This window comes from Ziziphus jujuba, chromosome 3 (genome assembly GCF_031755915.1).
Source record: "Ziziphus jujuba cultivar Dongzao chromosome 3, ASM3175591v1".
NCBI lineage: Eukaryota > Viridiplantae > Streptophyta > Magnoliopsida > Rosales > Rhamnaceae > Ziziphus > Ziziphus jujuba.
This window is the reverse complement of record NC_083381.1, coordinates 998109-1070197: the sequence shown is the minus strand read 5'-3', so window position 1 is coordinate 1070197 and position 72089 is coordinate 998109. Positions and strand designations below refer to the sequence as shown.

Below are 72089 nucleotides of genomic sequence, written 5' to 3'. Positions count from 1 at the left end.
ACATATTAGAATTTAATTTTCTTTTATCACTTTAAAACCCAGAAAACAAAAGCCTAGTAATTGCATCAAATTCATTTTTCTTTTAACAACAGTAGCATGATAACACCTTGGATTTCCCATGATTACCTTTTCTTGTTAGGAAATACATTCCTGAATAGCCTTTATCACTTCATAAGCGGACACCATGTGAAACATTGATCCCATGTTTGCTCATTAATTCAGCCTCTTGATTCAAACAAAACGGAAGGTATTAATTAATCGTCAGTAACCATCAATGTCCCAAAAACATACACAATTCAACTGGCACAAATATCTATACAAATCTCATACATAATAGACATATTTCGGCCATCTTTCCATTCACAGGCAAAATTTACATACTATTTGTTTACATAAAGAAGAAAAGGTAGACAAAGAATACAAAATAAGCACATAAAATCTTGGAGGCTTTGAGATTCCTCTGTATTTGGAATCTAAATACTTTAACAACAGAGAATGCATATAACATACAGAAAATTAAATTGGAAGAAAAATATTTAAAATTGGAATTCATGGAGAATAAACAAATATTAAATTGGAAGGGGGAAAAAAAAAGTTTATGCATATCACTCCCTAAAAAAAGTGGCAAGAAATAAATGGAAAAGAATTACTAAAAAATATTAATTTCATAAATCATTTGAGAAAGCAACCCAACCAATTTGAAATTAGGGCCCAGTTTTGGAAACAAGGAAGAAGATGTAAAGAAATTGACCTCTTGTAGCGTGAGCTTAGAGAGATTGTCCCGAATTATACTTGACGAACTAAACTCCTCTTCCATTGCAGAGATCTTGAACGCCAAATTGAGGTAGGTTGGATTCAAAAGAGTACAAGCGACCTAAGTCGGATGTCGAGAAAAGCATTGTGGCACTGGCGATCAGTGAAGACATGGCAATGACAGTGACAAGCCGCTTAGAGTGTGAATAGATGACAGAGATGGAGCTACCGGAAAGGAAGGCTCGAGACCGGAGGGACAAGGCAGGAGACAAAGTTAGGTATTTGGACCAGGACAAAATCTTAGGATTTTCATGCTTTGGAGATAGATAAACGATGCCGGTTTTGGACTTAACGAAATAGTTGCAATTTTTGTTAGTTACTATTGGTGACTAAAAATTTGGAAGGCATCAGTGACAACGACAATGTGAAAACGAAAAACTATAACTGAATATATGATATTGTGACTAAAAAGTTTTTTTAATCACTGGTACTGTATGATACTATGACAGCAAATAAATTGTCACTCATTGTCACAGTTACTACATTTGTTAAGTAACATTCCGAAAATTGTAAATGTTGCTTCTTCTTTTTTCTATTCACTCATGACTAATTCCTGAAATATATATATACAAAATAATTAGTAAATAATAATAATAATAATAATAATAATAATAAAATATAGAATAAATTAACTGGGTCTTAAAATAGAATATGTCATCTAGTTTAATAGGCCAACTGAAGTATTATAAAGTATATACTTAAGGGTTCTATTATAAATGTTAATAAATAAACCAATTTCATTACTAATACATACAAACTTTATAAATGCATCACATGATTATAATTAGTTCATATAAAATATCTAATAGAGGAATCTATGATTTATACCTATTTTATTTATAGCAAAGACCTTGTTCTTGAATTAGTTCCGAGACTGATGGATTACGCTAAAGAATTTAAAAAATAAAAATAAAAAAAGCAATAACTTGAAATGAAAGAAGGAAGATAAATATTTCTATACCAGGTAACAAGGCATCTAAAAGAGAATCTAATTGCCAGCAAAAAAATGGGGGAAAAAAAAGAAAAAAAAGGAAAAAAGAAAAAGAAGCTAATACTGGTATCATCTTTGCAGCTCACATTGCACAAAGAAGGTTTAAAGATATCCTCTATAAGAAAAATACAAAGAGCTAATGTTTTTAATTCATAGAGAAATAAAAAGAAACTCTTGGACTGCCCAATGACATCCTCTCTTTCTTGTTTCTTTGCTATGTGTTTACATTCTGCTCAAGATCATCAAGTCATCCTGCAATTATTCATTCATCAAAAGGCCTAAATATTACTTTGTCCAAAAATTATTACTATTTTCTCCATCAAGGAGGGTAGAAAGTGGGAACTTAAAGTAAAAATGTTGAGTGGGTTTTTAAATAAAGAAACAAGTAACAGCAACTTATTCTTAATATGACACCTCTAAACCTCTGCTACAGTCCATTAATTGGTCCTCAATTTAACTTCGCCTAGAAGCAACACCAACTCAACTTTTGTTTTTATTACTTGCTCATGCAATTTAATTAACAAGATTCTGAATTCAAAAGCATAAACAACCAAGGCAACTACGTATATTTTGATCAAATGGCAGAGGAGGAATGCATATCTATCTATTTGTGGCAAAACTGTTCTTCTTCCGTTAATAAAATAATCTTTCAAAATATGTAATTCATTACAGAATTACTGAATATTGTTTTTGTTTTGATTGTTTTATTTTATTTTATTTTAATTTTTGGTGAATTGAATAGCTGAACATTGTTACTCTGACAACCTTCAAACATCTTGAAAATTTTTCGATGGAGAGGGACAGAAATATCAGAAAGCTAACAAATTAAGCACAAACTTATTACCAAAAAAAGAAAAGAAAAGAAAAGAAAAGCACAATCCTTATCTCATCATAGAAAATTCCAACTTAGTAATAAAAAAACATAGTAATAATAATTCAGGAAAGCATGTGACATGCAATCAAAGATGGTGGAGACAGAGGAGGAAGGTTGGTATGTGATACGAACCTAGGACGACCTGCTCCTAAACCCGTATTATATTAGCCCGGATCTTTAATTAAGTTCAAGTTCTAATGGAATGGACCTCAACCCCTAACCAACCTGTGGTTAGAAACCTTGGTATAATGTAGACGCCACAATAGGGGATGGAAAACCTATTGATAAGTCAAGCTAAAACAACCAATTCTCTAATGGTGTTTTAGGTGTTCTCAAAGAAACAAAGAGATAATTAATCTCACAAGTATTTTCTTAATCAAATCAAAGTTTAAAGTCATCTTATTAATGAAAAATAAGCCTTTAAATAGGCTTTGAAAGAAACAACATAAACCCTAAAAACCCTAGGAAAAACCGGCCACACAATGGAGAATCCTACCTTGGCCGAAACTTTCCTAATCCTAAACTAATTTGGATTAATTAATTCCTTTATGTTGAATTTAGGAATTAATTAATTTACAATGAAAATAATAAAATAAAAACTTTCCTAAACTTATTTATCCAGAAAATAAATAAATAAAACTTAAAAAGTAAAGGTAGTTTCCTAAAACAAAAAGTAGAATAAAATTAGGAAACTAAAATACTAGCTTTTTGACTAATTTGACTTTGACTATTCTTTGACCAAATTGATCTCCAAATCAGCTTCAATATGCTTTGTAGGATGCCAAATAAGCTTATTGTGAAGTTCCCCACGTTGCCCTTGCTTGGAAGTATGAAAAAAGGTCAATACAGTAAAATACAGTAAAACCCGCGGAGAATACAGCAAATCCGGCCCTTTCCTTCTCCTTGTGCGCAAACCACCTTGTTGGTCGGCTTTGAAGCTGCTTTGGCTGGTTTCTATAACTCATCCTCCATATGAATTGATCCCATAAAGATGGGGTTCCAATTCATACAACCCGGCCTCCTTATTAGCACCAAAAACGTCACCCGGCCCTGTTTTGGCTTCTATTGCTTGTATGAGTAAAACAGGCCTTGGTTCTTTAGATGTGGCCAACCCCTCTTGGATATGACTTATTCCTTGTATGAAGACAGCAAGATTGTCCTTGAACCTCTTGGCTTGGGCCCTAGTGATCGGTCCCACCTTCATTTGTATTGGGTCAGCACCCCAGCGGGTTGTTGGTCGAGCAGTCTCGGGTGGATTCGCATCATTCCCCTCCTCTTGAAAAGGATTTGTCCTCAAATCGAAGTCATCACCTGCAGAAAAAGGAGATAAATCAGCAACATTAAAGGAGGCACTAACATTATACTCACCCGGTAGATCAAGTTTGTAGGCATTGTCGTTTATCCTCTCCAAAACTTGAAAAGGTCCATCACCCCTCGGCATGAGTTTTGATTTCCTTTGTTCGGGAAATCTTTCTTTCCTTAAGTGCAGCCATACCCAATCTCCAGGTTCAAACACCATTGATTTTCGGCCTTGATTAGCCACCCTTGCATATTGCTCGGTCCTTCTCTCAATGTTTGCTCGAGTCTTCTCATGAATCTGCTTTACAAAATCAGCTTTTTGTTTTCCATCTAGATTAGCACGCTCACTTAAAGGCAAAGGTGTTAAATCTAATGGAGTCAAAGGATTAAAACCATAAACAATTTCAAATGGAGTAAATTTAGTTGCTGAATGTAAAGACCTATTATATGCAAATTCAACATGTGGCAAACATTCTTCCCAAGTCCTTAAATTTCTACTAATTAATGCTCTTAACAATGCAGACAAGGTTCTATTTACTACTTCGGTTTGTCCATCAGTTTGTGGATGACAAGTAGTTGAAAATAAAAGCTTAGTACCTAATTTAGCCCACAATGTTTTCCAAAAATAGCTTAAGAACTTAGCATCCCTATCCGACACAATAGTTTTTGGCATACCATGTAATCTCACAATTTCCTTGAAAAATAAATTAGCAATGTTGGATGCATCATCAGTTTTATTACATGCAATAAAATGTGCCATCTTAGAAAACCTATCTACTACAACAAATATTGAATCCTTACCTGTCCTTGACCTAGGCAATCCAAGAATAAAATCCATAGACAAATCTATCCAAGGATAGGTAGGAATCGGCAAAGGCTTATACAATCCATGCGGTTTCAATGTTGATTTTGTTTTTCGGCACTTCACACATCTTTCACAAATTCTCTCAACATCTCTCCTCATGTTAGGCCAATAAAAATGTTCTTGCAGCAAGGATAAAGTCTTTAAAATACCAAAATGACCCATTAAACCACCCCCATGTCCTTCCCGAACCAATAATTCCCTAATACTACAATTAGGCACACAAAGTTTGTTTTCCTTAAACAAATATCCCTCAAAAATGTAAAATTTATTAAATCCATGTTTCAAACAGGTTCTAAAAATTTCTCCAAAGTCACTATCATGCTCATAAAGTTCTTTTAATTGTTCAAATCCAAGCAATCTAGCATCTAAGGTAGAAAAGAGCACATACCTTCGGGATAATGCATCGGCAACCACATTTTCCTTACCTTTTTTGTAGCGGATCACATATGGAAATGTTTCAATAAATTCAATCCACTTAGCATGCCTTCGGTTGAGCTTTCCTTGACCCTTGATATGCTTCAAAGACTCATGATCCGTATGAATCACAAACTCCTTTGGCATGAGATAATGCTGCCACGTCTCCAAAGCCCTCACCAAAGCATACATCTCCTTGTCATAAGTCGGGTAGTTTAGGGCAGCTCCATTCAATTTTTCACTAAAGTAGGCTATGGGCCTTCCTTCTTGCATTAAAACAGCTCCAATACCTACACCCGAAGCATCACACTCAATTTCAAAAGTCTTAGAAAAATTTGGCAAAACTAACAAAGGTGCATTACACAATTTTTCTTTCAACAAATTAAAAGATTTTTCTTGTACTTCCCCCCATTTGAAGCCAACATTCTTCTTGACAACTTCATTCAATGGTGCTGCTATGGTACTAAAATCCTTGACAAATCTTCGGTAAAAGCTTGCCAAGCCATGAAAGCTCCTCACTTGGGTAATGGATGTAGGAACCGGCCACTCTTGGATTGCCTTCACTTTAGCTTGGTCAACTTTGATTCCTGCAGCACTTACTACAAAACCTAGAAATACAAGTTCTTCTTTGCAAAAGTCACATTTTTTAATGTTAGCAAATAATCTTTCCTTTCTAAGAACTTGCAAAACTTGCCTAAGTTGATCCACATGGTCATCCAAATTTCGGCTATATATTAAAATGTCATCAAAATAAACAACCACAAATTTACCAATAAATGGACGCATTACATGATTCATAAGCCTCATGAAAGTACTAGGTGCATTAGATAATCCAAAAGGCATAACTAACCATTCATACAGCCCATATTTAGTTTTGAATGCGGTTTTCCATTCATCACCTTCTTTCATCCTAATTTGGTGATAACCACTCCTAAGATCAATTTTTGTAAACATGCAAGCACCATGCAATTCATCAAGCATATCATCTAATCTAGGAATGGGATGTCTATATTTGATGGTAATATTATTTATAGCCCTACAATCAACACACATTCTCCAAGAACCATCCTTTTTAGGTACCAACAAAACAGGAACAGCACATGGACTTAAACTCTCACGAATATATCCTTTATCAAGCAAATCACTTACCTGTTTTTGCAGCTCCTTTGTTTCTTCGGGATTGCTCCTATAAGCTGGTCTATTTGGTATGGCAGCCCCCGAAACAAAGTCAATTTGATGTTCTATCCCTCGAATAGGTGGTAAACCACTTGGAATCTCATTTGGGAAGACATCTCCAAATTCCTTCAAAAGAGAAATCATTGAACTTGGCAATTCAAGTTCTTCAAAGTTAGTTTGATCATTTAAATAATTTTCTTTGTAAAGCATGACCAGCAAAGGTTTCTTACACTCAATAACCTTGTTAATATCCCCTAAACTCAAATAAAAATTCTGGTTTTTCCTCTCTTTTCTTTCTTTTCTTTTTCTTCCCTCGGTTTGGCTCTCATTGGCGGAAATTTCCGGATTTTGTATGCTCTCGGGTTTGTTCTCTTTCCTCACCTCTCTCTCGGCTTTTCCTTGGTCTTTCCACTCAATATGAACCTTAGAAACCTTACCTTGGTCAGCAACCTCAACCTTACCTTCTTGAATGGATGGTGAGGCCATTGGTGCCATACTTGCTTTTTCTTTGAGCTTCTCGGCTTCTCTCCTTTGTTGCATTTGTAATTGATCTTTGTAAACCTCTTTAGGAGATAATGGTTCCAGCTTGATCTTCTTCCCTTTAAACCTGAAAACAATACTATTTTCTCGACCAAAATGAGTAGCATCTTTATCAAATTGCCATGGTCTACCTAATAGTATATGTCCGGCAATCATAGGCACAATATCACATAAAACTACATCCTCATATCTACCTATATTAAATTTTACTTTGGCTTGTTTGTTTACTTTCATCTCACCACTATCATTAAGCCATTGTAATCTATAAGGTTCTGGATGTTTAATTGTTTTCAAGCTTAATTTATCAACTACAAGATTACTTATCACATTAGTACAACTCCCACTATCTATAATCATGCTACAAATTTTACCTTGTATTTCGCAGCGAGTGTGGAAGATGTTTTCTCTTTGTATCTGCTCTTCATCCTTGTAGACAGCAAGTACTCTCCTTGAAACCAAGCTCAACTCGACATTAGATGTATCCACAGGTTCGGATTCATCTTCATTGCGATCCTCCTCTTGCTCGGTTTCAGCTCCACTTTCTTCACTTGCGGATTCCAGCTCACCATTACCCTTTAATACCATGATTCTTCTATTTGGGCATTGGCTGGATATGTGTCCTCTTCCTTGGCACTTAAAACAAATTATTTCTCTAGATTTTTGAGGTTTAGGATCAGATTTTATCTCACCTCTAAGTGCTTGGACAGATTCGGTCTTGACCTCCCTTCTTGGCCAATGATGTGATTCCGCCCGAGCCCGCTCCACCGATAACCCGCTGGGGTGCTGACTCGACACGGATGAAGACTAGGCCAATCACAAGAGCTCAAATTAAGAGATTTAAGGGCAACCTGGGAGTATTTATACAGAGGGTATTTAATCTCAACAGAGCTTGTCCATACTTAAAGATACAAAGCCTATTCGAAGCATCCAAGTGGTGGAAGCCGATACGGACCCAGGTGACGGTTTTGATACATTTTTGGAGTCCGGGAAGCATGAAATGGTTCCAATGCTTTATGGGTTCAATACATATGCCTAAGAGGTCATGGAATCAAGTTAAAGCAGCCTCAAATGCAATCAAAAAGGGCTTGTACGGACAGCCTTAACAATTTGGCCGAATTTGCTGTATTCTCCGCGGGTTTTACTGTATTTTACTGTATTGACCTTTTTTCATACTTCCAAGCAAGGGCAACGTGGGGAACTTCACAATAAGCTTATTTGGCATCCTACAAAGCATATTGAAGCTGATTTGGAGATCAATTTGGTCAAAGAATAGTCAAAGTCAAATTAGTCAAAAAAGCTAGTATTTTAGTTTCCTAATTTTATTCTACTTTTTGTTTTAGGAAACTACCTTTACTTTTTAAGTTTTATTTATTTATTTTCTGGATAAATAATTTTAGGAAAGTTTTTATTTTATTATTTTCATTGTAAATTAATTAATTCCTAAATTCAAAATAAAGGAATTAATTAATCCAAATTACTTTAGGATTAGGAAAGTTTCGGCCAAGGTAGGATTCTCCATTGTGAGGCCGGTTTTTCCTAGGGTTTTTAGGGTTTATGTTGTTTCTTTCAAAGCCTATTTAAAGGCTTATTTTTCATTAATAATGGAACTTTAAAACTTTAAACTTTGATTTGATTAAGAAAATACTTGTGAGATTAATTATCTCTTTGTTCTTTGAGAACACCTAAAACACCATTAGAGAATTGGTTGTTTTAGCTTGACTTATCAATAGGTTTTCCATCCCCTATTGTGGCGTCTTCATTATACCAAGGTTTCTAACCACAGGTTGGTTAGGGGTTGAGGTCCATTCCATTAGAACTTGAACTTAATTAAAGATCCGGGCTAATATAATACGGGTTTAGGAGCAGGTCGTCCTAGGTTCGTATCATTTGGTATCAGAGCTAAATTTTGTTCAGGTTTGATCTATCTTTATTTGCTTTATTTGTTTTTGTGTTATTCTGCAATTTTAGCATTAGGTTAAGGTTGCACCCATCCTATACACGTTCAGCATCTTAAAAAAAAAAAAAAAAAAAAAAAAAATTCATTCCTAGTTGATTTAGGATTTCCTAGTTTTATCGTATTTTTGTTTCCTAGTTTGTTGGTTGTCTTTTATCATTGTTCTTGTTAATTTGGTTTTTGTGGATTTTGCTTTGCTGTTTTAGTCTTAAATATTTGCATTCATATATTCAAAAAAAAAAAAAAAAGAAAACAAGAAAAAAAAAAAAGAAGTTTGCGGCAACATTTAAAAAAAAAAAAAAAAACTGCACATTTTGTTTATTTGGAGGTCACGGGTTTGGTGTTTGTTTTGGAGTTGGAATTGCAATTTTGGTCATTATTCTTGCTACTGCAGTTGTTTATGTTCTGTGAGTGAAAAAAAAAAAAAAAAAAAAAAGAGAAAGAAGAGGTAAAGTCGGATAAAAAAAAAAAAATTTCAGTTTGTTGGAGTTTGATTTGTTTGCTGGAAATTTGTTGGAGCTGCTGGTTTTTGATTATTTATCAATATTTGAGTTGCTGGAAAATTATTCTTGCTGCTGGATATTTGGATTTTGGGTGATTAAATTTTTTTGGATTAAAATTAGTTAAAGGAATTGACACAAAACTTGAATTACAAAGAACAACAACCAACAACTTTTCTATAATTTTGTTCTCTTTGATTCTTGTTCGTATTTGAATTTCTTTTTCTGGAATTTTATTCTTGAACTCATAATCTACTACCATCTGGTGCAGTTTTCAAAAATTCCAACGTTTTCCCATTATTTTGTGTTTTCTTGTCTAGAAAGCCGAAAAATTAGGATTTGTTGGATTCTTTCGGTATTGCCTACTTTTTGCTGCTGTTTTGTTGATAAGTTTAATTAAAACATACTAGTGATCTAATTGCTGTTTTGTGGGTGTTTTAATTAGAACTTTGAGATAATTCATTGAGTGGAAAAAGGCAAGAGTGTGTGAGCTTAAAAGAGGGTAAAAGCCGAAACTAGTGTGCAAACACGAGTGTCGAGGCCTTGTTTGAGTGAAACACGTGAGGGAGTGAATATTGTGAGGATTTATTTTATTTTTTGCAGTATTTTACTAACATGGCAGATTCTAGAATAAGGAGAGGGGATCCACCCTTGAGAATCAATGAGGAAGAGTCCGTAGCATTCCATGGCGATGACCGAGCTGCCGGAAGTGGAGACCAAGTGGACTTGAGAACTATTTTGGAATCAATACAGCGGATGAGTGCTCAATTTGAGCATGTAAACCAAAGAGTGGGAAGATTAGAAGCCTCACAAGGAAGGCCGAATACAAGAAATAGGCAAGAATTCCATGGAGGACGAGGCCGAGGACGAGGAGGTCGCGAGAGGCCGAGAGAGGAATTTGATGAGGAGCCATTGGACGGTGACTTTGAGGAAGGTATGGATGAAACCTTTGCTGTCCAAGATAGAGCTGGCCGTGGGAGATATAGGAGGGAGGATACAGATGAAGATTTGGGAAATATCAAGGTTAATATCCCACCTTTTATGGGTAAAAGTGATCCTGAAGCTTATTTGGAGTGGGAAGAGAAAATGGAGATGATTTTTGACTGCCACAACTATTCGGAAGGTAAGAAGGTGAAGATGGCAGCAATGGAGTTTGGCCATTATGCACTCCAATGGTGGATAAATGAGCAAAGCACCCGAAGGAGGGTTGGTGAAGACTTAATTACAACATGGCGACAAATGAAAGGAGTCATGAGGAAGCGGTTTGTGCCATCCCATTACCAAAGGTTGCTGCATCAAAGGCTTCAATCTTTGTCTCAAGGGAGTAGGTCCGTGGAGGATTATTATAAAGAGATGGAGATGCTAATGATGAGGTTAAACATGAGGGAGGATAGAGAGGCAACAATGGCAAGATTTCTTGGAGGGTTAAACCGTGACATTGCCAACCAACTTGAATTACAACAATACTTGGAATTGGAGGAGATGTTGCATGTAGCCATTAAACTTGAGAACCAATTCAAGAGGAGGAGTGTTAGTACACGGTTTGGAGGAGTTTCTAGCAGTGGAAGGACAAGTTCAAGTGGCTGGAAAAACAATTCCACTTATGAAAACAAGTTGAGGCCGAAATTAGGAGAAGAATCAACCAACCGGCCAAGAAGGGAGGTCAAGACCGAATCTGTCCAAGCACTTAGAGGTGAGATAAAATCTGATCCTAAACCTCAAAAATCCAGAGAAATAATTTGTTTTAAGTGCCAAGGAAGAGGACACATATCCAGCCAATGCCCAAATAGAAGAATCATGGTATTAAAGGGTGATGGTGAGCTGGAATCCGCAAGTGAAGAAAGTGGGGCTGAAACCGAGCAAGAGGAGGATCGCAATGAAGATGAATCCGAACCTGTGGATACATCTAATGTCGAGTTGAGCTTGGTTTCAAGGAGAGTACTTGCTGTCTACAAGGATGAAGAGCAGATACAAAGGGAAAACATCTTCCACACTCGCTGCGAAATACAAGGTAAAATTTGTAGCATGATTATAGATAGTGGGAGTTGTACTAATGTGATAAGTAATCTTGTAGTTGATAAATTAGGCTTGAAAACAATTAAACATCCAGAACCTTATGGATTACAATGGCTTAATGATAGTGGTGAGATGAAAGTAAACAAACAAGCCAAAGTAAAATTTAATATAGGTAGATATGAGGATGTAGTTTTATGTGATATTGTGCCTATGATTGCCGGACATATACTATTAGGTAGACCGTGGCAATTTGATAAAGATGCTACTCATTTTGGTCGAGAAAATGGTATTGTTTTCAGGTTTAAAGGGAAGAAGATCAAGCTGGAACCATTATCTCCTAAAGAGGTTTACAAAGACCAATTACAAATGCAACAAAGGAGAGAAGCCGAGAAGCTCAAGGAAAAAGCAAGTATGGCACCAATGGCCTCACCATCCTTTCAAGAAGGTAAGATTGAGGTTGCTGACCAAGGTAAGGGTTCTAAGGTTCATGTTGAGTGGAAAGACCAAGAAAAAGCTGAGAGAGAGGTGAGAAAAGAGAGCAAACCCGAAAGCATAAAAAAACTGGAAATTTCCGCCAATGAGAGCCAAACCGAGGAAAGAAAAAGAAAAGAAAGAAAGGAGAGGAAAAACCAGAATTTTTATTTGAGTTTAGGGGATATTAATAAGGTTATTAAGTGTAAGAAACCTTTGCTGGTCATGATTTATAAAGAAAATTATTTTAATGATCAAACTAACATTGAAGAACTTGAATTGCCAAGTTCAATGATTTCTCTTTTGAAGGAATTTGGAGATGTCTTATCAAATGAAATTCCAAGTGGACTACCATCCATTCAAGAGGAAAAATGTGAGCTTGCTGTCCAAGGTAAGTCTTCTAAAACCCAGCTTGAGTGGACAAATTATATTAAACCCAAAAGAGAGAAATTTGGTGCAAAAGCCGAGAGTGATGTAAAACCCATTGAATCCGTGAGTGTGAAAGAAAAAGAAAGGAAAAATATAAATTTTTATCTTAGCTTTGGTGATGTTAATAAAGTAATTATGAATAAGAAATCATTGCTGACCATGAATTTTAAAGATAATTATTTAAAGATGTCTTTATTGCATAGAACTTTATCTGCATTGTTGAGAGCTTTACTTAGTGGCAATTTGAAAATTTGGGAAATATTGTTTGCTAACTTTAAAAAGTGTAATTTTTACCATAATGAGCATGTATTTCTAGATTTTGTTGTAATAGTGTTTGACCCAGGAGAATTGGTTTGGTTGCACTTACGAAAGGAAAGGTTTCCTAATCAAAGAAAGTTAAAGCTCATGCCGCCTATGGATGGACCTTTTCAAGTTTTGGAGCCCAATAACAAGAATGCCTACAAGCTTGATTTACTACGTGAGTATAACATGAGTGCTGCATTTAATGTTGCTGATTTAACTCCTTTTGCTGCAGGTGATGATCTTGATTTGAGGACAAATCCTTTTCAAGAGGAGGGGAATGATGTGATTCCGCCCGAGCCCGCTCCACCGATAACCCGCTGGGGTGCTGACTCAACACGGATGAAGACTAGGCCAATCACAAGAGCTCAAATTAAGAGATTTAAGGGCAACCTGGGAGTATTTATACAGAGGGTATTTAATCTCAACAGTGGAATTGAATATGCGGCTGAATAGAGGAGTTTCTAGCAGTGGAAGGACAAGTTCAAGTGGCTGGAAAAACAATTCCACTTATGAAAACAAGTTGAGGCCGAAATTAGGAGAAGAATCAACCAACCGGCCAAGAAGGGAGGTCAAGACCGAATCTGTCCAAGCACTTAGAGGTGAGATAAAATCTGATCCTAAACCTCAAAAATCTAGAGAAATAATTTGTTTTAAGTGCCAAGGAAGAGGACACATATCCAGCCAATGCCCAAATAGAACCTAGGACGACCTGCTCCTAAACCCGTATTATATTAGCCCGGATCTTTAATTAAGTTCAAGTTCTAATGGAATGGACCTCAACCCCTAACCAACCTGTGGTTAGAAACCTTGGTATAATGTAGACGCCACAATAGGGGATGGAAAACCTATTGATAAGTCAAGCTAAAACAACCAATTCTCTAATGGTGTTTTAGGTGTTCTCAAAGAAACAAAGAGATAATTAATCTCACAAGTATTTTCTTAATCAAATCAAAGTTTAAAGTCATCTTATTAATGAAAAATAAGCCTTTAAATAGGCTTTGAAAGAAACAACATAAACCCTAAAAACCCTAGGAAAAACCGGCCACACAATGGAGAATCCTACCTTGGCCGAAACTTTCCTAATCCTAAACTAATTTGGATTAATTAATTCCTTTATGTTGAATTTAGGAATTAATTAATTTACAATGAAAATAATAAAATAAAAACTTTCCTAAACTTATTTATCCAGAAAATAAATAAATAAAACTTAAAAAGTAAAGGTAGTTTCCTAAAACAAAAAGTAGAATAAAATTAGGAAACTAAAATACTAGCTTTTTGACTAATTTGACTTTGACTATTCTTTGACCAAATTGATCTCCAAATCAGCTTCAATATGCTTTGTAGGATGCCAAATAAGCTTATTGTGAAGTTCCCCACGTTGCCCTTGCTTGGAAGTATGAAAAAAGGTCAATACAGTAAAATACAGTAAAACCCGCGGAGAATACAGCAAATCCGGCCCTTTCCTTCTCCTTGTGCGCAAACCACCTTGTTGGTCGGCTTTGAAGCTGCTTTGGCTGGTTTCTATAACTCATCCTCCATATGAATTGATCCCATAAAGATGGGGTTCCAATTCATACAACCCGGCCTCCTTATTAGCACCAAAAACGTCACCCGGCCCTGTTTTGGCTTCTATTGCTTGTATGAGTAAAACAGGCCTTGGTTCTTTAGATGTGGCCAACCCCTCTTGGATATGACTTATTCCTTGTATGAAGACAGCAAGATTGTCCTTGAACCTCTTGGCTTGGGCCCTAGTGATCGGTCCCACCTTCATTTGTATTGGGTCAGCACCCCAGCGGGTTGTTGGTCGAGCAGTCTCGGGTGGATTCGCATCAGTATGTGTCATGAGGAAGTCACACAAACATTGTAAGGCGTCCATGAAGGAAAAGCCTTTTAACAGTCACTATACCAGCATGAAATCTACCAAGTCCTTGGCTTCAGCATATGACCATTACACAATCCAAATAAGAAACTTGGCTAGTCTATCAAAGAATCTCCAGTGAAGATGTTACCTAATCAATATGACTAAAGAATGTGCACAAGCTACCTAAATATTGTCAGAGCAAGTTATCTGACATTCACTATGTGAAAATTGATATCTAGCTACACTCACTTAGCGATGCTACGAAACGAACACGTCTGAAAAAATAAAATTGTGACTCTAATGTTAACGCGTCAGTAAAAATTCAATAAATATACGACGCATCCCCAAATAGTCGATGTCAGTCGCTGAAAACAACAACAAGGGATACATCCGTTAAGAGTCATTGAATATGCGGCTGAATAGAGTCGCCTTTAATACTGTGCATATATTTTATCTGAATTGTATTGTTTAAATGCTAGACTTATGAAAAATGATTAACCATCCACTTATCTATGTTTACATAATAACAAAATTTAATTATACGAGGTTGTTGTTCAATTATATAATTTTTCATACACAGTTTATTCTTGCAAATCTCTTAAATAGTTTTTTTTTTTTTTTAAGATATTGGTAATAGGTGAGGCACAAAAATCATTCCGAATCGCTTGTTCCCCTTTTATTTATTTATTTTTTAAATCAACTTGATTTTCTTTAAAACTTCAAATAACCAGTGAAAATATTTAAGCAACATAACTAAGTTGATTTTTTTTTTATAAAAAAAATATATAGGTAACAGGCAACACACAGTCTTCTTTATGTGTCGCCTGTTCTTTTCTTTTTTTAAATTCTATTAATCAATCTAATGTTATTTCAACTTCAAATAACCACTGAAAATATTAGAGCATCATAACTTAGTTGATTTTTTTTTTTTTTAAAGATATTGGTAACAGGCGACGCACAAGCTTCATTATGCCAATCCAAGAAATTTTAGCTTAGCAAGTTGGCTAATGTTATCAGGTAAGCTAATAAACTTGTTTCTGCTTACATCTAATACCTTTAATGAAGTTAGGTAGCCAATAGCACTAGGAATTGCTCCTTCTGGTATGTCACAGTTTCTTAAACATAATTTTGTTATGTTCGGAATGTTGGAAAGTAGGCACTCAAGATTATTCCAGTTTCTAATATTAAATGAATGGTTACCAAGACTTCGGGATACTAATCCATCCATACAAAATTGTGATAAGTTTCTCATATTCCCAATCACATTTGGAATTTTTTCAAGACTTGCACAGCCTGAAAGAAGACAATTTCAAGAGATTCCATTGAAATGAAATATGGGAGACTCGTAAAACTTGAACAATCTATCAAATTCAATAAATGAAGTTTTTCAAGAAATCCAATGGAAGGGTGAACCTTAACTAAGTTTTTACACCCTTCAAGAACTAATGTCTCCAGATTGGGAACCCCTATGAAGTTTGGAGTCTTTATCAAGTTTTAGGAGTAACTGAGTTTCATGAACTTCAAATTATCGAAAACCTAATTAAAAAGATAGAGAAAACAAGAAGAAAAATATTAGCTGTCATGTTCAAATGCTTAAAAAGAAAAAGTAAATTGCATATGGGCATTAATGCAACACTCTACCTTTTCTCCTTCCCAAAGTTGTTCAATTCTACTATGGCACATGTTTAGTTCAACTAGCTTAGATGGATAGAAATTTGATGGCAACGATACCAATGGATATCCCTTCCACTTTAAGAATCTTAAATTTTTGGGAAGGCAATCCAGGTCTATGGGGAGGTTCACATTGCAATGAATATTGAGCAATCTGAGATTATACAACCCTTCAAAAGATTTTGAGTTCCAGTTGCCTTTTATTTCAACTTAGTTCAAGACCATTCCTTCAATTTTTTCCATTCCCTAATATATATAAAGTAGAAGATAAGCAAGGTGCAATAAAAAAACATAAAATATGATCTTTTTTTATCCATTCAGTGGCTTAAGATCTGTACACAAACTCTTACCAAATTTTTTGTCATTACTTCGTTAATGTCTCCATGATGCCACAACCTGCTTTGTTTACCAGGCTCACAAGAGCATTGTTAGTGAACAATTTCCCAGCCCATTTGTTGTACCCATTCAGGCAAACATAAGATGTTGTTTGAAATAGTTACAAGAGACTTGTCGATGAGGATTGCCTTTCCAATTCTTGAGTGAAAGCCAAAACAAGCTAGTATTTCTAGAACATGATCTACTTTCTTCCCATTAAAGAAGCATGCGATATCTAAGAACATAGATTTCAATTTATCATCCAGTGAGTCATAACTAATACAAAGTATATAAAGCATAACCCTGTTTGGAATTTCTTTCATCTTATCCAAAGAAGACTCCTATTCCTCCATGCTTCTATTAGCTAAGGAGCTAACAACAACTGTGAGCGCTAATGGATTGCCATTAGCGTATTCTAGAATACGTTACACATCCTCTCATAGCCATCCAAAGGCTAATTTTGTCTAAAAGCCTTTAAGCTAAGAAGCTCCATAGCTTCAGCTGGATTTAATCCTTCGTATTTGTAGATTTTGTCCACTCCTTTTGAGGAGAGTAATTGCGCATCTTTAGTTGTTATGATAATTCTACTCCCAACTCCAAACCAATTAGCTTCTCCAACCAAGGAATCTAATTGCTCAAACTGATCTACATCATCTAAGACAAAAAGACACTTTTTATAACAAAAGTACTTCCTAATATGTTCAATTCCATGTTGTGAATCATTTTTTATTATGTTTTCAGGCATTGGAAGACTCCTAAGAAGTTATTCTTTTAGACTAACCAAACCATTTTTTTCAGAATACTCTCTTGCATTGGCAAGAAAGCAGCAAACCTCATATTGATCATGAATCTTATGGAAAGTGATACGGGCAATAGTGGTCTCGCCGATTCTAGCCATCCCCTATATCCCTATAATGCGAACATCCTTCACATTTGTAGCTAATAATGAATATAATTTCTTCATTTGAGGACCTATTCCAATCAGCTTGTTGACTTGATGGTCCCTTTTAAATCTCCTATTCAATCAAGGTGTCATCCAGCGAACAATGTATGAAATAAATTCTTCCTCATGCCTTAAAAAAAAAAAGAAGAAAATCAATGAAAGTGATCAGTTAGCATGCAGTAGTAATTGAAAAAGAATATGAGCAAGAGATTGATTTAGTTTTCCATTTCAATTTTTCATTCGTGGTGGTTTAGTGCTCATAGTTTCACTTTGCTAATAATAATAAGTTTTTACAATAGAAGACAAGGAAAATTTGGATGCTAGTAAGCTCTGTCTATTTGAATAACATATAAAGAAATGGCAATCCGATTGCATCATTAAAGCTTGTCTAATTTAATGCAAAGTTATTCACTATTCCAGAGTCTTGAAGGAAGACTCATATCATATGACTAATACCTACCCCTTATTCATATCCCAGCTATCTGAGAGACTACCCACTTCAGCTAATGCAGATCTCCATCTTTCAACATCCTGCTTATAATTGTTGCAATTAATGCTGCACATTTCTAAAGAGAATTCTAGAAACACTTAGGTGGCAAGTAAGAGTTTAAGTTTGAGTTGACTTTCTCATGTGTGTAAGTGTTCAAGTTGAACTTGGCTTCCTAGGATATTCATGTGTGCAAGAGTTTAAGTTCGATTTGACTTCCTCATGTGTGTAAGTGTTTAAGTTAAACTTTGCTTCCTAGAACCTAAAATATTCATGAATTGTTTAGTTGGCTAAACAACCCACCTTGTACTTGTATAAATAGGAAGCTATTGCTTCCATAACATATATAACAATTACATTAAAAAAAAAAGTTTATATATTTTCCTTTCTTCTTTCCTTTCTCCACCAAGAGTATCCCACAATATCTTTCAATAAATTCCATCAGTGGTATCAAATCCAAGTTAGTTCATAAATTACGCATAGTTATTTTTATTCACCATGGTCAAGAACACCTTCTGCACAGTTCCAGTTCCGGTCTTCAGTAGTGAAAACTACGATTTTTTGTATATAAAAATGACCAGTTATTTTAGATCCCAAAAACTATGGGATATTGTTAGTAAGGGCTACACGATTCCTACTGATATTACCATTCTTGATGACGATCAAAAGAAGGAGCTTGATGAGAATTAACAAAAAGATACCCAAGCTTTGTTCGTTCTGTAACAACCCGTGGCTAATGAAATCTTTCTAAGGATTATGGGAGCTACACCAGCAAAGGAGGCGTGGGATAAACTACAGGAGGAGTTTCAAGGCAATGTTAAGGTACGTGCCATAAAACTATAGACTCTGAGCAGAGATTTTGAAAATTTAAAAATGAAAGACAATGAGATCGTTAAAGATTACTACTCAAGGATGAGAGAAGTAGTTAATCAAGTGAGAGCCTATGAAGAGAATATTTCTGAAAAGAAAGTAGTAGAAAAAATTTTAATAGTTGCACAGAAAAATATGATGCAATTATTACTGCTTTAGAAGAATCAAAGGATATTGAAAATTTAACAGCAACAGAATTAATGGGCTCTCTAGAAGCATAGGAGAAAAGACTGAGGAGGTGGAATGAAAATTCTTTGGAAAATGCCTTTCAGTCTAAAATAAAAATGCGGTCCCAAAATATTAAAGATGGATGGAGAAAACCATAAGAAAATTCTAGAAATAATCAAAACAAAAATAGCAAATATCCTCCTTGTGATATTTGCAAAAGAAAAAGTCATTTCGAAAAAGACTGTTGGTTTGAAAGAAAACCACAGTGTAGAGTCTGTAGAAAATTTGGGCATGTTGAAAAAGATTGTCAATTTAAAAACACAATTCAAGTTAATTTTATTGAAAAGAAAGACATAGAAAATCATCTATTCTGTGTTTCATAAGGCAAAGATAAAAAGGACACATGGTATTTAGATAGTGGTTGCAATAACCACATGATAAAAGATGAAAGTATTTTATGTAGCCTAAATAAAATACAAACAAAAGTAAAAATTGGAAATGGGGAATTTATAAAGGCTACAAGAAAAGGAACCATTGCTGTAGAAACCAAAAAGGGTAAACGGTACATTACTGATGTACTGTTAGTCCCTACTATAAATCAAAATCTCCTCAGTGTCGGTCAAATGATAGAGAAAGGATATTCTTTACGCTTTAAAGGAGATTCATGTACAATATATGACAAGACAAATAAGACCATGGAGATTACAAAAATCAAGATGAAAGGAAACAGATCTTTTCCAGTAGCATGGAAATATACTAGTGAAGTTGCTATGAAGCCACAAGTAGACATCTCATGGATCTGGCACAAGAGATTTGGTCATTCTCATTTGAACAACCTTAAGATTCTTCAACAAAAGAACATGATGCATGACTTACCAACTATTGAAGATATCAATGGTACCTATGAAGCGTGTTTACAAGGCAAGCAACATTGGCAACCTTTCCTGGTAGGCACAGCATGGAGAGCGAAGAAGCCGCTAGAATTAATTCATACCAATGCTTGCGGACCAATGCGAGCTCCATCATTAAACCAAAACAGTTACTTCATCTTATATATTGATGACTTTACTAGAATGACTTGGGTATAGTTTCTACACGAAAGATGACAAGTCTTCGAGATTTTCAAAAAATTTAAAAATTTAGTTGAAAAACAAAGTGGCTACCAAATAAAAACAATTCGAAGTAATTGAGGAAGGGAATACATCTCCAAGAAGTTTAATGATTTTTGTGAAGGTGAAGGTATGGAGCACCAACTTACAGTCGGATATGCTCTAGAGCAAAATAGTGTATATGAAAGGAAAAACAGAACAGTCATGGAGATGGCTAGAACAATGTTGAAAGATAAAGGTCTCCCAATAGTTTTTGGGCAAAAACTGTGTCTATTGCAGTCTATATACTAAACAAATGCCTAACCAAAGCAGTTCCAAACAAGATGCCAATTGAAGCTTGAAGTGGTAGAAAACCATCCGCAAAGCATCTTAAGGTTTTCGGATGCATTTGTTATGCCCACATACCAAAGGAAAAGAGAACTAAATTAGATGACAAGATAGAAAAAAGTATCTTTCTTGGCTATAGCTTGCAATCAAAAGGCTATCGAATCTATAGCCTGGAATCAAATAAGTTAATCATCAGTCGAGATGTTGAGTTTGATGAAGATGCATCTTACAACTGGGAAAATAAAGAAGTTGAAAGGAAGATAATTTCTGTACCAGCAATAGAACAACAAAGAGAGGAGGAGCCAGATGAAACTTAAGGACCTCAAGAGACAAATCAAGAATCTTCAACTCATCAAATGCAGCAACAACTCGAGCCAGAGGATTCATAGCCAAAATAAACTCCTCGAAGTACTCAACTACTAACAAAGATTTATGAATCATGTAACTTGGCCATAGTAGAACCTGGGAGTTTTGAAGAAGTTTCAAAACATGAAATCTGGGTCAAAGCAATGGAAGAAGAGATAAGAATGATCAAAAAGAACAAAACATGCGAACTTGTGGATCTTCCTTCGAACAAAGATGTCATTGGAGTTAAGTGGATATATAAGACAAAACTTAACTCTGATGGATCGATACAAAAACATAAGGCTTAACTAGTGGCAAAAGGATATTCGCAACAATTTGGAATTGACTACAATGAAACATTTGCTCCACGTCTCGACATTATAAGGGAGCTCTTAGCATTAGCTACTCAAAAGAAGTGGAAAATATATCAATTAGATGTGAAGTCTACATTCTTTAATGGTTATTTGGAAGAAGAAATTTATATTGAACAGCCACATTGGTTCATGGTACAAAGACAAGAAAATAATGTGCTAAGATTAAAGAAAGCCTTAAATGGACTAAAACAAGCCCCACGAACCTGGTATAGCCGAATTGATACCTATTTTATTAAGCAAGGATTTAGGAGGAGCTATAGTGAGCCTACACTATACATCAAGACCCAAGGTACAGACAACACTATTATTGTTTCTTTATATGTTGATGATCTTATATATACAGGAAACAATGAGAAAATGATTGAGGAATTTAAAAAAGAGATGTTGAAGACATTTGAAATGACATACTTGGGCTTGATGCGCTACTTTCTCGGAATTGAGACATACCAATGTGATGAAGGAATATTTATTTCTCAAAAGAAATATACTAAAGGTATTATTAAAAAATTCAAGATGAATGGTTGCAAATTGTAGCAACACCACTTGACAATTGTCAAACAATGAAGAAAGAAGGTGGATCACCACCAGCTAATAGCTCGGCATTTCGAAGTCTCATTGGAAGTATCCTATATTTAACAACTACTAAACCAGACATCGTGTATGCAACAAGTTTGCTATCAAGGTTCATGCAAAATCCAACTCAAGTGCATTATGGAGTTGCAAAAAGAATACTCAGATATCTACAAGGAACTAAATATTATGGTATATGGTATAGACCCACTTCTAATTCACAATTGCTTGGATTCACAGACAGTGACTGGTCAGGATCAGCAGTTGACATGAGAAGCACTTCGAGCTATGTGTTCACTATTGGCTTAGGCATTTTCTCTTGCGCCTCAAAGAAGCAAGCAACAGTTACACAATCATCTGCATAGGCAGAATATATTGCAGCTGCATATGCCACAAGTCAAGCATTATGGCTTAAGTATATATTTGAAGATTTTGGAGATCAACAAAATGAACCAACAACAATATACTATGATAGCAAGTCAGCAATAGTAATGGTGAAGAACCCAATGTTCCATAACAGGACCAAACACATAAAATGAAAATATCACTTCGTCTGTGAAGCTAAGGAGAATAAAGAAATTGCAATCAAATACTGCAAGACTGAAGAGCAATTAGCGGACATCTTCACCAAGGCACTACCTCAAAACAAATTTGAATTACTAAGAAGCAAGGTAGGCATAACAAAAATGTGCATCAATGAGGAGTGTTGCAATTAATGCTGCACATTTCTAAAGAGAATTCTAGAAATACTTAGGTGGCAAGTAAGAGTTTAAGTTTGACTTGACTTCCTCATGTGTGTAAGTGTTCAAGTTGAACTTAGCTTCCTAGGATATTCATATGTGTAAGAGTTTAAGTTTGATTTAACTTCCTCATGTGTGTAAGTGTTTAAGTTAAACTTTGCTTCCTAGAACCTAGAACATTCATGAATTGTTTAGTTGGCTAAGGAACCCAACATGTACTTGTATAAATAGGAAGCTATTTATTCCACAACATTTATAACAATTACATTAAAAAAAAAGTTTCTAAAAAACAAATTTCTATATTTTCCTTTCTCCTTTCCCTTTTCCACCAAGAGTATCCCACAATATCTTTCAATAAATTCCATCAATAATTTTCTTCATGTTTAGCAAAGGCTTTTTTGTAACTGTTGGTTTGATATCGGACCATAGACGAATTCACATCATAAAAGATAGGTATGACTTTTCTATTTATGGATGTCCTCCAGCATTCAATAATATGGACAAGCTCATCCAAGCACAAATTTAAAGCAGCATAGTTCATAGACAAAATGATGATGAAGAACTTTAAGACTTTGATATCTTGCTTAGTTTCGGGTGAGATGCCTTTCCCTTTATCGTGTCCTTCCTTGTCCTTCATGATGAAAATTATTCCTTTTCTATCAAGAGCTTTGGAAAGATCATTGGCGAACTTCATGATAGTGTTCTCATCAGTATTGAAACTTAGAAAGCATCATATTTAAGGTTATCAACATCATCCACAAGTTCATCGTCGTCTGAACTAAATTCTGTTCCACTCAATTTACGATATACATCTTGAATAATTTTTTGGATTAATTCCACCTCACTTCTATAGCATGGAAAAATCAAATGGTGAGTAAAATATAGACGTTGAGGGGCCAACCAACCAAAAACTACAAATCCTTGTATTTCTTTATTTATTATTATTATTGTTTTCTGTTGCAGACCAAACTTTTAAGGTTGGTTGGTCTATCTTAGTTTGCTTGAACAATTGAAAGTTCATATACAAGATTTTTGGTTTTATTTTATGTTATCTTTTCTACATGATTGTGTGTAATTATGTGCTTACTTTAGATGTTTGTTAATTTTAGTTACTGGCAGTTAGAATTTGTAAGATATGCCTTTGATATGAATTATTAATTCTATTACTTTTGAACTTAAGAAAAAAAAATAAAGAGGAAAAACTTATAATCTTGAAAAAAAAATGTTGAAATGTCTAACAAACTACGGTGCATATCAAAATACTTATAGTTATATGCAATTTGCATGCAATCCATTACCTAGTTACATGCAGCTTATATGAAATCTTAGATGCACATGTGTGATAATAAATGTGTGCATGTGGTTATATATGGGTCATGTTCTTCCTATCAAACTTTTTAATAAACAATCTAGGTGCTTCAATTTATCTTTTTAAGAACTCTTAAATCTTTTATATTCATATTCAAACACCATTTCTTTTTTATTCTTGATGAGAAGAAAAGAATATATTTATGTGTTAAAATTAGAGATAAGGAATTAAATAGGAAAGCAAAAGAGCATTTGAACTTAATTAGGAGAGAGAAAGATTAATTTTGGAGAGTAATTCTAACGATAATAAATAATTTACTTAAACAATAGATGATGTTTAAATATAGATATGAAATATTTATGGGTGTTTAAAAGATAAATATGTTGTTTAAAAAAAAAGAAAAAAAAAGACAAATATGTATACTAAGGGACTAGATTATTTGTGAAAAAGCCTGGCATAGCAACCTATTTCATATATATATGTATACATTATATAGTCAAGCTCATGCCAAAACAATCTAATATTTTTAATATTATGTCTTACTTTATTAGCCTTGGATCATATTAATTTTTAAGATTTAAAATTCATGAATGTTAAAATGTAGATTTAGTAAAACTAAAATCCTATTTAGAAAAAGTGAATTCAAATTCCAATTTGGTAATTAATAAATGTAAATTTAAATCTCAACATTTGATATGACGAATGGTTGAAAAAATAAGTCCTGATATTAGTTTTGATATTAAGGACCTAATTTGAACCTGATTGTATATTTATATATCTAGGCTCACATTAGGTTGAACTTATGGTTTTAGCATTAAATCCTTCTTTATTAGCCCTTGAATCAAACCAAGGTTTAGGATTTAAAATTCAATTCGTAATTAAATATGGGCTTAATAATATACTAAAATCTTATTTGGATAAAGTGTATTTTAAAAGCTCTTAGAGCACCATAAATATATTTTCAAATTTTAACCTTTAAAATGGTTCAAGGGTTTAAAAGAAAATCATGATAGTAAAATCATTAGGTCAACCATAAAAGGGCTTTCTTTTATACAAATATATATATATATACACACAAATGTACATGCTAATGAAGCTTGTGAGCTGATTTTGAGTAATTAATTAAGTTTGTGAGTAATTCGAATTTATTATTTATATGTATTTATCCAACACCACGCCTCCACTAACTGACTTGTCAGTTTATGTTAATATTGCAGTTTATGTCGAAATTGTCTCAAATTTAATCACCACATTCAATATAAGGTTTTTCTGTTCCGAGCTTCCTAGAAGGTCACCCATTCTAGTATTGCTCCGCTTAAGAATGCTTAATTTTGAAATTTTTTCGAACCGTAAAGCCAACAGCTCTGAAAAAGCTTAAGCATGCTCTTCTTCCTTACTAATCTTTTTGCATTTTTTTTTCTTTTTGTTTTACATTTATTTTGTCTTTCATTTATTTCCCAATTATCTTTTTTTTTTATTCATTTATTGTTTATTTAGGGATTTTGGCAGCCAAGTATCCCAAATTTTATCGAAGTTAACACATTGCACCCTAAACTTTTTTCCTAGTATTTTGCACCCCATACTTCTTTTTTACTTACACTGATGGTTCATTTGTTAAAAATGCATAACAGAATGATATGTGTCATGCACATGCTCATGAAGCAAGGTTAGAACAGATAATTTCACTATTCTCTATTTAGATATTAAGGTTCTATTTGAGAAATTTCTTCATTGCAGCTTTGGGATTGTCGGTGTTACTAAGAGTGGTAGTTTGGAAAACAAAGAAGAAAAAGAAAAAGAAGAGGTTTTGGATTTGGAAGAGCACTTGGGGAGTGAAAAAGTTGAGGAATGGAAGAGAACATATATGAATGTGGAAGGATGAAGAAGATAGAGAAGAAGAAGAAGAAGAAGAAGAAGAAGAAAAAGAAGAAGAAGGAGAAGGGATTTCCTTAATGAAGTTCTAGCTTTAGAATGCCTGTTGAAATCCACTAATCATGGCAATATATATATATATATATATATGTAAATTTGACTTGTAATTATCACATCTCTCTTTCTCTCCCTCCTCTTTCTCCGTCCTTGTCCTCTTTTTTTTTTTTTTTTTTTGGTGTATTCTCTCTTTTTCTATAACTCTCTTTGTCTTTGTGTCCTCTCTCTTTAACTAATATTTCAGGAAAGTAAAACCCCATTTTAGCAATGGAGGAGCTTTTTTCTATAGAATTTTTCCAAAAAACTTCAGATTTACCCATTTTTTTTCCTCTTGTGTTTTGATTAACAATCAAATAACATTTCCGGTATTTTTTTCCCCCCTTCTTTTCCCTTTACTTTTTTTCCTCCATATTTTCTGATTTCCCAACAAACTCTAAAAGTTGTAAAATTACGTGATTTAACCTTGTTTTACAAGCACATGTGTGACACGTGATCATTCCATTATGTATTTTTAATAGACGAATCAATAGTGCAAGCAAAAAGTAAATTCGTGGTGCAAAATGCCAGGGAAAAAGCTTATGATGCAATGTATCAACCTAAATAAAATTTGGAGTGCTTGGCTGTCAATATCCCATTTATTTGTCATCAAATTTATTATAATTAGGGATATTGATATTAATGTATTCTAAATTATACACACTTGGACATTTTGCATCCTAAATTTTTGTTTTTTTTGTTTTTTGTTTTTTTAGCATTATGTACACCCTGAGCTTCATTATTCTTTGCACATTACACATTCCTTCTATTTTTTGTTAATTTGTCACATGACTGGCATATGGGGCAAACATAAAGGTGCAAAGTGCAAGTTTATATAATTTACCATCCATAATGCAAAAAATTTCACATAAAAAGTAATAAAAATTAATATAATTTTTTTGTTATAAAGAAATATTATTCTTCTAATAAATTAATAATGTTCTATAGGAATGTAAATATAATTTATAAAAAAAATGAAAAAAAGATAATATGTAAATAGTACAGAGGTTCAAAAAAATAAAGGCTTATAAGAAAGGTGCTCTTAATCTAGAGGAAAAGTTTGAAAGACTATTTTTTCAAACTATGTTATTTTATTTATTTTATGTAATTTTTTATATTTAGATTTATATATATATTTTTTTAAAAAAATACTTTTAAAATTTTCTGATATGTATTTTTTAATAAAAGTTTTACGTTTCCCAAAACAATATTTTTTAATACATGTCCCACTTTTTTTATTGGTCTTTAGTTATTTATTTGTTCAGGAAATCTATTATATACAAAGATTTTTATTTTTATTTTTGAAAAATCACATTTAATTTTTTTTAACTTCTTTAAAATATAATAGTATTATTCAACAATTTTTTTGTATTTAATTAATCTTTTTATTTGAATATTTTTGTATTTACACTATAAACTAAACAAAATTGCACTTTGTACATTTATTTTTTGTCCCATGTGCTAACTATGTGACAACTCTGTTAAAAAGTTAACAGAACGAGAAAGGTGTAAAGAAAAGTAAAATTTAGGATGTACAACGCCCCAAAAAAAAAAAAAAGGAAAATTTTTAAGGTAATATATTTAAATTCATAGAGAAATGAAAATATAACTTTTAGCTATTGGGTATACAGACAATTAGTAAACAAAATAGAAACAAATAGAATAGAAGTAGATAGACAAAATGATAAATAGAGTACAGATATACAAAGTTATAAATAACTACAAAAACTTATAACATAAATAATAGAAAAACTAACTTGTATTGAATGATAAAATTGAGTTTTGCTTGTAGAAATGTTCTAAAAATAGTAATTTCCCCTTTTTTCTATGCTCAAACTTCTACTGAAGATTGCCGTCCCGGATTAAACAATCTATCGTTTGAACTTTGACATAAAATGTCAAATCCTTATTGAACAGTATTTTTCCTCTTTAAATGTTTGTAATTAAATGAATGCAATTGTGATTTCAAAAACCAGTGTAACATTGTAATAAAACTAAATAAATAACATATATATTATTTGTTTATTTAATAAAATTTTGAATTCTGTTAAAAAAAATAAAATATACAAATAGGAAAAAAAATATATTTATTTCTCCTCAATTAAACCAAGGCTAAGGCTATTTATGAGTTTTTAAATATATATATATATATATATATAGAGAGAGAGAGAGAGAGAGAGAGGCTTTTATCTGGGATTTTTGAATTTTACTAACATTCAAAATTATAATTTTGACAATTAGATTTCACCAATGGTCAAGATCTGGTTGGTTTTAAAATATCACATGAGGGTTATTTACCCTTCATTTCACTACACCTTAACCCTTTCCATCTTTTCATTTTCTTCTTCCCATGTCTATGTGAAAATATCTGGTGGCTTCCTCCTTCCATTAAAACTCCATAGATTTGGATTGTAGATGAAATCAAAAGCTTCATAGATTTGGATTGTAGATGAAATCCAAAAAACAAATTCTCAATCTTCCCTATTTTGCACTAGCATAAATTCTTTGTTTTCCCTTAATAAGAAAACTATGTTGGAGTACTAGGCCTAAAAAAAAAAAAAAAAAAAACTTGGTAAGCACTTTTTCTTAACCACATTAATATTATAATTTTATTTTCTATTTAATATGATATATGATCTGAGGAAGATGAACCTGTGAGTTGGTGGGAAGTGGAAGTAAAATGCTCAAAGTGGAAGAAAAAACTAATTTTGCTTCCTTTTGATTTTTGTTAGAGAAGTCATAGATATGCAATCGGAGTTATCTGTGTTCTCATTTTTTTTTTTATGGTTTTTTATATCATTCACTTAACCAAGATTTAATTTTTTACAGTTGAATCTTGTTATTTTAGCTTAGTTTTTTTTTTTTTAATTTTTTGTGATTTTCTCCGTCTTTTTGTTTCAATTGTTTTACTTATTTTTCTAATTAAATGTATATGTTGGAAAGTGAAAGAATGCATTCAATCTCTTGGAAGTTGGTTAGAATTGGGTTAGACAATTAGGATTTTAAATTTGGCTAAGTGTTCAAGTTTAGAGGTTTAATTTATATTATATTAGATCTAGTTATGATCTCTACAAAGATTTAATTGATGAAACATTCATGTTTCTTATTCAAGTCTAGTTGCATATAGTTAGCAAAAAAAAAAAAAAAAAAAAAAAAAAAGGTAGAATAATATAATTGGTATTTAAAACCCTTTTCTATTAATTATTGTCTACTAGGAAATGATAACTTAATGAGACAACCTTGTGTAGAATGCTGGTGGAATTGCCTTTCTTCACTTGTCTTCTTGATTTAGTTATGATAAGTTGGCTTTTCACATATGAGAATGGTCATTGATTTTTGCTTTTCATTTTCTTATCCTTTGCAATTAGGGACACAAATGGATGAAAATTTTTTGTTAGTTTCAATAGAAGCAACCTTGTGCATGCCTCATTTAAGCCCTCTTAAACTTTTCTCATTTACTTGTCATTTTGAATGGTTGAACAGGATGCTGTAGAGTCTTTATCCACATTTTTTTTTTTGTGTCTCCTCCGAGAAAGGCTACAAACCGATCAATTAGGATGCCGGTTTGGAGATGATAAGCTTTTACCCTTTCCATCGTTTTCATTTGCAGCCCCATTGAGTTTAATTGCTAGTGTCTTCGTAATATTTTGATTAAATATAAAACAGAGGCATGCTTCTTTTGTAAAACAAAGTTGCTCGATATGATTAAAGAGCATGACTCTTTTTTGTATAGAAAATATGTTAGAACTTAAATATAAAATAGAAGCATGCTTCTTTTGTAAAACGAAGTTATTCGATATGATTAAAGAGCATGACTCCTTTTTGTATAGAAAATATGTTAGAACTTGAGAATCCAAAGCCCTTATTTTTAATGGAAAAAGTTATGCATATATATTGGTGATTTATCAACAAAGTGGTGTTTACCTTGTAGATTATATCATGGTGATTGTTAATTGCTTGAGTTTGTTATTATTTTGATTTTCTTAATTAGTTTGCTCTCCTAGTAATATGAATAAGAAACAAAACAAAGGGGTTACAAATTGGTTTTGGAAAACTGACGAGCATCAATGTACTTAAACAATTAAGTTATTTATAAATAGTATGAAATAGTTGGACATGATGTATTTTAGCAAAATTTTAACAAAACCAGTAAAAGGGTGGAAATGTAAGACTAATTTTTTTCCCTTCTCAATATCCTCTTTGTAGTTAAAAAATAAAAAAAATAAAAAAAATTTAATGAACATATTCAATTAAAATCTACAATCACATTGTTCTAATATCCATCTTTAAGCCTAAAGAATTATCACAAAGGTCTATTTCTCAACTGCAAAAAGAAAATTGAAAAGGAGGAAACTAACAAAACAAAAGAAATAAAACGTAGCCACCACCAACATGATGCTAAAACATCTAAAAACAATCTCAAAAAGATAGCTGGCTTAGATAATATTATCAAAAGATGGTCACAAGCATTAACTGTCAGGACTCGTCCAGAATTCCTCCCCGGAACCCTAGACAAGCCCTGATCCCAGGGAAATATCACTGAACCTTCCAACAGAAAATCCGGCAGCACCTCCCCTAAGGGTAGGACTAACCAAAAATTTCCTGCACTGAAAACACACTTCTAAAAAAAACATCCCCTTATTCCTCCCACATTACTAAAATTTGTTTCCACAATTTACAGCACTTCAGAGAAATAACAGCAACTCAGTGCATAAACAATAACTACACGTCCAATACAGTATACAGAGCCTTATACAAATAAATATGAATTAATACAATGGCAGATAAGGAAACAATACAAGATGAAGAGGAAAAAGGGAAGAAATACTTCTTGGACTTTCGGCAATGAGCTGAGACGTTGGGCTCGCCCCAGACAATCAACGTCTCCAACCTGGACCTAGGGGAACGGAATTTAAAAACGTGAGATGCTAATCATCTCAGTGAGTGACCCTATCTACTGAACACCTTTACTATTAATAATATAACAAATAAAGGGATTTAATTAATACCAGCAATTAAATAGATAAATAAATAATAAACAATTGCAGTAATATTTTCTCTCAAAACCCTCACTATTTACTCCGTTGGAAATGTTCCCCTTTCAAAACATTTTCACAAAACCCGATATTCGTACTTTCCGAAAACCAAGGGATCAAACCATTTGATAAACAATAAATAAATAAATACCCCAATATATAATTAAAATGTAATAAATTATAATAAATAATTTTTGAACACCTTTGGGGTTTGAAACTTTATCTGAAAATTACACTTGACGCACCACACCATATACCAGTGATGCCCTCCGATACCCAGCGTCCCGAGCACCGACTGGCGGGGAGATTAAAGAGAAAAACTTGCAAACGGTACTTCGGCGTCCCGACAGTACCGCTGCTGAAACCGTCATCCCGGCCAAGGGAGGGGCGGCTGTGGCCAATATCAAACTTGCCTGCCCACAGTCCAATGGCAACCACGGGAGACATAATACTTGAGCGTTGAACCACATAATACTTGCGCGCTAAACCACGTGTACATACACCAGAACACCAATACTGTATGAGTGCGTCTAAAATAATTATTAAACCAACCGTACCGTTTTCCAAAATTACCGTGGGAAATATATTAAATTTTCACACTTACCATCCCACATATTTTTATTTAACAAACCGGTACGAAAACATCGATCACAAATAATCCATAATTTTCTCGTAATATGAGGTTCAACAGATAAAATACCATGGGCATAATTATAAAATTAAACCACCAATTTAACGAATATTTTCATAAAATATTTAAACCAATTATGCCCAAAATAATACTTAAAACCACATACGATTATTACCGAAATATACTTTGCTCATGCATAAATAAATAAATTAAATCACAATAAAACCATAATTAAATTGTACCACATGAGCATAATTTAAATACCAATTAAACACCAATTAAACATAATTAATTGCCCAAAATATTTTTAAAGGTGGGTCACTCACCTGGAGCACGCAATTAAACCATGATCCACCATGGGATCAATTCCACGACTCACCCGTGCTCCTAAAACACAGTTCACACACAGTCAAATAAATTAATATTTTATTCGGGTAAATAATACCTGGTACCCGGGGGGTTAAACACAAACGTTAATCAAAATGGTCGAATAATATACCAAATCGAAGCTCGTGGAACGAGGATCACGGATTCGGTCTTACTTTCGGGATTCGACTCCTCAATTCTCCTAAACCATCGCGAATTGGTGGAAAAGGAGGCCGGATTTGGATTCAGGAGGTCGGAAACAGTGGACAAGGACCGGCGGTGCAACTGGGTACTCGCCGGAACAGTAACTTCCGGTGAGCCGCCGTGGTCACCAGCAACCGTCGCCGGCGGCGGCGCGTGCGGTGGCCGTTGGCTGAGATTTTTGGCGGTTTTGTAGATCGAGGAGAGAGGGTTCCAATGGGACCGGCGGTGAGGCAAACGGAGGCCGGACGGCGGAGAAATCGGGGTTTGAAGATTTTCGGTCCCTCGCCGGAAAACGCTCCGATCCCGGCACGTCGGAGGTCCGGTGGCCGTGAAATTTGGTGGGCTGGCCTAAAATGAGGAGATGGTGAGGGGTGGCTGGCGCGTGTGGCTGGAAAAAGACCGGAAAGGGGTCAAACGGCGGTGGTCGGCGGTGGAGGGAAAAATCGCTGCCGAGCTTCGGTGCCTCGATCAAGGCGCGTTTGGCAGTCGTGAGATTTTGGGGTTTGGCCGGAAATGAGGAGAGGCTTCCGTCTGGCTGGCACGTGTAACGAGAATTGGCCGAAAAATTGGTTAGAATCCGGCGGCTGGTCGGTTTCTCTCTCTCTCTCTCTCTTCTCTGAGATTTTTGTCAAATAAAAGCCACAGTGGTGACACTGTTCATCCACGTGGACCAATCAGGTGACGACACGTGGCCTTTCACTGTTCATCAACTCAAAAACATTAAAATATTACCGTATCTGGCAAACTTCACGCGTCCATAACTTTTTAATCGGATGTCCGTTTTAAGCGTGCCGCTAGTCTACGGACTCGTATCAACGAGCACTTCACAACAATGCATGAGTCAACGCTCAACTTTGCATGAATAAAAAGTCAACTTCGGCACCCCTTGGACAGTTTGGACCTCAACTTGTTTTGCTCATAACTTCCAAACCGTAGCTCTGTTTTCAACGTGCTACTAGTCTACGAACTCGTGCCAATGTGTACTTCGTAACGGTACCTCAGTCAACCTAGAATTCCATCCGAGTCAAAAAGTCAACTTTTGACCCCTTCGGTCAAAGTCAAAATCAATGGTCAACAGTCAACCTCGGTCAACGTGCAACAATTCCGACATGGTTCGGGACGGGGTGTTACATTAACGATATTCATAATTTACCTAACATGATCCTAGATATCCCAACAACAACATGTAGACTTCATTAAATACATTAGGCTCCCAATTATTTGTGAATACTTTAATTGAGAAACTGCTTTTTCTTTATTTTTTGGTAATTTAAACTTTGCAACAAAAGGAGTCATAACTTATGTTTTAAAAGGCGAAAGTGCGAGACGAGATGATTTCATTGTTATGAGGGGAGATGTAAGGCATAGGACATTGGGGCAAGCTTTTCAAAAAATTTTAATATTAAAAAAAAATTAAATATATATTGAAATTGATATGAAATTAAAAAAGATAAATATAAATAATTTTAGAACTGCAAAATAAACAAACTAAAATTTACATAAATATAAAATTAATAAATTATAAATAAATGTACAATAAAACATATACTTTTAATTTATAAATAAAAATTTATAAGGATAAGATAACTTTTTTATAAAATAAAGAATAAAAAGATTAGATTTAACTATATAAAATAGTCAGGCAGATGCCTCGCTATTCAAGGAGTGAAAAAATGCATTCTTTTGCTTAGGACATATACTTAATCTCCTGAAACAAGCGTCTTATAGGAGTAATGCTCCAAATTTAAAGTATTGAGGCATTTTTTGCATGCCTCGCTTCCGGGTGAGCCTTGAGGGTAACCTAAAATGAGTCTTTTAAAACAATGGTCATAGCATCCTTACAATGTTTGACCATGCTTGTTTAATACCTTTTCTATATGATAAAACTAAGTGAGCATGTAAACTTCATTATTTCTTTTAATTTGAACCCCTAAAATGACATCAACCAAACCTAAGTCTCTCATGTCACAACGAGTGTTTAATTTTCTTTGTTAACATAATCACATCTTTATCAGTTCCCATTATTAACATATCATCAATTCTTTAAAGATTATCAAGTAAGCTTGACTCGGTAAACCAGTCACATCTATATTTATAAAGTTGTAGGTTTGAGACACTGAAGTAGAAGGGAAGGAAAATTATTGTGAATGATAAAAAATTTGATAAGATATGATAAAAAGGAAAAAAAAAAATCATAACATGAGCTAACAAAGTTGAAGGAAAGTGATGTTCACAAAAAGAAAAAGGTCAAAACGCATAAAGACAGAAGTCATCAACTAAAAACGAATTAGTTGAGTGAACCATAAGTCTCATTTAAGACAGAGGATGCAAATCAGTAAAGGAGAGAAAGCTGTTAAGTCTCAGTATTTGATATGCAGTTCCTTGATCACCAAAGCTGCAATACAGCCATACGATCTGACTACATTTCAATCTAGCTTGTGAACATCTAAATGATCAAAATCCTGAAAGAAAAAAGGGTCAATTTATGTATCATATGAGAAGAAGGCCAAACCCAAATCTTCAGATGGAGGGTGGATAAAATGGAATTTTTTTTTCCTTGTCTCTTCCACGTCTTGCCTGCATACAACACGAAACCCACACATTTTAACTTCCAAGCATTGGCTTCCAGCTCCAAATAAAGCGTCAATGTAATCAATTCTATTGCACATAGCCATTCTTTTTTCGAAGCTTCCATTTGATATATATTGCAGCCAAAGGTGACTTGACTCAATGAGAGTGCCACTCGAGATTTTAAAGCCAAAACCAGTGCTTATAGGACCTTCATTAGTGTGCAGTTGACAAGTGATTTCTTGAGAATTATCTGATTCCGGGACAATGGGAACATTCTTATGGACATAAAAAACAACACAAAAAACGAATCCAATCCGATTATTATAACTCCATCTTTGAGGCAATTGTATTCTGACTAAAGGTCCAAAGTTTCGATGGCTGAACCACTCCGGAACCCTAGTTCCAGGAATAACAATATCAAAACGGCCACTTAGACGTAAGCCTTCCTGCACCAAGAGAGAGAAAATCATGGTGCTCGATGAGAGAGAGCAACAAAGATAGAAAGATAAATAGAGAGAAAAAAATAAAAGAAAAACTTGATTCTGGATTTTCAGCAATGACTGGAGGAATGCTTTCAACAACATCACCATCCAACTTTTACCATCTTGGTTCTGTTTCAGCTCGTAGCAGTTGATGAAACTGAGTACCAAATGTGTGCAAGTTCTCACCTTGAATGTATCTGAAAAACTCACCAGTGAAGAACAATCTCTTGCCTCTACATACTCGATATTGGAAGGAAGCTCTGGCATAGATTGAAGAACAGTGCAGAGCGCCAATACAAGAAATTTTAGCTTAGCAAGCTGGCTAATGCTTTGGGGTAAGCTAATAAAGTTGTTTCTGCCAACATCTAATACCTGCAATGAAGTTAAGCGGCCGATTTCACTGGGAATAGCTCCTTCTGGTAAGTCACAGTTTCTTAAACATAATTTTGTTACATTTGGAATGTTGGAAAGTAGACACTCAAGATTATTCCACTTTCTGATATTGCACGAATGGTTACCCAGATGTTGGATTACTGATCCATCCATATAAAATTGTGGCAAGTTTCTCATTTTTTCAACCACATTTGGAATATTTTCAAGACTTGAGCAGCCTGAAAGAACACAAATTTCAAGAGACTCCATTGAAATGAAATCTTGGAGACTCCTAACGCTTGAACAATCTTTCAAATTCAATAAACGAAGTTTTGCCAGATTTCTAATGGAAGGGTGAACCTCAACTAAGTTTCTACATCCTACAAGAACTAATCTCTCCAGATTTGGAAACCCTGTAAAGTTTGGAGTCCTCTTCAACTCTTGAGAGTGACTGAGTTTGATGAACTTCAAATTACTGAAAACCTAAATAGAAAAATAGAGAAAAAAAGAAGGAAAGCTATCATGCTCGTGCACTTAAAAGGAAAAGTAAATTCAATATGAGCAGCAATGCAGCACCTACCTTTTCTTCGCTCCAAAGCAGTTCAATTCTGCTATGGCACATGTTAAGTTCAACTAGTTTGGATGGATAAAAATATGGTGGAAAATATTTCAATGGATATCCCCTTCACTTTAAGAATCTTAGATTGTTAGGAAGGTATTCCAGGCCATCGGGGAGGTGCACTTTGCAATGAAGATTGAGCAATCTGAGATTACACATCCTTTCAAAAGCTCTGTAGTTCCAGTTGCATTCTAGTTCAGGTTTGTCCAAGACCATTGCTTCAATTTTTTCTGTTCCCCAATATCCAAAAGTAAAAGATAAGCGGGGTGCAATAAAAAATAAAATATTATATTTGATCAGTTGAGTGGCTTAATCTCTGTACATGAACTCTTACCAAATTTTTTGTCATTACTTCATTGATGTCTTCATGATGCCACAACCTGCTCCTTTTACCAGGCTCACGAGGGTCTTCTTCATGAACAATTACCTGGCCCATTTTTTGTGGCGAGTGATGCATGCATAAGATGTCGTTTGAAATAGTTATAAGAGACTTGTCGTTGAGGATTGCCATCCCACTTTTTGAGGGAAAGCCACAACAATCTAGTATTTCCAGAACACGATCTTCTCTCTTCCCAATAAAAAAACATGCAATATCTAAGAATATAGATTTCAATTCCTCATTGAGTGAATCAAAACTAAGACGAGATTCTTTGAACATATCTCTGTTTTGAATTTCATCCATTCCATATAAAAATGACTCCCTTTCCATGATGCTTTTACCATATAAAGAACTACCTATATGTTGGAGAGCCAATGGATTGCCATAGCCATCCAAAGGATGCTTTTGTCTAAAAGCCTTTAAGCTAAGAAGCTGCATAGATTCAGCAGGATTTAATCCTTCACATGTGTTGAGTTTTTGCACTCCTTCAAATATTGTGCCCCTCAATTTACGATATACATCTTGAACAATTTTTTGGATTAATTCCGCCTCACTTCTGCAGCATGGAAAAATCAAATAGAGAGTAAATACAGACTTTGAGAACAAACCAACCAAAAACTACAAATCCTTGTACTTCCTCTATTTATTATTATTATTATTATTATTATTTTTTTGTTGCAGATCAAACTTTAAGGTTGGTTGGCCTGTCTCAGTTTGATTGAACAATTGAAAAGTTTATATATAAACATTTTTGGTTTTACTTTATTTTATTTTTTCTACTTGATTGTGTGTGTAATTTACGTACTTTAAATGTTTGTTAATTTTAGTTAAATTTGTTTGATATCTTATATAACTATAAACTTGATGATGGATTTGATACAAATTATTAAAACAATTACTTTTGAACTTAAAAAAAAAAAAATATACCCATGATTTAGTGTACTTGTTATTTTGCAAATTTATTTGAAAATATAATATTTGGTAAGAAACAAGAATGGTAGAGAGAAACAGTACCCATAATTTAGATGCCAGCCTGGGAAATTGGCGACTTGACGCAGCGCAAATCTCCACTTGTCAACCATGTCTCGTGGGTAATTCTTTTCGTGTTCAGCAAAGGTTGCTGCATAAGTGCCCCATTGATGTCAGGTTGGAATAATGGATTTTCCAGGTTTGATGCATTCAAGAATGTGTACAAGTGATACGAACGTAGGACGACCTGCTCTTAAACCCGTATTATATTAGCCCGGATCTCAATTAAGTTCAAGTTCTAATGGAATGGATCTCAACCCTAACCAACCTATGGTTAGAAACCTTGATATAATGTAGACACCACAATAGGGGATGGAAAATCTATTGATAAGTCAAGCTAAAACAACCAATTCTCTAATGGTGTTTTAGGTGTTCTCAAAGAACAAAGAGATATTAATCTCACAAGTATTTTCTTTATCAAATCAAAGTTGTATTTTTATTGAAAAATAAGCCTTTAAATAGGCTACAAAGCCACGAAATAAAACCCTAAAAACAAAGGGAAAACCGACCATACAAAGTAGTTTCCTATGGTGACCGAAATTCTCACTGATTTCCTAATCTAATTTGGATTAATTAATTCCTTTATTTTGAATTAGGAATTAATTAATTTACAATGAAAATAATAAAATAATAACTTTCCTAAACTTATTGTTCCAAAAAATAAATAAATAAAAACTAAAAAGTAATGGTAATTTCCTAAAACAAAAAGTAGAATCAAATTAGGAAACTATAATACTAGCTTTTTGACTAAGTTAACTTTGATCAATTTTTGACCAAATTGAGCTCCAAATCAGCTTCAATATTCTTTTTAGGATGCCAAATAAGCTGAATATGAAGTCCCACACGTTGCCCATGCTTGGAAGAGGAAGAAAAAGCCAACTCAGCAAAATACAGTAAAGCCAGCACAAAATACAGTAAAAAATAGGCCAAATTTGAAGCTGTCCGTACAACCCCTTTTTGAATGCCTTTGAAACTGGATTGACTTGATTCCATACCCTCTTAGACATATGTATTGAATCCATAAAGAGTTGGAACCATTTCATGCTGCTCGTTGTCCATATTTGCACCAAAACTGCTACCCGGGTCCGTATCGGCTTCCACCACTTGGATGCTTAGAATAGGCTTTGTATCTTCAAGTATGGAAAAGCTCTATTGAGATTGATTACAACCTGTATAAATGCTCCCAGGTTGTCCTTAAATCTCTTAATTTGAGCTCTTGTGATTGGCCTAGTCTTCATCCGTGTCGGGTCAGTACCCCAGCAGGTTATCGGTTGAGCGGGCTCGGGCAGAATCACATCAACAAGTTCATCCAAACACCAATGTGAAGTAGCATAATTTTTTGACAAAATGAAGATGGCGATCCTCGAGCCCTCAATTGCTCGGAGGAGTCCTGGAGAGATCTGTTCTCCTCTTTTAAGCTCTTCATCGTCCTTGAAGACGTCCTTAATTCCAATGCCAATGAGATCTATGTATAAATGGCCGGTGAATCCATTACGAGTGTCCATGCCACTGAAACTTAGAAAGACATCGTATTCATAGTCTGGGGTTGACGTAGACAATGAACGAAAAGAAGAGAGATGTGACTTGTATGTTGGAAACTTTTCAGGCTTGAATTTGAACTTCTTACCCTGATTAGTTGAAGCATTACTACTTGTGCTCACCATGGGCAAAACATTTCCAACAGAAATAGAACACAGCAATTTATTCTTAAAATGAAAATGAAAAGAGATTTTTTACCCTTTTTCTATTCTTGAAATCCAAAAGATCTACATCTTCTGTGTCTCTAAAATTCATCAGCAATTATCTTATGGACCTAACCCAGATCGATCGATTTTCCGTTGAAATTTCTTATCACAGAGAAAGTGAACTAGCAAGATTCACGAAATCGACCAATACAAGTTTTCTCTCTGTTACTCTATATGCATGGCCCCCACAATTTTTTTTTAAATATTTTCAGTAATTTTATTTTTCAATTTACAATGTTATTTCCAAAAGTATAATGATGCCCCCTTCATCTATTCCCTTACCGGTCTTTTTGCATTTTTTTCTTTTTGTTTTACATTTACTTTTTTTTTTCCTGGAATTTTGCATTTACTTTGGCTTTGATCTATTTCCCAATTATCTAATTTTTTTTACTCATTTATCATTTATTTATAATCAAATTTATTATAATTATAATATTCATCTATAATGATTTTGCATTATAATATTCATTAATTATTTTCTTTAAGGTAATATTTATCTGCAAACTAAAATTGTTTAATACAATTAGTTAATAACAAAACTAAATGTAATTAAAATGAAAATTTCTTATTCATATTGATTTTTGTTTTAATTAGTAAGAAGTTAAGCTGTAATTATTTTTTCTAGTTTTATGCACTTATTTATAATTAAGTTTTTTTAAAAAAAAATTCACAAAATCAATTTTCTTTTCTTTCCTTTTGCTTGGATTGTTGGCCTAAATTTTCTTGGTTTCTTATTATTTAAAAAACTATCTTCCTTCGCATATCTTTTAGAACAATTAGTGGATGTTGAAATTGATGGTATTCTCTTGATATTGCTTTATTGGTCATGTACTCCCAACTTTTGACCCAAACTTTTGAAATATTGATCTCGGACTATGAAGCCCATAATTTTTTAGTGGAAACTTCATAATAGTTAAAGTTTTTATTCTCTGTCTCCTTGAGATGAACATTTTTGGCAATATTGATCTCATGTTTGCATATTGCACACAAGGTTTAGAATGGGGCTTAGCCTTTTTATATGAACCTTTTTCAAATCTCTTAGGCTTGTACTCTTTTCCAATTGATATTTGGCCTAAGTCTATCTTAAGGAAAGGTTAAGTCAACTTTGATATATCCACTACTGTCATATTAACCCTTGCCATTGGGAAGTGATTGCTATCCACACCCATCACCTATTTGCCTTTCCTAGGGAACTCTAATATTCCTTTCTCAGTTAGTCATTAAATGCGTTGCGGAACAACACATAATTAGAGTTGTATGGTTCCATCTATTGTACCATTTGCAATAGGTCTTATTCTTAATCTTTTTAGCAGAAGCAATAACATGTCCTTTAAGTAGCTGGATCATGTTGTCAGCTAACAAAAGATAAAAAATTTGGTTGGCTTTAAAAATATCCAAGGAGTAACTTTTTGGAGGCTCAACTTATTCTTTTTCACATCAAAGGTCAACTAAGAAACCTTTTGGTTCTCATTGTTCTCACCAAAGCTTTGCAAGTATATGGCTTTGTAACCACCATATCGGCCGCATTCTTTTCAGTTGTTTGTTCCTCCCTCACCTGATCATCCATGTTGACCAAGTAAATTTCGATGTTTGAATTTTTGTAATAAGAGCTCTTTGAAGAATTCTTTCTTTGGAATTATGTTAGGATCCGTCCAAAATTCCTTACAGGAATCCTAGACAAGTCCTGATCCCAAGGAAACCCTATTGGACCTTCGAATAGAAAATCCGATATCATTTCCCTTAAGGGTTGGACTTACCACAAAATTCCCTACACAGAAAACACATTTCTAACAATATTTCTTTATTTCTCCCACCTTACTACAATTTATTTCCACAAATTTGCGGCACTTAATAATTAAGAGCAAAACCAGTGCAATATTAATTAAATACATCCAACATAATATACAGAGCCTCAGAGGATTACAAATAAATATGGAATTTAATACAAAAAAAGATAAAAAGAAATATTACAAGATAGGAAGGAAAAGAAAGAAAGAACTCCTTGGAATATGACAGCGAATCAAACATGTCAAGCTCGTCTTGGACGGTCAACGCCTACTAACCTGGGCCTAGGGGAACGAATTTGAAAACGTGAGATGATAATCATCTCAGTGAGTGATCCAATCTACTGTACAATAATAATAATAATAAATAATAAATATTCGAAAATAACATTTGCTCTCAAAATTCTCACAATTTACTTAGTTGGAAAGGTTCTCTTTTTAAAACATTTTCACAAAATCCAACATTTATATGCCCCGCAAATTAAGGAAATCCATAAATGAATAAATGCAAATAGAATACAAATATTGAGAGTTTAAAATTTACCTTGAGAATAATTTAATAACAATTAATTAAATTTATAATAGAATACCATAAGATAAATAAAGTCACAAATTGTAATATCCCGTCCCGAAGTACATTGAAAATTTCTCAAGTTGATCAGGTTTGACTGTCATTGACCGAGAATGGTCAAATGTTGACTTTTTGATTGGATGGAATTCTAGGTTGACTGAGGCACCGTTACAAAGTACGCATTGACACAAGTTTGTAGACTAGTAGCACATCGAAATCGGAGCTGCCGTATGAAAGTTATGATCAAAACAAATAGAGGTCCAAACTGTCCAAGGGTGCCCAAGTTGACTTTTTATTCTTGTGAAATTGAGTTTTGACTCATGCATGATTGTTAAGTACTCATCGATACGAGTTTAAAGACTAGCGGCACGCCTAATTTGGACATTTCGTTGAAAAGTTATGGACCTGCAAAGTTTTCTGAATTTTATATTATTTTATTATTATTTTTAAAAGTGTGAAGTTTGTGCCATGTGTCACCAAATGGGATGCACCACGTGTAACATTATAAAAGTGCCACAGGTTAGCCAAAACTAAATATTATATTATTTTGTTATTAAAATAATATTATTTTAATATTATTTTATATATTTATTTTCTTTTTCTTTTTCTTTTTCTCCCCCACGTGGAGAAACACTTTTCTTTTTCTTCTTTTCTTCTCCTTCTTCTTCTTCCCGAGCATGACAGAGAAGAAACACACACAGAGACCTCTCTCCCTCTCTCTCTCCTTTGACTCTCTCCCCTTCTTTTTTTTGATCGGCTGTTTAGCCGTGTTTCAGTGGCCGGACGACAACATGCGCCAGTAGGCTTGAGAGCCCATAGCCAGGCGACGCCGATGACCTAGTCTCTGGCTTGGTGGCTGGCAGACGCATCGGGATCGGCGCCCAAAGTCCGCGGTCAACGTGATGCTGGTTGGCCGGTTTTCCAGTAGCCACCGGTCGTGTGGTTAATCCTCCCCCTAGATTTTGATCCCCTGATTCCAAAAATGACCTCCATTTGCCTAAATTCCAAGCCGTTTGTGAGATGCATGGAGGGGAATGTTTGGCTGGAACTTCCCGTCCATTTTCCAGCCAATCCCGACGGCTTTAAGTTCAATGGAGGTTGGTAATGTATTCCTTGTCTCATTAGCTTTCTATAAGTACCTCATTTGCGAATATTGGTTGACGTTTTAGTTAAATCCTTCGGGTACCTATGTGTTAAATATCTGATTAAAATATTAATTTAATTGGTTTTGTGTAATATTGATATTTTAGGAGCATGTGTGAGTCATGGAATTGATCTGGTGGGGGATCTTGATTTACGCTCGTGCTTGAGGTGAGTGATCTACCTTTAAAATTAATTTCAGGTGTCCAATTAATTATATTTGTGATATTTTAATATTTGAATGTTTTTATTTTGTGTTGATTATAAGATAAATTGTGAATTAAATTTTGATGCTAATATTTGGATAATTTGAAATTTATATATGTGTGTGCATCGAAGCATATTTTGATTTTGATAAATTATAAAAATTCATTTTATGAAATTTGATTTTAAAGAAATTGTAAATTTAACATTATTGATTTATTGTTGAATTTATTTGTGAGTTTATTTCAAGCAATAAAAATGCATTTATATGGATTTACAACTTTTGGAATTTTTATGTGATTTTAATGAAATTATGCTTATCTCGAATTTTACATATTTAAGGATATTATTTTAAAAATTGATGCATTTGAAAGTTGATAGATTTGAACTTGATGGATTTATGAAGATGATTTAAAGGAATTGTGAAAATATTATGAGTTTAAAGGTGATGTGAACCAACGGATTTGAAAGTGGAATTTATGAGATTTCGATATTTAAAAATATATTGATTTTATGATTTTTATACGCACTTATACAGTACTGGTGTTCTGTACTGGATTTACATGGATATGATTAGTGTGCATGATTAGGCCATTGGACTTGAGGGCTGGCAGGGTACAATGCACAGTGAGTGTTAGCCACCCTCTCCATAGCCAGGTGACTGTTGATATCATCGGTCCGGTGGGATGCCACAGTGATCAGATGCAGATTCTCTTTTAACCTCCCCATCAGATGGTTCTTTGGGAGGCTGGGCACCATCGGACATCACTGGTATATAGTATAATGCGTCAGGATATTTTGACATGATTTCTTAAACGAAAATATGCTTTAAAATTATATTTTTAAATTAATGGATTTAATTGGATCTTATTATTTAATTAATTGGTGTCTCTTATTTTATTTATCGCATGTTAATTGCATTTTATTTATTAATTAATATTTCTTGATTATTTCATTGATTGATTAATTTGATTTTTGCTTGATGCTTCTAATATGAATTTTAGCATTTATTTATTTAATTATTGTGACCTTGTGTATCTCATGGTATTCTATTATAAATTCTATTAATTGTTATTCAATTATTCTCAAGGTAAAATTTATTTTCTCAATATTTCATTTATTTTAATTATGGACTTCTCTTATTTTGGGATATACCAATTATGGGGTTTTGTGAAAGTGGTTTAAAAGGGAAACTTTTCCAACTGACTGAATTGTGAGTGTTTTGAGTGCAAATATTATTTTTCAAATATCGTTATTATTATTGCACATTAGAACTGGGTCACTCATTGAGATGGCTAGCATCTCATATTTCTAAATTTCGTTCCCCTTAGGATCAGGTGGTAGGCGTTGATCGATCAGGGTGAGTTCGGCGGTGTGATCGTTCCCAGGAGTCCGTAAAGTCTTCATTTCCTCATTTTGCTATCTTGTAATATTTCTTTCTATTTCGTATTGTAATACCTCTCATACTTAGAATTCTTTTAATGCTCTATATACTATGTTGGATATATGTTATAAATTAATTATGCACTGATTCCCTGTTGTTTATTGAAGTGCTGGAAACTTATGGTATTAAATTGTAGTAAGATGAGAGGAATAAGGTGATGTATTTAGAAGTGTGTTTTTTGTACAGGGAATTTTGTGGTAAGTGTTGAAGTGTGGCAATTTTGCCACTTGATGGTGCATGTCACCGGCTAGCATGCACACCTTGGTATCAAATCCTTTCCTTTTATGAGTTTATATTTTTTTGTATGTTTTTAATTGATGCAAGGTATATTTTGATAATGTTTTGTGCCTAAGTTATGTATGCAAAAGTATAGGCAAAATTATGCACAAAAGAGTAGGAATGTTATGCTTGAAATGCCTATGGTACTGGATTCATAATTTCCAGCAACATAGTTCCACTATTTATCTTATATCTCAGGTTGCAAATGGAGTTTTGGACTGAAATTTTGAGGGATGTCTACGACATTTATATAAGACTATGGTTCAAATTTTAGGTCAAAATGACATGGGAAAGTCCATTTTCTATTCCAAATAGATTGCTGTATCTGATGGGCCCAGTATGCAGAGTATGGGTCAGTTTTGGAGCTGTTTGGCCCATGATCCGGTTCCAGAACTTTCCTAGCTCTTGAAAAAATATTTATTGATGACCAAGGATGCTTCAAACCAAGTTTCATAACCAGATACAAAGGGGAACTAAGTAGGTGAAGCTAGTTTGGTTGTTTACCCAAACTAGTTAAACAATAGGAACTTAGTTCAAACCATGTGCCACTTTTTACTATATTTGGAATAGACATGTTGCAGCTGGTTTTTACCTCTTTTGTGTATGAAAAGTTAGGTGTTGACCATTTTAATTTTTAAATTTCAAATACTTTACTCATTTTGTAAGCTCACATGCTTGGCATGTGTGAACTAGTTGTAATTTCAAGCTTATATTGTAAAATGAATGAAATGGCTACACATCTAAGCCTTATTTTCAAAAGCCAACGTGGTCCCCTTCTTCTTATCTCTTCTTCAACACCTTAGAACACTTTAAGAACCCTAAAAACCAGAAAACACCATAACCAAAACCTAAAAACACAACTCACAAACAACCATTCCCAAGAGCATCACCAAAAGCTTACTTCTTGCTAACACTTCAAGCTAGCTTGCTCTTGGTCATAACCTTCTCACCGCAACAGTAAGTCTAACCCTTAGGGGAGATGCTGCCAGATTTTTCTTGGAAGGTTCGATAGGATTCTCCAGGATCAGGACTTGTCTAGGGTTCCGATGAAGAATTTTGGACGGTTCCTGACACAAATAAATAAAAATAAATAATAGAATTCATATTAGAAGAATTTAGCACAAATCAAATTAACCAAACAAAATTTAACTCAATATATAATTTATAACATTACCATTAACTAAATCAATGAAATAAATAATAAATAATAAAAGAAATATTTTAATTAGTCTAAAACCTCAATTTGCATAGGCAATAAAATACAATAAATTTCATGTTAAAAATCCACATTGAAACAATAATGAAAACTGGAATAAATGCATTTAAATTATCAATTTAAAATAAGCGGAATAAATCAATTAAATAGTTAAAGAATTATTTAAATTGATTTAAAACATCCATTTGAAATAAATGGTAAAAAATAATGAAACCCATTTTAAAACAGGAAATCAATTTATATAATAAAATCATGGTCAAATACATTTTAAAACATTAATATGAATAGATGATAAAAACATAATAAAATTCCATAAAATTTATGTTAAAATTTCAATTTGTAATAAATAATAAAAATAAGATAAAATGCATTTTAAATTTTAAATACTCTTTTAAAACAATATTTTAATTTTGAAAATCTAATCGGAAAAATAACTTGACGCACTACACTATATAACAGTTGATACGAACTTAGGTTGACTCGCGCCTAAACTCGTATTATATTAGCCTGGAATCGAAAATTAAGTTTAAATATTTATGGTCATCTTAACCTCTAATCAACCTGTGACTAGAAACCTTTATATATTGAAGATGTCACAATAGGTGATGGAAATCCTATTGATAAATCAAATTAAAACATTCACTCTCTAATGGTGTTTTAGGTGTTCAAAGAGAACAAAGAAAATTATTTTCTCACAAATAATTTTTTGAATAATATTAAATCTCTCTTCTCATTGAAAAATAAGACTTTAAATAGGCTAAAGTCACAAAACAATAAACCCTAACTTGCTAGGTAAAATTCGGCCCAAAGGAATTAGGAAACAAACTAGGCCGAATTTTTCATGCTTTTCTAAACTTGAAACAATAAAATATTAACTTTCCTGAGTTAATTTTTCCAGTAAATAAATAAATAAAAACCAATTAAAAGACTAATTTTCTAAAATAGAAAGTCAAATTCAAATTAGAAAACTAGTTGATTAGTTTGACTACTAAACCAATTTTGACCAATTTCCAGCTTGTAAAGGCTCCAAATCAGCTCTCATATGCCATGTAGGATGCCAAATAGGATTAATTATGATTCACATACGTTGTTCTTGATTGGAACAAATAGAAAATGCTTAATCAGAAAAATACAGTAAAGCCAGCAACAAATATAGCAATTTCGGCCAAAAACTCCTCCTATGCACAAATGACTTCTTTGTTTACTTTTGCTTCTATCTTGACTTGTTTCCATGAACTCTTAGTAATATCAATTGAGTTCAAGAAGTGTTGAACTCATTCCTTGCTGCCCGGAGTCCACAAATGTTCTAAAACTGCTACTCGGGTCCAAATAGGCTTCCACCACTTGGATGTTTAAAACAGGCTTTGATTCTTTGGGTATTGACAAGCCCTTTTGAGAAGTGATAGCTCCTTGTATAAGACCAGTGACTTTGTCCTTAAATCTCTTGGCTTGAGCCCTAGTTATTGGCCCGGTCTTCAACTGTATTGGATCTACACCTCAGCGGGTTGTCAGTTGTGCAGGCACATGCGGATTCTCATCATTCCCCTCCTCTTGAAAAGGATTTGCCCTCAAATCAAAATCATCTCAAATAGGAAAAGGAGATAAATCAGCAACATTAAATGTAACACTAACATTATACTCACCGGGTAAGTTAAGTTTATAAACATTCTCATTAATCTCCTCTAAAACTTGAAAAGGTCCATCCCCACATGGCATGAGCTTGGACTTTCTTTGCTTAGGAGACCTCTCCTTTCTTAAGTGCAACCAAACCCAATCTCTAGGTTCAAAAACAGCCTTTATTTGGCCTTGGTTAGTATTTCTTGCATATTGCTCGATCCTCCTTTTAATATTTGCCTTTGTCTTTTCATGAATTTGTTTCACAAAATCAGCTTTTTGTTTTCCATTTAGATTAAAACGTGCTAATCTAAATGGTTTTAATCCTTTTAAAACACCAAAATGACCCATTAAACCACCACCATAACCTTCTCTCATTAACAATTACCTAACGCTGCAATTAGGCATACAAAGTTGATTTTCCCTATCCCTAAAAGATGTAATATTTATTAAACCCATGTTTTGTACAGCTCCTAAATATTTCACCAAAGTCACTATCATGCTCACAAAGTTATTTCAATTGCTCAAATTCAAGCAATCTAGCATCTAAGGTAGAAAACAATACATACCTTCAGGATAATGCATCGGCCACCACATTTTCCTTACTTTTTTTGTAGCGGATGACATAAGGAAAAGCTTCAATGAATTCAATCCACTTAGCATGCCTTCGGTTGAGCTTCCCTTGACCGTTAATGTGTTTCAAAGATTCACGATCTGTATGAATCACAAACTCCTTTGGCATTAAGTAATATTTCCATGTCTCCAAAGATTTTCCCAAAGCATACATCTCTTTGTCATAGGTGATGAGAACCCCTCCGAACCAGTCCAGCTGACAACCCGTTGGAGTGCCGATCATATACAGTTGAAGAGCGGGCTAATCACTAGGGCTCAAGCCAAGAGATTTAAGGATAACTTACCTTAATTTATACAAGGAGTTATCAATTCTCAAAAGGGCCTATCAATACCCGAAGATTCAAAGCCTGTTTTAAGCATCCAAGTGGTGGAGGCCCATATGGATCCGGATAGCTGTTTTAGTGCATCTATGGACTCCAGGCAGCAAGGAATGGGTTCAACACTTCTTGAACTCAATTGATATCACCAAGAGACCATGGAATCATGTCAAGGAGGAACTAAAGCTGATTAACAGCCTCATATGCGCATAAGTCTTCAATTTGGCCGAAAATGCTCACTTTAGGCGTTGACTTTGACTTCTTTTGTTGTGCAAGCAAGTTTGACGTATTCCAATCAAGGGGCAACGTATGGGAGTCATTATTAATCCTATTTGGCATCCTACATGGCATATGGGAGCTGATTTGGAGCTGTAGATTGGATAGAGACAGCTTAGTTGTCAACTAGTCAACTAGTTTCCTAATTTGAGTTTGACTTTTTGTTTTAGGAAGCTATATTTTATTTTGGGTTTTATTTATTTATTTGCTGCACAAATTAAATTAGGAAAGTTATTATTTTATTATTTTTATTGTAAATTAATTAATTTTTAATTCAAAATAAAGGAATTAATTAATCAAAATTAGATTAGAAAAGGAATGGAATTTCGGCCACATTAGGAATTTATCAATATATGGCTAGTTTTAACCTAGCTTTTTTGGGTTTATTTTTTTCATTAAAAGCCTATTTAAAGGCTTATTTTTTCAATGAGAATACGGCTTACATATTATTTAGAAAATTATTTGTAAGAAAAGAATTCTCTTTATTATCTTTGAACACCTAAAACACTTAATAGATATCAAGTGTTTTAGTTTGACTTATCAATAGGATATCCATCACCTATTGTGGCGTCTTTGATATACCAAGGTTTCTAGCCATAGGTTGATTAGGAGTTGAGGTGACCATAAGAACTTGAACTTAATTTTTCAATTTGGGCTAATATAATACGGGTTTAAGCGTGAGTTGACTTAGGTTTGTGTCATCTGGTATCAGAGCCAAGATTTTGTTGAGGTTTGATATATCTTATTTGCTTTATTTTATTTTGTGTTAATATATAATCTTAACATTAGGTTGAGGTTGTTTCATCCTCCTACATGTTCTGCATCTTAAAGAAAAAAAAAATATTCCTAGTCAAATTAGGTTTTGTTGTTTTACTGTATTTTTGCTTCATAGTTTGTTGGTTGATTTCATCATTGTTCTTGTTAATTTGAATTATTGTTGATTTTTTCTTTGGTGTTTTAATCTTAATTAGTTGCATTCATATATTCAAAAAACAAAGAAAAAAAAAAGGGGAGTTTGAAACCATATTGCATTAAAACCTAAACATTGTGCAGTTTCTTTTTGTTGGAGAGTAGAATTGGGTTTGTTGAATTTGGCATTGAAGTTAGTGGTTTGTTTTGTGTTTGGTGCTACTGGAAATTGTGTTTGCATCATTATATTTGTGTTAAAAAGAAAAGAACTAAAAAAAAAAAAAAGGCCAAAAGCCGAAAAATTACAAAAGGTCGGTTTTAGTTGAAGTTTGGAGTTTGAATTTGTTTGCTAGAAAATTGGTGGAGTTGCTGAGTTATTGACTATTTATTCAATATTTGATCGCTGGAAATCTGAATTTTGAATGCTAGAATTGTTTGGATTTAAACTGGTAAAGGATTTGACACAAAGACTTAAATTACAAGAACAACATTCAATAACTATTTCCTATTTTGTTTGAATTGTTTTTTTTTTTTTTTTTGGTTCATTGTTTGAATCTCTTTTCTTAAATTTTGATCCTTAATATTCTAGTTTATTCTTGTTAAATCCAAAATTGCCTTGATTAATTTACCTTTGTTTTGGTTAGTTAGGCCGAGAATATATATCTTCATTCCGCTCGGTATTTACCTATTTTTACTTGATGTTTTGTTGATAAGTTTAATTAAAGGAAACTTGTGATCTAGTTTCTATGTATGTGTGTTTAATTAGAACTTTGAGATGATTCTTTGAGTGGAAAAAGGCAAGAGAGTGTGAGCTTAAAAGAGGGTAAAAGCCGAAACTAGTGTGCAGACATGAGTGTCGAGACCTTGTTTGAGTGAAACACATGAGTGTGTGAATTTGTTAAGGATTTTTGTATTATTTTTATTAACATGGTAGATTCAAGGATAAAGAAATGAGATGGACTTTTAAGAATTAATGAAAAGGAATCCGTGGCATTCAAAAGTGATTCAAGTGCAACGGGAAATGGAGGTGGACATAGCGACATGATGGTGATCTTGGAACAACTCCAATGGATGAATGCTTGCTTTGATCATCGAGATCAAATATTGGATAGAGTGGAAAATTCTCAAGGTGGGCCAAATTCAAGGTTTGATGTGCATGGTGGCCCAGGTCGAGGTCGAGGAGGCCGAGGGCGACCTAGGGAGGAATTCGGGGAAGGTAATTTTGGAGATAACCTTGAAGAAGAAATTGATGATATTTTTGCACTCCAAGGAAGACCAATCCATGGGAGACCGATAAGGAAAGAGGTTGATGATCTTGAAAATATTAAGGTCAACATGCTACCTTTTATGGGAAAAAGTGATCCGGAGGCTTACCTAGAATGGGAGGAGCGAATGGAGATGATATTCGATTGTCATAACTATTTAGAGGCTAAGAAAGTTAAATTGGTAGCTTTGGAATTTGGTCATTATGTATTCCAATGGTTGATAAATGAGAAAAGTACCCAAAGGAGAGTAGGTGATGAATTGATTACTACTTGGCGACAAATGAAAGGAGCCATGAGGAAGCGATTTGTACCGACTCACTATCATAGGTTGCTACATCAAAGGTTACAATCTTTATCTCAAGGAAATAGGATCATGGAAGATTATTACAAGGAGATGGAGATGTTCATGATGAGATTGAGTATGAATGAGGATCATAAGGCAACCATGGCAAGATTTTTGGGAGGTTTGAATTGAGAGATAGCCAATCAAGTTGAATTGTAACAATATGTAGAATTGGAGGAGATGCTTCATGTATCCATCAAGATTATAAACCAATTCAAGAGGAGGGGTACAAGCTCATGGTTTGGAGGAGTTACAAACAGTGGGAGGTCAAATCCAAGTGCCTGGAGAAGCAATCCCATCTATGATTCAAAGCCAAAACCAAAGCAAGGTGAGGAGAGCACCAATTGGCCAAGGAGAGATGATAGGGTTGGACCTACTCAAACACATAAATCTAAAGGTAAATATGACCCTAAACCTTCAAAAGCTAGAGATATTGATGCTTTAAATGCCAGGGCCAAGGACATATTGCCAACCAATGCCCAAACCGAAGAATCATGGTGTTGAAGGACAATGGCGAGTTGGAATCCGATAGTGATGAAGCTGAAATTGAGTCCGAGCATGAAGAGGAAGAAATTGAAGATGAAATTGAAACCCTAAAGGCTTCAAATACCGAATTGAGCTTGGTGGCAAGGAGAGTGTTGACTCTATACAAGGATGCGGATCAAATTCAAAGAAAGAACATCTTTCACACTCGTTGTGAAATCCAAGGTAAGGTTTGTAGTATGAAAATTGATAGTTGGAGTTGTGCAAATGTAATTAGTAATGTTGTGGTGGAAAAATTAGGCTTAGCAACAATTGAACATCCCAAACCATATAGATTACAATGGCTTAATGATAGTGGTGAAACGAAAGTAAACAAACAAGCCAAGGTAAAATTAAGTATTGATAAATATGTGGATATTATTATATGTGATGTTGTTCCCATGCAAGCTGGGCATATTCTATTAAGTAGACCATGGCAATTTGATAAAGATACTATTTATTGTGGTTGAGAAAATTTAAAGGAAAAAAGGTTAAGCTGGAGCCATTAGCTCCAAAGGAGGTGTTTAGAAACCAACTTCAGATACAACAAAGGAGGGAGGTCGAAAAGCTTAAAGAAAAGGTTAGTATGGCACCCACAGCTTCACCACCTATCCAAGACGGCAAGTCTAAACATACACATCTAGGTAAGTATTCTAAATTCAATGGTGAGGGGAAAAGCAATGATAAAGTCGAGAGTGAGAAGAAACATTAAAAAGCTGAGTGTGAGAGAAAACAAATGTAACCCATGAGTGGGAAAGGAAAAGAGAGGAAAGAAAAGAAAAAGATTTTTTTTTTTTTTTTTATCTTAGCTTAGGTGAGCTTAAAAAGGAATTTAAATTTATAAGTAATAAACCTATGCTGGTCATGATTTATAAAGATGCTTATTTAAAGATGCCTTTGTTGTATAGAACTTTATCTGCATTGTTGAGAACTTTACTTAGTGGTAATTTGAAACTTTGGGAGAGATTATTTGCTAACTTTAAAAAGTGTGATTTCTGTAAAGATAAATTGATATTTCTAGGATTTTTCGTGATAGTGTTTGATCCAAGAGATTGTGTTTGGTTACATTTAAAGGAAAGGTTTCTCAAACAAAAAAAGTCCAAGCTTATGCCGTGTGGGGATGGACATTTTTAAGTTTTGGAGCGGATAAATGAAAATGCTTATAAACTTGACTTACCGGGTGAGTACAATGCTAGTGCTACATTCAATGTTGCTGATTTATCTCCTTTTACTGTAGGTAATGATTTTGATTTAAGGGTAAATCATTTTCAAGAGGAGGGGAATGATAAGAACCCGTCGGAACCCATCCAACTTACAACCCGCTGGAGTGCCGATCCTATACAGTTGAAGACCGGGCCCATCACTAGGCCTCAAGCCAAGAGATTTAAGGACAACTTGGCTGGCTTTATACAAGGAGTTATCAATTGTCAAAAGGGCTTATCAATATCCAAAGATTCAAAGCCTGTTTTAAGCATCAAAGTGGTGGAGGTAGATATGGATCCGGGTAGCTGTTTTAGTACATTTATGGACTTTGGGCAGAAAGGAATGGGTTCAACACTTCTTGAACTCAATTGATATCACCAAGCGACCATGGAATCATGTCAAGGCCGAACTAAAACTGATCAATAGCCTCATATGTGCACAAGTCTTCAATTTGGCCGAAAATGCTCACTTTAGGTGCTGACTTTGACTTCTGTTGTTGTGCAAGCAAGTTTGACTTATTCTAATCAAGGGGAAACATGTGTAAATCATTATTAATCCTATTTTTCATCCTACATGGCATATGAGAGCTGATTTGGAGCTGGAGATTGGATAAAGCCAGCTTAGTTTTCAACTAGTCAACTAGCTTCCTAATTTGAGCTTGACTTTTTATTTTAGAAAACCATCTTTTATTTTGGATTTTATTTATTTATTTTCTGGACAAATTAACTTAGGAAAGTTATTATTTTATTATTTCAATTGTAAATTAATTAATTTCTAATTCAAAATAAGCGAATTAATTAATTAAAATTAGATTAGTAAAGGAATGGAATTTCGGCCACATTAGGAATTTGTCAATGTATGGCTGGTTTTAACCTAGCTTTTAGGGTTTATTTTGTTTATTCAAAGCGTATTTAAAGGCTTAGTTTTTCAATGAGAATATAACTTACATGTTATTCAGAAAATTATTTATGAGAAAAGAATTCTCTTTGTTCTCTTTGAACACCTAAAAAACTTAATAGAAATCAATAGGATATCCATCACCTATTGTGGCGTCTTCGATATACCAAGGTTTTTAGTCATAGGTTGATTAGGGGTTGAGGTGACCATAAGAACTTGATATTAATTTTTCGATCCGGGCTAATATAATATGGGTTTTGGCGTGAGTTGACCTAGGTTCGTATCAATAGGTCAGGTAGTTAAGGGGCAGCTCCAGTCAATTTCCCACTAAAGTAGGCTATGGGTCTTTATTCTTGCATTAAAATAGCTCCAATACCTACACCGAAGGCATCACATTCAATGTCAAAAGTCTAGAAAAATCAGGCAAACTAGTAAAGGTGCATTAGTTAATTTTTCTTTCAACAAATTAAAAGATTTATCTTGTATTTTTTCATGTTAGGAAATAACCTTTCCTACCTAAGAATATTTAAAACTTGCCTCAGATGTCCTATATGCTCATCAAGGTTTCGGCTATACACTAAAATATCATTAAAATATACAACCACAAATTTACCAATGAATGGATGCATGACATGATTTATCAATCTCATGAAAGTGCTAGGTGCATTTGTTAATCCAAAATGCATCATTAACCATTCATACAATCCATATTTACTCTTAAATGTGGTTTTCCATTCATCCCTGATGTGATTTCGCCCGAGCCCGCTCAACTAATAACCTGCTGGGGTGCTGACCCGACACGGATAAAAACCGGGCCAATCACAAGAGCTCAAATTAAGAGATTTAAGGATAACCTGGGAGCATTTATACATGGGGTAATCAATTCTCAATAGAGCTTGTCCATACTAGAAGGTACAAAGCCTATTCTAAGCATCCAAGTGGTGGAAGCCGATATGGACTCGGATAGCGATTTTGGTGCAAATATGGACACCGAGCAGCATGAAATGGTTCCAACTCTTTATGTATTCAATACATATGTCTAAGAGGATATGAAATCAATGAAAGCCAGCTTCAAAGGCATTCAAAAAGGGGTTGTACGGACAGCTTCAAATTTGGCCTATTTTTACTGTATTTTGCTGAGTTGGCTTTTTCTCTTTCTTGCAAGCAAGGGCAACGTGTGGGACTTCATGGTCGGCTTATTTGGCATCCAAAAAAGCATATTGAAGCTGATTTGGAGCTCAAATTGGTCAAAAATTGATCTAAGGCAACTTAATCAAAAAGCTAGTATTTTAGTTTCCTAATTTGATTTTGACTTTTTGTTTTAGGAAATTAATCTTTTATTTTGATTTTTATTTATTTATTTGCTGGAAAATAAGTTAAGGAAAGTTATTATTTTAGTATTTCAATTGTAAATTAATTAATTCCTAACACAAAATAAAGGAATTAATTAATCCAAATTAATTTAGGAAACTAGGAAAAATTAGGCACTTTCCCTTTCTCTACTTTCTTTTTCTCCACACTTTGAGTCCAGTTTTGAATTAATTTTTTTAGGGTTTTTTCTTTGTAATCTTGGCCTATTTAAAGGCTTATTTTCAATGAGAAATCAAGCTTGAATTTTATACAGAAAATTATTTATGAGATTGAATTCTCTTTGTTCTCTTTGAACACCTAAAACACCATTAGTGAATGAGTGTTTTAGTTTTGACTTATCAATAGGACATCCATCACCTATTGTGGCATCTTCGATATACCAAGGTTTCTAATCACAGGTTGGTTAGGGGTTGAGGTAACCATGAGAACTTGAACATAATTAGATCCGGGCTAATATAATACAGGTTTAGGAGCAGGTCGTCCTAGGTTCGTATCAATCTCCCTTTTTCATTCTAATTTGATGATACCTACTCCTAAGATCAATCTTTGAAAACATGCATGTACCATGTAATTCGTCAAGCATATCATCTAATCTAGGAATTGGATTGATACGAACCTAGGATGACCTGCTCTTAAACCCGTATTATATTAGCCCAGATCTAATTACGTTTAAGTCCTAATGGTCACCTTGACTCCTAACCAACCTGTGATTAGAAATCTTGGAATATAATGAAGACGCCGTAATAGGTGATGGAAGTCTTATTGATAAGTAAAACTTAAACACTTACTCTCTAATTGTGTTTTAGGTGTTCAAAAGAACAAAGAGAAATTCAATCTCACAAAATAAATTCTAAATATTATTAACGGTGTGTTCTTCCTAAAAAACAAGCCCTTTTATAGGCTAAAAGAAAACAAATAAAACCCTAAAAACTAAAGGGAAAGATCGGCCATACATGTGGTTTCCTATAGTGGCTGAATTTTACTTTGGCTTGTTTATTAACTTTCATCTCTCCACTATCATTAAGCCATTGTAATCTATATGGTTCTGGATGTTTAATAGTTGTTAAGCCTAATTCATCTACCACAAGATTACTAATTACATTGGTACAACTTCTACTATCAATAATCATACTACAAATCTTATCTTCGTTTTCACATTGGGTGTGGAAGATATTCTCTCTTTGAATTTCATCCTCATCTTTGTATGCAGCTAGCACTCTCCTAGAAACCAAACTTAATTAAGCATGGGAAGCATTCAAAGTTCCGGCCTCACCTTCAAGATCTTTCTCCTCCTCTAGCTCGGTGTCATCACCACTTTCCTCACTTTCCGATTCTAGCTCACCATTACCCTTCAGCACCATGATCCTTTTATTCGGGCATTGGCTAGCGATGTGTCCTCATCCCTGGCACTTGAAATAGATAATTTCTCTTGATATTGAAGGTTTAGGATCAGATTTTACCTTATTCTTTGGTGCTTGGACAGATTTGGTCTTGGACTCCCTTTTTGGCCAATTGGAACTTTCTTCACCAAGTTTCGGTTTTTGCTTGTCCTTGAAGGTAAGATTGTTTCGGTAAGATTGTTTCTCTAGCCACTTGGATTTGATCTTCTGCTATTGGTAACTCCTCTAAACCGTGAGCCTACACCCCTCCTCTTGAATTGATGCTCTAATTTAATAGCCACATGCAATATCTCCTCCAATTCCACATATTGTTGCAATTTTAGTTGATTGGCTATCTCACGATTCAAACCACCAATGAATCTTGCCATGGTTGCTTCTCTATCCTCATTCATGCTTAACCTCATCATAAGCATCTTCATCTCTTTGTAATAATCCTCCATGGACTTACTTCCTTGAGATAAAGATTGAAGCCTTTGATGGAGCAACTTATGATAGTGTGATGGTACGAATCGCTTCCTCATGGCTGCTTTCATTTGTCTCCATGTAGCGATCAAGTCATCACCAAGTCTCCTTTGGGTGTTTTACCCAGTGGTCCACCATTGGAGTGCATAATGACCAAACTCCATTGCTGCCAACTTCACCTTCTTGGCCTCTGAATAATTATGACAATAAAAAATCATCTCCATTCTCTCCTCCCATTCCAAATATGCTTCCGGATCACTTTTTCCCATGAAAGGTGGAATGTTTACCTTGATATTCCTTAGATCATCATCTTCATTCCTTACTGGTCTCCCACAAATTAGCCTTTCTTGAGGTTCAAAAATTTCATCAAATCCCTCATCCAAGTCATCTCCAAAGTTACTTCCCTCGAATTCCTCTCTTGGTTGCCCTCGGCCTCCTCGATCTCAACCTCGATCTCCATGAGCGTCTAACCTTATATTCAGCCTTCCTTCTCATGTTTCTATCCTATCCATCCTTTGATCTATGCTATCAAATCGGCCATTCATCCGCTAGAATTGCTCCAATATAGCCCTCATGTCCGTTTACTCACCATTCCTTATAGCTCGGGAACCACCATGGAATCCTACGGACTCTTCTTCATTAACTCTTAAAGGTGGATCTCCTCTTCTCACCTTTGAATCTGCCATGTTAGTATAAATAATGCAAAAACAAAATAGGACCTCACCAAATTCACTCCCTCACGTGTTTCACTCAAACAAGGTCTCGACACTCGTGTTTTCACACTAGTTTCGGCTTTTACCCTCTTTTAAGCTCACACTCTCTTGCCTTTTTCCACTCAATGAATTATCTCAAAGTTCTAATTAAAAACACTCACAAAATATCAGTTAGATCACAAGTATGTTTTAATTAAACTTGCCAACAAAACAATAGCGAAAAGAAAGCAATACCAATGAATTTAACAAATCCTAGTTTCCGGCTTTCTAGGCAAAATAAAGCAAAATAATAAGGAAAATTTCAGAATCAGCAAGAACTGGACCAGATGGTAAGAGATTAAGGATTCAAGAATAAAATTTAGAAAAAGGAATTTCAAACACGAACAAGAATCAAGTCGAACAAAAATATGGAATAATGTTGGTTGTTGTCCTTGTAATTCAAGTTTTGTATCAAATCCTTTAACTAATTTTAATCCAAATAATTTGAACACCCAAAATTCAAATATCCAGCAACAAAAATAACTCTCCAGCAACTCCAAATAATGAATAAATATGCAACAATTCAACAGCTCCAATAATTTCCAGCAAACAAATCAAATTCCAACAAACCGATTTTTTTTATTTATTTGGCTTTTTTTTTAATTTTTAATTTTTAATTTTTAATTTTTTATATACTCACAGAACATAAAACAACTGAAGTAGCAAGAATCAACACCTAAATTGCAATTCCAACACTAAATAATTACTAAACTCGTGACCTCCAACAAAATACAAAAGTGCAGTTTTTTTTTCCCACTTTGTTCAACTGTTCTTTTTTGTTTTTTTTTGTTTTTTTGAATATAAGAATGCAAATATTTAAGACTAAAACAGAAAATAAAAATCAACAAAAAAACCAAAATTAACAAGAACAATGATGAAAAACAACCAACAAACTAGGAAAAAAAACGATAAAACTAGGAACTCCTCATTCAACTAGGAATGAATTTTTTTTTTTTAAAGATTTAGAACATGTATGATGATAGAAACAACCTTAAACTAATGCCAAAATTACAGAATAACACAAAAACAAATAAAGAAAATAAAGATAGATCAAACCTTAACAAAATCGGCTCTGATGCCAAATGATACGAACCTAGGACGACTTGCTTCTAAGCCCGTATTATATTAGCCCGGATCTAATTATGTTCAAGTTATAATGGTCATTTTGATCCCTAACCAACCTATGATTAGAAACCTTGGTATATAATGAAGACGCCACAATAGGTGATAGAAGTCCTATTGATAAGTCAAAATAAAACACTCACTCTCTAATGGTGTTTTAGATGTTGAAAAGAACAATGAGAAATTCAATCTCACAAAATAAATTCTGAATATTATTAATGGTGTGTTCTTCCTAAAAAAACAAGCCTTTTTATAGGCTAAGAGAAAACAAAATAAAACCTTAAAACAAAAAGGAAAAATCGGCCATGCAATGAAGAATCCTAATATGGCCGAAAGTCTCCTCATTTCCCAATCTAATTTGGATTAATTAATTTCTTGATTTTGAAGTAGGAATTAATTAATTTAAAATGAAAATAATAAAATAATAAATTTTCTAAACTTATTTTTCCAGGAAATAAATAAATAAAAAATCAAAAAGTAATGCTAATTTCCTAGAACAAAAAGTAGAATCAAATTAGGAAACTAAAATACTAGCTTTTTAACTAAGTTGACTTTGACAAATCTTTGACCAATTTGAGCTCCAAATCAGCTTCAATATGCTTTTTAGGATGCCAAATAAGCTTATTATGCTTGGAGGAAAGAGAAAAAGCCAACTCAACAAAATACAATAAAGCCAGCAAGTAATACGGCAATTTTCAGCCAAATTTTGAAGCTGTCAGTACAAATTGGTTTTACTTCTTCCTTGACTTGTTTCCATGACCTCTTAGTGATATTTATTGAATCCACAAAGACTTGAAACCATTTCTTGCTGCCCAGACTCCATATCCATGGGTCCGTATTGGTTTCCACCATTTGTATGCCCAAAACAGGTGTTGGATCTTCGGGTATGGACAACTGCTCTTGAGAATGAATTACCCCCTGGATAAAGGTAGCAAAGTTGGCCCTAAACCTCTTAGCTTGAGCCCTAGTGATTGGCCTGGTCTTCATCCGTATTGGGTCAGCAACCCAGCGGGTTGTCGGTTTTACTGGCGAGGACTGATTCACATCATTACTTGTCCTTGAGCTAGGCAAACCAAGAATAAAATTCATAGAAAAATCAACCCAAGGATGTGAAGGAATCAGTAAAGGATGGTACAATTTGTGCGGCTTCATCGTGGACTTAGTCTGTCGCTTCAAGCACCTTTCACAAATTCTCTCAATGTCTCTCTTCATGTTAGGCCAATAAAAATGTTCTTGCAGCAAGAATAAAGTTTTAAAAACACCAAAATGTCCCATTAAACCACCCCCATGACCTTCCTGAACTAATAACTCCCTAATGCTACAATTAGGCACACGAAGTTTGTTTTCTTTAAACAAATACCCCTCAAATATGTAAAGTTTATTAAATCCACATTTCAGCAGGTTCTAAATATTTCCCCAAAGTCACTATCATGCTCATAAAGTTTCTTTAATAGTTCAAAACCAAGCAATTTAGCATCTAAGGTAAAAAAGAGAACATACCTTCGGGCTAATGCATCGGCGACCACATTTTCCTTACCTTTCTTATAGCGGATCACATATGGAAAGGTCTCAATAAATTCAATCCACTTAGCATGCCTTCGGTTGAGCTTTCCTTGACCTTTAATGTGCTTCAAATATCCATGATCCATATGAATCACAAATTCTTTTGGCATGAGATAATGCTGCCACGTTTCCAAGGCCCTCACCAAAGCATACATCTCCTTGTCATACGTAGGGTAATTTAGTGCAGCTCCATTTAATTTTTCACTAAAGTAGGCTATGCACCTTCCTTCTTGCATTAATACAGCTCCAATACCTACACCCGAAGCATTACATTTAATTTTAAAAGTCTTAGAAAAATTTGGCAAACTAGTAAAGGTGCATTACATAATTTTTCTTTCAACATATGAAAAGATTTTTCTTGTACTTCCCCCCATTTAAAGCCAACATTCTTCTTTATAACTACATTTAAAGATGCTGCGATGGTGCTAAAGTCCTTGACAAATCTTTGATAGAAACTTTCCAAACCATGAAAGCTCCTCACTTGAGTGATAGATGTTGGTGTCGGCCACTCCTTCATTGCTTGAACTTTAGATTGATCAACTTTGATTCATGTAGCACTTACTACAAATCTTAGGAAAACAAGCTCATATTTGCAAAAGTCTTTCCTAAGGATATTTAAAACTTGCCTAAGATGGTCTACATGATCATCTAAGTTTCGGCTATACACTAAGATGTCATAAAAGTACACAACCACAAATTTACCAATAAATGGACGCATAACATGATTCATAAGCCTCATAAAACTACTAGGTGCATTGGTTAAACCAAAAGGCATGACTAACCATTCATACAGCCCATATTTAGTTTTAAATGCAGTCTTCCATTCATCACCTTCTTTCATCCTAATTTGATGGTATCCACTCCTAAGATCAATTTTAGTGAACATGCAAGCACCATGCAATTCATCAAGCATATCATCTAATCTAGGAATTGGATGTCTATATTTAATGGTGATATTATTTATAGCCTTACAATCAACACACATTCTCCAAGAACCATCTTTTTTAGGCACTAATAAAATAGGAATAGTACATGGACTCATACTCTCACGAATGCAACCTTTATCAAGTAACTCACTTATCTATTTTTGTAGCTCCTTTGTTTCTTCGGGATTGCTTTTACATGCAAGTCTATTTGGTATGGCAGCCTCTAGAACAAATTCAATTTGATGTTTAATCCCTCTAATTGGTGGTAATCCCTTTGGAATTTCATCCGGAAAGACATCTTCAAAATCTTGCAAAAGAGAAAGAATTGAACTTGACAATTCAAGTTCTTCAAGGTTAGCTTGATCATTAAAATAATTATCTTTATAAATCATGACCAGCAATGGTTTCTTACTCAAGATAGCCTTATTAACATCCCCAAAACTCAAATAAATTTTTTTATTTTTCCTCTCTTTTCTTTCCTTTTCTTTCCTCCCCTCGGTTTGGCTCTCAGTTTTGGCTTTTCTCACTTCTCTCACACTCTCGAGTTTCTTTCCCCCCGTACCTCACTTTCGGCTTTCCCATGATTTTTCCACTCAAGTTGGGTCTTAGAACACTTACCTGGTTGGTCTTGCATGGCTTGGACTCCTTGGATGGGTGTTGTTGCTATGGGGGCCATGCTAGTTCTCTCATTGAGTTGTTCGGCCACCCCCCTTTGTGATGGAATTTGATGTAGGTTTATGTTGTTGTACCCTAGAGCACAATCATTCAAGGTGTTAGTCAAGAATGATTACTGTTGGTTCTTGGTTCTTGATTTTGTTTTTTTTTTTGGGTTTGTTAAGTTTTTGTTTCTGGTTTTAATGGAGGTTTAGGGTTCTTGAGAAGGTTATTAGCTTTTGGGAAGAAGAAGAAAACAAATATAGTAGTTGAGAGAGAGAGAGAGAGAGAGAGAGAGAGAGAGAGCCAAAAATGTTGTTTTTCAAATTTTTTTTGAATATTGGTTCCTTAACATTTTCATTACAATTTTCATACTTTTAAATACATCAAAAAGACAATAAGACATGCTGCCATATTGAGCAATAAATACAAAAGCATTAAAAGTAACCAACCAAGCTAAACTACCTCAACTAACTCTAATCAATGTGCTAGGCATGCAAGAAACCTTCTTTAATGGGCAGTTCAGTTTGTCTGAGGCATTTGAATTTGAAAACTAGCTCCATTTGAATTGAAAATTGGAGGGAAGCCTTTTTGAATATTAAAATATGTTCTAGCCAAAAACCAGATAAAACAAAGCCCATTTTCCCATCCAAAAATAATCAAACCCGAGATAGTTTTGTCTAGATTTCTGGGCAACAAAACTGCACAAGGGTCAGATTGTTTAGGGCTTAACTCAGCCTTCCCAGCTCCAAATTGGGCCATTCTTTTTGCTGCTGCTTCCTCTGTGTTTCTAGTTTTTTATATCAAAAATTCAGATCCAAATTCCAAACCTTATTCAAACGGCATTCAAGGAAGTGGACTTATGTTGCTGGAAATACAATTCCAGCAACTAGACAAAAAAGGCCCTAAGCTTTAGTTAATGAGCTTAGGGCATTACAAAAGGATATTGTTCTTAAACATTACAAGATAAAATAAAATGCATAAACATAAATAATTTTAGGTCTTTGATGTTGCAAAACAAAGAGTGCAAGTGTAACCGAACTACCTTGCACATTGTGGCAAGATCACCACATTTCAACACTTTGTTGTATTTGTATTTGATCTTTGTACACCTCTTTAGGAGTTAATGCCTTCAGCTTGACCTTCTTACCATTAAATCTAAAAACAATACTATTCTCTCTACCATAATAAATAGCATCTCTATCAAATTGCCAAGGTCTACCGAGTAAAATATGTCTCGCATGCATAGGCACAACATCACACAAAACCACATCCACATATTTATCAATGCTGAATTTTACTTTGGCTTGTTTATTAACTTTCATCTCACCACCATCATTAAGCCATTGTAACCTATAAGGTTCTAGATGTTTAATAGTTGTTAAGCCTAATTTATCAACCATAATGTTATTAATTACATTTGTACAACTCCCACTATCAATTATCATACTACAAATCTTACCTTGAATTTCACATCGGGTGTGGAAGATATTCTCTCTTTGAATTTCATCCTCATATTTGTATGCAACCAGCACTCTCTTAGAAACCAGCTTAATTCAGCATGGGAAGCATTGAAAGTTTTGGCCTCCCATCAAGCTTTTCCTCCTCCTTTTGCTTGGTTTCATCACCATTTTCCTCAATTTCCGATTCTAGCTCACCATTGCCCTTTAACACCATGATTCTTCTATTCGGACATTGGCTAACGATGTGTCCTCATCCCTAGCACTTAAAACAAATAATTTCTTTTGATCTTGAAGGTTTAGGATCAGATTTTACCTCATTTCTATGTGATACGAACCTAGGACGACCTGCTCCTAAACCCGTATTATATTAGCCCGGATCTTAATTAAGTTCAAGTTCTAATGGAATGGACCTCAACCCCTAACCAACCTGTGGTTAGAAACCTTGGTATAATGTAGACGCCACAATAGGGGATGGAAAACCTATTGATAAGTCAAGCTAAAACAACCAATTCTCTAATGGTGTTTTAGGTGTTCTCAAAGAACAAAGAGATAATTAATCTCACAAGTATTTTCTTAATCAAATCAAAGTTTAAAGTTATCTTATTAATGAAAAATAAGCCTCTAAATAGGCTTTGAAAGAAACAAAATAAACCCTAAAAACCCTAGGAAAAACCGGCCACTCAATGAAGAATTCTACCTTGGCCGAAACTTTCCTTTTCCTAATCTAATTTGGATTAATTAATTCCTTTATTTTGAATTAGGAATTAATTAATTTACAAAGAAAATAATAAAATAATAAATTTCCTAATCTTATTTGTCCAGAAAATAAATAAATAGAAACTAAAAATAATGGTAGTTTTCTAAAACAAAAAGTAGAATAAAATTAGGAAACTAAAATACTAGCTTTTTGACTACATTGACTTTGACCAATTCTTTGACCTCTTTGAGCTTCAAATCAGCTTCTAGATGCTTTGTAGGATGCCAAATAAGCTGACTATGAAGTCCCACACGTTGCCCATGCTTGGAAAAATAAGAAAAGGCTAAAACAGTAAAATACAGTAAAGCCAGCAAGCAATACAGCAAATTCGGCCAAATTGTTGATGCTGTCCGTACAAGCCCTTTTTGATTGCATTTGAGGCTGCTTTAACTTGATTCCATGACCTCTTAGGCATATGTATTGAACCCATAAAGCATTGGAACCATTTCATGCTTCCCGGACTCCAAAAATGTACCAAAACCGTCACCCGGGTCCGTATCGGCTTCCACCAGTTGGATGCTTCGAATAGGCTTTGTATCTTCAAGTATGGACAAGCTCTGTTGAGATTGATTACCCTCTGTATAAATACTCCCAGGTTGCCCTTAAATCTCTTAATTTGAGCTCTTGTGATTGGCCTAGTCTTCATCCGTGTCGAGTCAGCACCCCAGCGGGTTATCGGTGGAGCAGGCTCGGGCGGAATCACATCACTATGTGCTTAGATAGATTCAGCTTTAGGCTTCCTTTTTGGCCAATTGGTGCTTTCTCCTCCCACCTTCGGCTTTGGCTTGCTTTCATAGGTAGGATTGTTTCTCCAGCCTATTGGAATTGATCTTCCACTATTGGAAACTCCTCCAAACCATGAGCCTACACCCCTCCTCTTGAATTGATGCTCCAATTTAATAGCCACATGCGACATCTCAGCTAATTCCACATATCGTTGCAATTATAGTTGATTCGCTATCTCACAATTCAAACCACCAAGGAATCTTACCATGGTTACTTCTCTATCCTCATTCAATTTTAACCTCATCATAAGCATCTCCATCTCCTTGTAATAATCCTCCATGGACCTACTTCCTTGGGATAAAGATTGAAGCCTTTGATGTAGCAACCTATGATAATGTGATGGTACGAACCGCTTCCTCATGGCGCCTTTCATTTGTCACCATGTAGTAATCAAGTAATCACCAACTCTCCTTTAGGTGCTTTGCTCATTAATCCACCATTGGAGTGCATAATGACCAAACTCCATTGCTGCCAACTTCACCTTCTTGGCCTCTCAATAATTATGACAATAAAAAATCATCTCCATTCTCTCCTCCCATTCCAAATATGCCTCTGGATCACTTTTTCCCATGAAAGGTGGAATGTTTACCTTGATGTTCCCTAGATCATCATCTTCATTCCTTGCTGGTCTCCCATGGATTGGCCTTTCTTGAGGTTCAAGAATTTCATCAAGCCCCTCATCCAAGTCATCCTACGGACTCTTCTTCATTAATTCTTAAAGGTGGATCTCCTTTCTCACCTTTGAATCTGCCATGTTAGTATGAATAATGCAAAATAAAATATATTCTCACAAAAAATCACTCCCTCATGTGTTTCACTCAATCAAGGTCTCGATACTTGTGTTTTCACACTAGTTTCGGCTTTTTACCCGCTTTTAAGCTTACACGCTCTTGCCTTTTTCCACTCAAAGAATTATCTCAAAGTTCCAATCAAAACACCCACAAAACAGTAATTAGATCACAAGTATGTTTTAATTAAACTTATCAACAAAACAATAACAAAAAGAAAACAATACCGAATGAATTAACAAAACCTAGTTTTCGGCTTTCTAGGAAAACTAAAGCAAAATAATAAGGAAAATTTTGGAATTAGCAAACACTGAACTAGATGGTAAGAGATTAAGGATTCAAGAATAAAATTTAGGAAAAGAATTTCAAACACGAACAAGAACCAAATCGAACAAAGATATAGAATAGTGTTGGTTGTTGTTCTCGTAATTCAAGTTTTTTTGTATCAAATCCTTTAACTAATTTTAATCCAAATAATTTAAGCACCTAAAATTCAAATATCCAGCAGTAAAATAAATTCCCAGCAACTCCAAATATTACAATTTTCCAGCAAACAAAATTCCAAACTCCAAATGCAACAACCGGCCTTTTTATACAATTTTTTCTTTTTTTTTATTTGGCTTTTCTTTTTTTTTTTTTTTTCCTCGCTCACAGAACATGAAGCAACTGCAGTAGCAAGAATCAACACCTAAATCGCAATTCCAACACCAAATAATCACCAAGCCCGTGACCTCCAACAAAATACAAAAGTATAGTTTTTTTTTATATCTGTTCGAATTTTTTTTTTCAATATATGATGCAAATATTGAAGACTAAAACAGCAAATAAATATCAACAAAAACCAAATTAACAAGAACAATGATAAACGACAACCAACAAACTAGGAAACAAAAATACAATAAAACTAGGAAATCCTAATTCAACTATGAATGAATTTTTTTTTTTAAATATACAGAACATGTATGATGATAGAAGCAACCTTAACCTAATACTAAAATTGCAGATTGACACAAAAACAAATAAAAAAAATAAAGATAGATCAAACCTGAACAAAATTTAGCTCTGATACGAAATGATACAAACCTAGGACGACCTGCTCCTAAACCCATATTATATTAGCCCGAATCTAATTATGTTCAAGTCCTAATGGTCACCTTGACCCCTAACCAACTTGTGATTAGAAACCTTGGGATATAATGAAGTAGGTGATGGAAGTTCTATTGATAAGTCAAACTAAAACACTCACTTTCTAATGGTGTTTTAGGTGTTCAAAAGAACAAAGAGAAATTCAATCTCACAAAATAAATTCTGAATATTATTAATGGTGTGTTCTTCTTAAAAAAAAAGCCCTTTTATAGGCTAAAAGAAAACAAAATAAAACCCTAAAAACTAAAGGGAAAAACCAGCCATACATGTGGTTTACTATAGTGGCCGAATTGCCCACTCATTTCCTAATCTAATTTTGATTAATTAATTTCTTTACTTTGAATGAGGAATTAATTAATTTGAAATGAAAATATTAAAATAGTAATTTTCCTAAACTTATTTTTTCATAAAATAAATAAATAGAATCCAAAAAGTAATTGTAATTTCCTAAAATAAAAAGTAGAATCAAATTAGAAAACTAAAATACTAGCTTTTTGACTAAGTTGACTTTGACCAATCTTTGACTAATTTGAGCTCCAAATCAGCTTCAATATTCTTTTTAGGATGCCAAATTAGCTTATTATGGAGTCCCATATGTTGACCTTGCTTGGAGAAAAGAGAAAAAGCCAACTCAGCAAAATACTGTAAAGCCAGCACAAAATACAGTGAAAACTGGCCAAACTTCAATCCATGCGCACAGCCCCTTTTTGGATGAGTTTTAATCTACCTTGAATTGATCCTCTTAAACATATGTATTGAATGCATGAGGCATTGGAACCAATTCATGCTGCCCGGACTCCTTAAATGTACTAAAATCGCTACTCGGGCCCATATCGGCTTCCACCATTTGTATGCTCAAAACAGGTCTTGGATCTTTGGGTATGGATAAGCCCTCTTGAGATTGAATTACTCCCTAGATAAAGGCAGCAAAGTTTCCCTTAAACCTCTTGGCTTGAGCTCTAGCGATCAGCTCGGTCTTCATCCATATGGGGTTAGCACCCCAGCGGGTAGTCTGGTGGTTTCTCATTATGGATGTCTATACTTAATGGTAATATTATTTATAGCTATACAATCAACACACATGATCCATGATCCATCTTTTTTAGGAACTAATAAAACTGAAACTGCACATGGACTCATACTTTCCCTTATATAACCTTTGTCAAGTAATTCGCTTACCCTCCTTTGTAGCTCCTTTGTCTCCTTGGGATTACTTATATATGCAGGTCTATTAGGAATCGCAGCTCCCGGCATAAAATTAATTTGATGTTCAATCCTTCAGATAGGTGGTACACCATAAGAATTTCTTTCTGAAAGACATTTTCAAAATCTTGTAAAAGAGAAGAGATAGAACTTGGCAATTCAAGTTCTTCGGGGTTAGCTTGATCATTTAAATAATTATCTTTATAAATCATGATCAGCAATGGTTTCTTACTTAAAAGTGATTTATTAACATCTCCAAAACTAAGATAGAAATTTTTATTTTTCTTCTCTTTCCTCTCTTTTTCTTTCTCTCTCATGGACTCCATTGTTTTCACCTCATTCTCGGCTTTTCTTGGATTTTTCTCACTCTCGGCTTTGCCCTTGTTTTTCCCCTCACCATTGAGTTTAGAACACTTACCTGGATGTGGTTGTTCGGCCTTGCCCTCTTGGATAGATGGTGAAGCCATGGGTGCCATACTAATATTTTCTTTAAGCTTTTCGGCCTCCTCCTTTGTTGCATTTGAAGTTGGTCTTTAAACACCTCCTTTAGAGTTAATGGCTCCAACTTAACCTTTCTCCCTTTAAATTTAAACACAATGGAATTCTCTCTCCCATAGTGTATGGCATCCTTATTAAATTGCCATGGTCTCCCCAATAAAATATGACTAGCATGCAGGGGAACCACATCACACAATACAATATTCATATATTTATCAATGCTGAATTTTACTTTGGCTTGTTTGTTTACTTTCATCTCATCACTATCATTAAGCCATTGTAATCTATATGGTTTGGGATATTTAATGGTTGTTAATCCTAATTTCTCAAGCACAATATTACTAATTACATTTGCACAACTTCCACTATCAACTATCATACTACAAATGTTACTTTGAATTTCGCATCGAGTGTGGAAGATGTTCTCTCTTTGAATTTGAAAATCATCTTTGTACACGATTAGAACCCTTCTTGCCACCAAGCTTAATTCAGCCTTTGAAGCCTTGAGTATTTTGGATTCCTCTTATTCTTCATCTCCAACTTCTTCATCTTCAAATTCGGCTTCTCCTTCACTTCCTTCGTTTTCGGATTCTAATTCATCATTACCTTTCAGCACCATGATTCTCCTATATGGGCATTGACTAGCAATCTGTCCTCATCCTTGGCACTTAAAACACACAATTTCATGAGTTCTAGAAGGTTAATAATTGGATTTACCTTCATATTTGTGCGCTTGGACAAGTTCGGTCTTGGCTTCCCTCTTTAGCCGATTGGAACTATCATCACCAAATTTCGATTTTGGCCCTGTGTCATAAGTAGGATTGCTTCTCCAAACACTTGGATTTGTCCTCCCGCTACTTGAAGCACCACCAAACTGTGAGCTTGTACCCCTCCTCTTGAATTGATTCTCAAGTTTGATAGCCACATGCAACATCTCTTCCAATTCCACATATTGTTGTAATTCTAGTTGATTGGCTATCTCTTGATTCAAACCTCCCAGAAACCTTGCCATGGTTGTCTCACGATCCCCATTCATACTCAATCTCATCATGAGCATCTCCATCTCTTTGTAATAATCTTCCATGGTCCTATTTCCTTGAGATAAAGATTGTAACCTTTGATGTAACCTATTTCCTCATCTCTTCCATGCCTCCCAGGGGTTGTCCTTCCTTAAGAGTGCAAAAATATCATCAATCTCCTCTTCAAGGTTATCTCCATAGTTATGTCCTTCAAACTCCTCCCTAAGGTTTCCACGACCACCTTGTCTTTGACCTCGACCTCCATATGGTGCTCTCCTAGGATTTGGCCCACCTTGTGAGTTCTCAACTCTGTCCAATCTTTGATCTAGGTGATCAAAGAGTGCATTCATCTGTTGGAGTTGTTCCATGATCACCATCATGTCGGTATGTTCCCTTCCACTTCCTGTTGCTCTTGAATCACTTTTTAACCCCACAGATTATTCTTCATTAATTCTTAATGATCCGTCTCCTCTTCTCATCCTTGAATCTGCCATGTTAGTAAAACTAATACAAAAATCCTCAACAAATGCACTCCCTCACGTGTTTCACTCAAATAAGATTTCCAACACTCGTGTATGCACACTAGTGTCAGCTTTTTAACCGTCTTTTGATCTCACACTCTTTTGCATTTTTCCACTCAAAGAATTAACTCAAAGTTCTAATTAAACACACATAAAATAGCAACTAGATCATAAGTTTCCTCTAATTAAACTTATCAACAAAACATCAAGCAAAAATAGGTAAATACCGAGCGGAATGAAAATACCTATTCTTGGCCCAACTAACCAGAACAAAGGTAAATTAATCAAGGCAATTTTGGATTTAACAAGAATAAACCAGAATATTAAGGATAAAAATTCAAGGATAAAACTTAAGACAAGAGATTTAAGCAATAAACAAAAACAAACAATTCGAGCAAAGATAAGGAATGGTTGATGGTTGTTGTTATTGTAATTCAAGTTTTGTCTCAATTCCTTTAATTAATTTTAATCCAATTAATTTTAGCACTCAAATTTCAAATAACCAGCAATAATAGATAATTCCAACAACTTCAGATATCACAGTTCCAAATTTTCCAACTCAAACAAATTTCAAACTCCAAATTCAACAAGCCTGCCTTTTTTGCAGTTTTTGTTTTTTTATATATACTCTGCTTTTTGGCTTTTTTTTTTATCACAAATATGATAATGCAACACAATTTCCAGCAGCACCAAAAACAATAGAAACTACAATTCTCAACCAATTACAAACTCAAACCAGTGACCTCACAAAATACAAATTTGCAAATTCTGTGAATTTATATTTGTTGCTGCAAATCCTCTTTTCTTTCTTTTCTTTTTTTGAATAAATGAATGCAAATAATTAAGATTAAAAATAGCAAAGAAAAATGAAAAATAAACCAAATTAACAAGAACAATAATGAAAAACAACCAATAAGCTAGGAAACAAAATACAATAAGATAAGGAAAAGCGAATTTGACTAGGAAATTGTTTTACTTTTTTTATATGCTGAACGTGTAAAATAGATGCAACCTTAACCTAATGCTAAAATTGCAGATTATCACAAAAAAAAAAAAAAACAAATAAGGCAGATCAAACCTGAACAAATCTTGGCTCTGATACCAAATGGTACGAACCTAGATCGACTCGCTCCTAAACCCGTATTATATTAGCCCGGAATCGAAAAATTAAGTTCAAGTTATTATGGTCACCTCAACTCTTAATCAACCTATGACTAGAAACTTTGGTGTATTGAAGATGCCACAATAGATGATGGAAATCCTATTGATAAGTCAAACTAAAACACTCACTCTCTAATGGTGTTTTAGGTGTTCAAAGAGAACAAAAATAATTCTTTTCTAACAAATAATTTTCTGAATAATTTTAAAGCTCTCTTCTCATTGAAAAATAAGCCTTTAAATAGGCTAAAGTCATAAAATAATAAACCCTAACTTGCTAGGTAATATTCGGCCTAAAGGAATTAGGAAACAAGCTTGGCCAAATTTTTCATGCTTTCCTAAACTAATTTGGATGAATTAATTCCCTTATTTTGAATTAGCAATTAATTAATTTACAATTGAAATAATAAGATATTAACTTTCCGAAATTAATTTTTCCAGAAAATAAATAAATAAAAACAATTTAAAAGATTAATTTCCTAAAACAAAAAATCAAATTCAAATTAAGAAACTAGTTGACTAGTTTGGCTACTAAACTAACTTTGACCAATTTCCAACTTGTAAAGGCTCCAAATCAGCTCCCATATTCCATGTAGAATGCCAAATAGGATTCCTTATTATTCCCATACCTTGCCTTTGATTGGAACAAAGAGAAAATGCTTAATCAGCAAAATACAGTAAAGCCACCAA

The 72089-nt window shown here is 34.2% G+C and overlaps 2 protein-coding genes across 2 annotated transcripts; one reads left to right on the top strand and one right to left on the bottom strand.

The window, feature by feature from the left end:
* The first annotated feature begins 19715 nt into the window (after positions 1 to 19715).
* On the top strand, positions 19716 to 22110 carry LOC125423448 (uncharacterized mitochondrial protein AtMg00810-like). The gene is made up of 3 exons (XM_060815836.1): positions 19716 to 19917; positions 21519 to 21626; positions 21710 to 22110. The coding sequence occupies exons 1-3, from the start codon at positions 19716 to 19718 to the stop codon at positions 22108 to 22110; spliced, it is 711 nt and encodes a 236-aa protein (XP_060671819.1).
* Positions 22111 to 34422: 12312 nt separating this feature from the next.
* LOC132803255 (disease resistance protein RUN1-like) lies at positions 34423 to 39112 on the bottom strand. Its single transcript, XM_060815835.1, has 6 exons — positions 38764 to 39112; positions 37434 to 37539; positions 36375 to 36975; positions 35236 to 35904; positions 34582 to 35013; positions 34423 to 34458 (listed from the first exon to the last, which is right to left on the bottom strand). Exons 1-6 carry the CDS (start codon positions 39110 to 39112, stop codon positions 34423 to 34425), a joined length of 2193 nt encoding a protein of 730 aa, XP_060671818.1.
* Between the last annotated feature and the right edge of the window lie 32977 nt (positions 39113 to 72089).

Coding starts and splice junctions, on each gene's coding strand:
- LOC125423448 (XM_060815836.1), top strand. CDS start 19,716: ATGGAGATTACAAAAATCAAGATGAAAGGAAACAGATCTTTTCCAGTA. Junction 19,918..21,518: donor AACTATTGAAGATATCAATG/GTACCTATGAAG, acceptor TTATATATACAG/GAAACAATGAGAAAATGATT. Junction 21,627..21,709: donor CGGAATTGAGACATACCAAT/GTGATGAAGGAA, acceptor TGCAAATTGTAG/CAACACCACTTGACAATTGT.
- LOC132803255 (XM_060815835.1), bottom strand. CDS start 39,112: ATGGTGAGCACAAGTAGTAATGCTTCAACTAATCAGGGTAAGAAGTTC. Junction 36,976..37,433: donor GGCTGGCATCTAAATTATGG/GTACTGTTTCTC, acceptor TCCATGCTGCAG/AAGTGAGGCGGAATTAATCC. Junction 35,014..35,235: donor GTTTTTCAGATACATTCAAG/GTGAGAACTTGC, acceptor CTCTTGGTGCAG/GAAGGCTTACGTCTAAGTGG.